Raw genomic sequence first — 65,948 nt, 5'->3', positions numbered from 1 at the left:
ACTAAAGTTATATACTCTTGTCATTTAGGCAACTAGAATGTTACTTTAACACAAGTAAATTTAGAAAAATAATCTGTTACAAATGTAATGTTCTGAAACAAAGATTTTCATACTACAGTCTATAAGCTTTGTTTTAAGTCTAGTGCAAGCGTTGTATAGTAGTTGACTTATCTATTACCGTTTTATAGTCTGTAAATTTCCACTTTAAGCTTGAAAACTTGCTCCACTTGCAAAGACCTAGTTAGATAATGTAATTAAAACAAACAATAAACGACTTAAAAACATCTTTTTTATAGGAAAATCATTATTTTTAAGTTTATTTTTAAAGATATAACCACTTAAACAGATTTGTTTATTAATGTGACATATCAGAGGGATTACAAATTTTAAAGAAGATTAGCTATACGAGATTTGATCATCCTCGTACTTGTTGTCTGTTAATAGATATAAATAAAGATAAATAAGTCTGTTTAAGTGTTATTAATTTTTTTGCCTTTGGTCCTGGTAGATTAATATTATTTTTATTTTCTGACTGAAAAATTTCAACACACAAGAGTTTCTTTGTTCTCAAATTATTTTTTTACAGAACTAAATAGCAAAATGATGCTACTAAAACAAATTACGTTTTTTTTTCGACTTCGGGTTTATTGTGTCGGTAAAAATAGAAAAATTGAAATATTTTGGCTATTTTTAGTCTGCGTAGCATATCTCATGAAATACATATATTTTTACTAATTTTCCTTGCAATATGTTACAGTGAACTAACTACAATAGTCAGTGTTTTTGTTTTTACATAAACTTAATATTCATTGGAATGTTTGCAAGTTTTGATTGTTTTAGTTTTTGTTTTTATTTAATGTCTTCTTACTTAGTCAAAAAAAATTAAGAAAGTTTAATTTCACTAACTAATAACGATATTTTTGTTGAAAACTGAAAAAAAAATGCTAAGTATAACTTTTTTTTGTTGTTACGGAAACTAAAAAAATATTCATAGACCCTTTTGTGGTTTATAGTTTGCGTAGCATATTAATAAAAGTTGTTCTATACTTCTTTAATCTTTAACACAGCGAATTTTTAATTTAGTTTAAGATAAAAAATTTAAGCAAGAATACCCTGATTTCTCCTTATTTTAGAATGATTGTCATGTAATAAATCTTATATATTCAAAAACAAAAGTTCGATATGAGCAGAGCAGAGCAGACTGCTAATAAGAAGAAAGTCGAAGTAAAGAAAAAAATGTAAGTATAATAAATTAAAATGAAATTAATATTAAAACTTTATTTTAAGTAGAACATGATAAGCACTAAGCTTTGTTTAAAACGGAAAACTTAAGCTTTCAATAAAAGAACATTTATGTAAAGTTTAGTTTGTTTTAAAAATAAACTCTGGTTTAAGAAATCTAATAATCAAAACAAATTTACAGTTTGTGGTAGAAATAATTGGGTTATAAATAATCACGTTTAAAATGATTAGGTTAGAAAAGATCGGGTTAGAAGTGATCGGATTAGGAAAATGGACTAAAATTTATAATAAAAAGCAAAAGTATTAGTAATTGTCTACTGCCCTATGTAAAGCTAAAATTGTCTTAATAAGACAGATTACTTTATTTTTGAACATAGTTATAACCAAATTATATTTCCTAAGAGTTCATTTGAATTATTTTTAAATTATTTGTAAAGTTTAACTCAGTCTTTATAAAAGAAAGCTTGATATTTCTGCAGAAATAGTTTAAGTTTATATAATTTTATTAATTCAGTATATTAATACGTTCAATATTGACACAAGCTTTGAAGATTTAAAACACTATTTTTGTATGAAAAACCATAAAAGTTTTAGTTAACGTGTGTAAAATATGTTATAACCCTTTTATCAGATAAAAATAAAACTAAAGATTTTCAGAACCACTAATTTAGTTTACAGTACATAAAATTTAAAAAAAGGAATAGGTGTTAATTTTTTATCGCAACTCAGTTAATTTGTTGTAACCTATCAGTAAACTAAAAAAAGAGTATGATAAATTTTTTTTGAATTATTTACCTGTATTTAGTTCGGTTTTTATAACTAGTTTTAATAACATTGTAATTATTTAAGCATGTTTTATAAGCTTTTTGAGATTAAGCGGTTAAAATTACAAAAATATAATACATTTAGATTAATATGAGTCTGGTTTTGAAGAACTAAGTGAAAAAAATGCTAAGTTTCAGAACGAAAAGAGTATGAGAAACTTAAATTTTAAGAGCTACACTCAAAAAAAAAAAATCACAGCAGAAATATTGCGCATCCGTTATTAATTCAAATATAGTTTTCATTTGTTGGACTTTACCTACTAAGAAACTTTTTTTGTTACAAATTATGTTCAATAAATTTCATTTGACTATTTATTTTATAAAATAAAATAACTGCCTATTAGAAACAGAAAATGTATGATGTATACACAGGCCAGCTCAGGCTAATTTTAGGATTTTTTTTTTTGAAAAATTCAGGCTAATTAGCTTTATTTTGATTTAAATAATTGGGTAGAATATGTGCTAGCTTGCTGTAAAAAATATTATGTGGCTTAATGGCCTAGCATTCCTAATAACCACTCTGAAAACTCTCTGAGTTGAACTCTAAAAGATTAAAACCTAGTGGTCAATACATAAACAAAAAGAAATTGCATTTTAGCTAGCTAAACTTTAGCTATTAGCAACCCAGTAACAATATCATGTTATATAGTTATTGTAGCGTATTAAATGCTAAAAGAACTGAAAAAAAACAAAGTAATCCTGTATAACTATAAAAAAAAGGTAATTCTTATTTCTGCATATGTGTAGTTTATTTAACAACATTAAAAAGAGGCACATGATATTTGGTCGTAGGACTTAGTTACCATATAAACTTTTTTTAAACCTCCACTATTTTGAGTTAAATTTTGTTTATTATTTTTAAAATATGTTCTTTAAAATTTTTATATAACATAGAGTCTGCAAGCATTTATCATAACGAAGGTTGTCATTCTTTAAGTTAAAAAAATATTCTGAGTGATCTTTAACTATCCTAAGTTATCCTGAGTTTTTGAAAATCCTTAAATAAGTTTTTCACCTCTGGCGCAAACTACTTATACCTCACGTTCATTTTTCTTTTTATTAATAAAAAGGAAAGTACTATATATTTGCTTCTTAACTTGATGTTTATATAAGTAAAATTATATTAAATAACAAAATATTAAAACTGGATCAGCTAAATCTCATTCAACATCTAGAATATGGATGTTTCAAAATTTTTAGAAACTCTTAAAACTATACTGACTATATTAAAAAAACAAAACTATTTCTAATTAATCCTGTGTTAAAAAACATATAATCCTGAGTCATCAATTCAAAGTTTTCAAAAATTTCAAAATATCCTGAGTTGTCCTGAGTGTGTAGCAACTCTGCTTATCAAACATCACGTTGCAAGACACTTTGGCAAACTCATACCACTTTAATATTTCCAAAAACTTGTTTGCTTTTTTTTTTTGCAAAACTCAGGCTAGTTTTTTTTAGGAATCACAGGCTAGTTTATATGACTTAAAAAAGATTTTATTACTTAAAAATATAATATTTTGTTTAAATATTTAGCCATTGTGTTACTTTTAAGATTTTTTAGAGTATTAAAGCTATATTGATAATAAATTTATGCAGTATTGGCTCCTAATACCATAAAAAAATTGTGTATAAATCATGCTAGTTTTTGGTCTTTTTTGCATCTGCTGTTTTTTTACTTAATAAAAGAAAGGCAACCTTGATATCCTGAGTGATTTTGATTAAAATAAACTGTATCAGGGTTGCCATACACTCAGGATAACTCGGAATATTTTTAACTTTTTTTTTAAACTCAGACTGAATCAGGATAGTTTTAAAACTTAAAAAAATTTCAGGATATATTTTTTAGATCTCGAATGAGGTTTAGTTGATACTTTAATACTTTGATGTATTATAACAAATTTTGTCAAAGAACTTGATATTTATTAATTTTGAAATATTTTAATTTTTTCAATCGTTTGAAAAAAAAACAGGATAACTCAGAACAGTTTAAGGTTTCTCATAACAGTTTTTGATCAATAAGACAGTTTTTTTGACTCAAATAGTGGCAACCTTAAAATATAAAAGACTAAGGTTAAAATTAGTTGCTCATGAGCCTCAAACTTATTTTTATGTTTTTTATAATAAACTCAGTCTGACTCAAGTAGTAATTTTATGGGTTTAAGATAGCCCAATTAAAGTAAACAATAACTATTCTATTACTTTCTTCTTGATTGACAATAAAACTATATTCATATAAGTTTTGATAATTAATATAATTTTCAAAGCAAGTGCAAAAGTTAGCACTTTTTTTTAGAACACTTTGTATGAAAAAAAAAAAAATTACATATAAAAAATTAATAAATGAATACTTCCTTTTTTAAGTGTTAGGAATAAAGGTATAAAAAAGAATATTTTAATCAAAATTAGTAAAATAAAAAAAGTGTTTGCTTTGTTTGATGTTATTGAGAACTGTATAAATATAAACTAAATCATGTTTATTGTTATAGAAAATAATTATAGCAGTTATAAAAATTAGAAAATAAGTAGTTTGTGTACACAAATTATTGCAAAAAATGAGGAATTTTAAATTCTTTTAAAAGATTAGTGAGTGTCTACTCTCAACATTTAGTTTATAAGTGAAGCTTAAAGATGAAAAATTTTCTTAAAAAGTTACAAAAAGGACAGTTTTGAAACGATGTTTCTTTCCAAAAAAAACTTATCATTTTATTGATAAATAAAAGTTGTTTTAATTCATGATTTAGTTATCAATTGACATTAAACTCAGATAAAAAACACTTACTTTTTGTATTAGACTAGCTTCAATTTTTAAAATACCAATAAAATTTTTTTTGTAGTTACAAAAATATCATGCTTATAGTTTAATACTAGATCTACTTTTACAGTTTTATCACCCTTTATTCTAAGTTATTTTATGAATTTTCAAGTAAGGAGATCTTAGTCTTTTAAGGAAAATAAAGGATTTTGTGCATACATTTTATAACTAACTAATATTTTTTAAGTTTAAAAATAGTATTAGATTTAACTATTTTATAAATTAATAGTAACACTTTATTAAGTCAAATGCATAAAGAAATAAATTGGCTAAATAAACATTAACAACTTTAAATAAAACAAATTACACAATTAAAATCTTTGTTTTTTATTACTTAACATTAAATAAGATTATTAATCAGAAAAGTATAACATATAATAAAAATTTTGTTTGAGTATTCTGCATTTAAATTTATTCTATTAGTTTGACTTTTTAGAATTTTACTAAAATAAAAAATGAACAAAATTGTAAGGAGTTTTTGCAAATCATTTAGGTTGCAAGAAAGCATTCTAAAAAAGTATAAAATTTCTAACATTCTTTTGGGTTGCAAAAATTGCACTAGAAACATTAACACTAGTTCTCAGAATAATGACTATGATCAACTTGAACAAGAAGCTGTAAAACTTTTGAATGATGAGAAAAAAACTTTCAATATCTTAAGCAAAAAATTTGTTGTTATCCAACCTATATTCAAAGGTAAATTGCTTTAATTTTTGTCTGATTATATACACTGTTTTTATTTAAAAATCAAAGTCTTCATTATAAAGCTTTAAAAATTTTAAAGCGTGTTGTTTTGTTATATTCCATTATCCACTTACAAATAAAGTTTGAAATGTTTTTATAGTATTCTAATACAAATACAAATTAGTTGTATTTTATCCTTGAAAACTTAACTATTTAAAAACTTAAAGCCTTGGATACAAGAGAAACTAAATGCAAAGGTTAACTTAGGCTTTTATTTGAAAATTTTAAATACAATTTTTTTTTTTTTTAGAACAAAGACATTTTATTAGCCTAAAGGTATAGTTATTTTTGTAAAAAAAAATATACTTACAAATATAAGGACTTAGTTCCTTGTTTTAAGTTTTATTTTTCTAAAAACTTTACAAGTATAACTTAACAATAAAGATATTTTTAGTTAGGAACTTCAAATGTTCAACAACTTTTATTGATTGTTTTAAAAATATTCAAATTATTAGTAAAAAAAGATATAACAAAAGTTTAAAAATAAGTTTAACAGTACAAAGGAATATTTTATTTTAAAATATCATATATTTTATAATAGATTACCAATAAAATAGTAAATACTAGAGGAATTTTTATGGAACTTGTATTTTATGACTTCTAGTTTGTAGTCTACATAATTAGATTTCATAATTTTCTAACTTGATTTATCATACAATTAGGTGATGTATGGCTAGTCAAGCAAAATCTGTTGCTGAGGAAGGTTTTTTTTTAATTTTTAAAAGCTATCACATACAAATAAAATGGAATTTTCAATAACAAAATTTTAAGTTTGGCCCTGTTTTGATTTTTACAACTGTATTGTCTTTTTTTAGTTATAGATTTTTTCTTTTCAACAGCTTTTTTGTTTCTATGGTATAACTTTTTGTACTGCTAGTAATTTTTTTTACAACTCCAGTCCTTGAAAAGTTTTGTTATTGATCTGACATAATAAATAGAAAAGTTACAACTTCTAGTCTTTCAAGTCTCAAAAACTGCATTAAACCTGTTAGACTTTTTGAACTATATTTTACCTCAGATAAAACTATGCTAAATGAGATTAAACTGAAAAATAGATGTGGAAATAAGTTGTATTATTAGCTTATTTAATTCAAAACTTTTTTACAACTTTAAACAAAAATAAAATTATTGTGAAAATTAAAAAAAGTCTTATTTATTTACATTTACAGCTCAGTATTTAGACTTTAAAGTAATACTTGCTTTGTATGTTAGTCTAAAAGTAAGTACACAATTTTTTCTAACAATTGAAAAAATTAAATTTAAAGCTATGAGTATTTATTTTTTCCATATTAAAAATTATTCATATAACCAAAAAAAACTTGATATCAGTAAACATAATTTTTCAAGTTTTATTTCAAAATATTTGTAAGATGAAGTTATTCAAACTTTAATACAAATATCAATTTATTTTTAATTTTTATCAGACAGAAATGATAAAAGTCTCACTACTCCTAAATTGAAACTAGAAGAAAGTGTTGGTTTAGTAAATTCTGTAGAAAATTGGAAAGTATGTCAGAAAGAAATTCTTTATGTCAAGTAAGTTGTTATGACTTATGATTTATTGTTGTAATAAAATATTGAAAATAAATGACATACAAGTTAAACTTTTACAGACTATGTAGTGCATAAACAAATATTTTTTATAAATTAAAAATAAAATAAAAAACAAGTTTGATAGCAGAAATGAAAAAAGAATTTTATTAAAACGGGAACGAATCACTTATGCAGGAGCGTCACTTTTGCATGAGGGTACACTTTTGCACGGAGACACTTTTGCATGAGGGGACACTTTAGCACTAGTGGACAATTTTTCATGGCAACTTTGCACAAGCGTTATTTTAGCACAAGGTGAAACTTAAAACACTGTCACTTTTGCACAAAGAGCCATTTTTGCACAGGAGTAAAAAATGTATAAAATAAAAAGAAAAATAAGTTGTAAAAAAAATAAGAGAAAAATTGAAAAAGGAATATTTGATAAACAAAACAAAATATAAATTACTGCCTGAGGATAAGGGTTAGTGGTAACAGTGTATGTAAAAAAAAAAAAAAAACTATAAAAAAAGAACTAATAAAAAGACAAAAAAGTTAAAAAAAAAAGTTACTAACAAAGCGTAAGGGTTACGGGTTAGTAATAGAAAAAAAAAAAACTTTATAAAAATTTTTAATCAAAAAAAAAGAGGAAAATAGATAAAATTATTATAAATTAATTTCAAAAAACAAAAAAAAAATACTGACTGACGGTAAGGGTTAGAATAATAGTGATAACAAAAAAATTAATAAAAATTATAAATAAAAAATTAAAAAACTTTCAACCTGTGCAAAAGTGAGGCCATTTAAAAGTGTCCCCTCGTGCTTAAGTGACACTTGTTGCAAAGAGTTGCCATGCAAAATTGTCAACTCGTGCAAAAGTGACACCCACCCAGTATAAACAGTGTGTTTTGTTTACATTTTTATTTACGTTTTAAAAGTTTGGTAAACAGATATAAGTTATTATTAACATTATAAGTAAGTCTTTATGTAAAAAAAGAGTAATGTTCTTTGCTTTCCTTATAAAATAGAAAATATTTTGAAAGCATGGATATTCGGCAGTCAGGTGGTGAGTTGTGACTTAAAGTTTAATTTTACTGAACGTTTTTTAAACCTAGAATGTAGTCCATTCTTAATTTTAAAGTATGTTATTATTAGTTATCAAACTTTGTATTAGTGTTAATTTTTGTTGTTTTTAGTTTTAGTATAGTTTGTGGTAGTGATCATATATATTTGTGTCCTTTAGTTTATAAACAAAAATAAAATTCTTTAGCTTTACAATAATTTAGATATTCTTACATCCTTATCTACCCTTCTATCATATAAATAAACTTGGTGTTTATAGCTATATAAAAATGTATGAGCTCATTTTTACTAGTTATTTACCAGATACACAAAATTAGGATCTGGTTGGAATTATTGTATTCAAGAACCATATGCTGCTTAAAATAACTACATTTGTTATTTTGATAAGTTTATATACTAAAAGATTTTTGAATTTTTTCTTCAATTCTTTGTCAAAAGCTAAATGAAATGTGAAACAGTTCTGTAAATTTAAACATTTTAAATTTAAAATATTACGACCTTGTTATACATAAACAAAATGAGTAATTTTTTAAGTAGAAAGTTGTAAAGTACAAAAGTGATCAATTTCAAAGTTTTACTAGAGTTTTGCCTAATGTGCTGTGTACAATTATTTATTTTAAACTTTGCAGGGTTTCCAAAAAACCTGGAAAACCTGGAGTTTGACAATTGAGCCAAAAAATATTGGAGTCTAACTAAAATCACTGAAAACTCAGTCTAAATTTTTTAACAATATTTTATATGTAAATTAACAAAGCTTTGATTATGTACAAACAATCTATCATATACAATAATTTCATTGTGTCATTATGAATTTTATTTGTTTTGTAGCACATTCAGATAGCATTATAGTATCTTTTCAATAATTTTATACTATTTGAAATAGTTTCTTTTCCTTAAACTTAATTTTATACTTAAAATTGACAAAAAATCTTTTACTTTGAAAAACCATAAGAAATTAAAAATCCTAGAAAAAAGTTTCAAAAAACCTTTAGCAACAGACTTTGCCAAATGTTTAAGTATTCTAAAAAACTCAAAGTGTAAAATTGTACTTTGGTTTTTTTTTTGCTCCTATTATAAGAGCTTTCTCTAGACAAAACTTACTTATAAACTTACTAGTTTATTATAAGCAAAAAGTTATGCAAAATTATATTTTAAATAAACCCTGTTTGTTATATACAAAACGGTGCTTTATCAGGTCAACTGACTAGAAAAGTTGCCTAACCTTAATAAAGAACACTAAAAAAGTGTACAAAATCATATTTGAAAACTAAAATTAAAAACACTACATTAAAAAAAGTAGTTTGTCTTAAAACAAAGAAAACAAAGTTGTTTGTTACATCTGTTTATTGATACAGCTTTGGTAAATGTTTGCTAATAAAGAGCGATTAAAAAGTTTTTTTTTAAAAAGCATTTTTGTATTTTTTTAGCACAAGAAACCACAAAAAAACTTTTGTAAACCTACAATACAAACAACAACAATTTATAAAAGTACTGATACTGTGAACTTTTTTGTACTCTCTAGTTTACTTGTGTCTTTTCAGGGATACTTTTTTTACACATTTAGTGTGGTTTTTTCTTCAAGTAAAAAATTTTTTAACAGAAAAACAACTCTTTATTGTTTCAAATAATTAGATCTGGCTCTAACATCAGATAATATAGGCCAAAACCAGTGATCTACTGTATCGAAATCTAATTTTTTATTTAGGATCCTACTGGAAATTGGATCTTGTTACATTTTGAAATTAGGCTCTCACAAGATCCAAGTGTAATTAAAGGGCTAGATTGACACAGTAGATCTTATAGTTCACTAGTTTTCACCTTTTACTTCACTAAAAGGTTTTAAGACAAAAAAAATCCTTTTTATATTTTTGAAAGTTTAAATGTTGCTAAATTAGTTTTGAAAGAGTTTAGTTGTATAAGATATCATTCTAAGTGAACTTAAAAAAAAACAATGTGAAGTACAATTTAAGTACAATACATTTTAGGTAAAGATTAATTTTTTTTTTCAATATTTCAGGTTCTACTTTCATTGAGATAAATTAAAAAAAAGAATTAGTAAAATCTATCTTTTTGAAAAAAAAAACACTCAGTTTTTCAAAACTGCTATTTGGTTTTAATTATGTCATATCTAGTAAAAATATTAACAAATCATTCTACTTTTTACTTTAAAATTTTTAGTTTTTGAAATAGACAAAAAGTTTATTTTTCTTGATACTTGTTCCAGTTATAAATTATCTTGATAGGTAAACTCTAAAGAAAATTAATACAGATATCATAAACCAAGTACAAATTAGATTAAATTCAAAAATATTATTTCACCTGTAAACATTTAAAATTTTGGTCTTTTTTATGATTTTTTTGATTAATGCTATCTAGACTCATTTATTTGATTTAAATTTCACTTCCTGACAAATTATTTTCAGAGTCTTAAGTTAATGCTAGTTTTATATAAGTATTAAATAAAAAATTTACTATAAATAAATTTTATTTCAGAAACAAAAGTTCACTTACTAGTAGTAGAAATTTTACTATAGTTATGAAAAGTCTTGCAGATGTGGGAATTGATAGTGTATTTGTCAGTCAGCCACGATTGACAGGTGCAGAAGTTGCAATCATCAGACAAACAACTAACATTGAAAAAATATTTGACAGGTTGCTTTTGAATTTACATATATAAAAAAGCTTCTTTTAAAAAAAAATCATTTAAATTATAATTAAAATCATTATAAAACTTATTTCAAAGCTGTTTTTTTTTTGTATATAAAATTAAAATATTAATCAAAAAAGTATTTTAAATTTTTTCGGTGTTTAATGAAAAACTAGTACAAAAGTAACTAATCAAGTGACATTAAACGTATTAAGTCTTGTACACAGACTTGTAAACATAATGTAGTTCAGTCTGAAATGAAATAGTCTGAAAATATTTACAAAATTCTGAATTGCAATACTTATATGCATTGTTTGTAATAACCTTAATTGTTTGTTGCTACTTTTGTTCTAGTTAAATCAGGGTTGCCAAAAAACCTGGAATCTTGTTAAAACCTGGAATTTGAGAAATATAGAAAAAACCTGAAGTTTTGAAAAAATCACTAAAAAACGTGGAATTTTGAACAAAAATCACTAAATAAATCTGGAAAAACCTGAATTTAAAAAAACTTTTACACCTGAAGTAGTAAAATTTAGATTTGACATAAAAATCTGTAAAAAATAAAAAATAAAATAAAAAAAACATTTAAAGCAGCTTTAAGACATTTTTCAGTGTTATACTATTTAAAACAGTTTTTTACCTTAAACTTAATTTTTAACTTAAAATAGACCCTAAAGCCTCTAATTTTAAAAACCTGGAAGAAATTTTGCCAAAAATATTTGGCGACCCTGTTAAGTTATTTTTTTATTAAAAATTGTTAAAAATAAAACTAGATAATTCAATGATATAATTCTAAGATTAAGAATTTAAAAGCTAGAAACAACTTGTAGAAACAAAGTTAAAAACAAATATTTTGAAATGTACTTTTGATATAACTTTTAGAAAAAAAGCCTATAAGGCCATAGGGGGTTAGGAAAATGTTTACACGTTGAATTTATTTTAAAGATCTTAAACTTAGCGAGCAGTTGCTTTTTACCTTTTTGTAATATTCAATTTTTATTGAGATATGAGAGTACAAAGTCGGAGAGCTCAATAGGTTCTTTATGGAAAAAATAAAGAAAAAAGATTGTAAAAAAACTATTTCATTAAAAACCTATCTTCTCCCACAGTTTGAACAAGGAAGAACTAAAGAACTCATGGAAAGTAAAATAATGAAAAAAATTATTCGATTAAAAAATTAATTTTGGTCATAAAACTCTTATATTTCAATGATTGTTTCATCAAAGTTTTACTTTTATAGAGTTACTTTTAAATTTTCAAGTAAAAAGTTTAAAAATTAAGCAGCTAGCAACAATTTTTTTTACAAGTACTACCTACGAAGTAAATGTTTTAGTAAATATGACCTACTGGCTAAAAAATATTTCCACCTCTGGTCTAGTATACATGCAAAATAAAGTTTTTATTGGCCGCATAATTTTGAAAGTTTTACAATAAATATAAATAAAAATACTTTTGAATTATAATGAAGCAACATATTTTAAGCACTACTGTGTGTTGTAAAGTAAATTATGAATACACTTTGAACATTTTATATAAAAAAGCTTGACTTTGTTTGTTTACACAAGTTGTTTTTAGTTGAAAACCACATTGCAAGCAAGATATTGCTGCTTGGTGGACTGGATCGGTCCTGTGCCCGTATGTTTAGTATTAGATAGTATTGATCTTCTGATAATATTTTGATGTTTTTATGTAAGTTTCTATGTTTTACTTAAAGTTGCTTTAAACGTTTGAAGAATAATAAGTTTTATTAAATATATTCATACCGACCAACTATTTGTACAGATACTCTTTAGTTCTTCACATTTTTAACCAAAGAGCCACTTCAAAACATTCTAAACTTCAGATTTTGCTAGCAGAGCTTCCTTACAAGAAACTAATGGCACAATACTCTCTTGATCAAAATTATGATACTGAGTTAGATTTGCTTGAGTTGAAGTATTTAGAGTGTTTTATACGTAAATAAAAGCTAAATAAAATTATAGTACATGTGTTTTTACAAAAAAGTGTCAGCTGTATTTAAACTATGGATAATTAAAAAATTTTGAAAAATACCATGAGTGTTGTTATATTATTTGATAATACTGCGTGGTTAAATACTAGATTAAAGTTAAATTATTTATTTGAATTTTGTAATTGTTAAAACAATTTTTATTTCAAAATTTAATTAACGAAATATCAAAACTCTGTGCGCGATAGAAAAAATTTACACATTTGCTCACAATTAAAAAAACACAATTCAATGTAATATTATTGCTTAAGTGTTTGATTAAATGTTAAAATAGAAGTTATATAACGCTTTTATTTTGAACTGATTTATATAGTTTGAAAATATTAGTGTAAACTAAAATTATGTTAATAAATTGTATAGAGCATTTTCAATGAGAGGTGAAAGCCACTATGAATTGATGATGAGAAAGTTTGGTCAGAAAGAAAAACAAATTAGAAGACTGTTAAAAAAGATGGACAAACTAAAAAAGTATAAACAAAAACAAACGAGAAGCTCGTTCATTCCTACAGTTGCTGTTGTTGGTTATACAAATTCAGGTTAACAATGGTTGATAGCTGAAGTATGATATATAACTGTATAAATTGATTGATTATTAAATTTGAATTGTGTATAGTAATAAATATTTTAAAAGTGTTTATGAGTCAGCTACTTCAAAAGGGTCTATACACCATAAAATTGATTACCATAAGACCATAAAATTGATTAATGTTTAGTTTTTTGACAAGTTTTGTGCTTTACAATCTTATGAATTTAATATGTTCGACAATTTATAGTTGTCTAACTTATTATTATTATACAAAAGGTAAGTTTATACCATAAATATATTTCACTTTACTTTATCTACAACGTATTACTAAACTAAATGCATACTTTATATTCGATATTTTCATTTTCATTTTTTTAGTTTAGTAAAACTTAGAAAAGCTTTCAAGTATTAACCTTATTTAACTAAATAAAACCTTATAGTTTACTAAAAAACTTGAAAATGTTAAACTAAATTTTTTGAAGCAGCTATGTTTTTTTAAGTATTGAAATAGTTTCATACAACATAAACTTGTTTAGATTAAATTTTACTTTTACTACATTTAAAAAATTATTAAAATACTTCTAATTTTCAATTTAGTTTTTAAACACATGTTATGTATATTACAGAAATCTAAATATTTATAATTAAAAATATTTTATTGAAAAATTGATTTAAAAAGGTTAGGTTTGTGTAAAATAACGCTCAGTCGAAAAAAAAAAGAGATTCAAGCAAAAATAGAAGGAAAGAAATAGTGAAAAAATGAAGCTCGGTGATAAACTGACGCTGAGCAAAAGTGACGATTCATGCAAAAGTGACCCAACATGCTAAAGTGACGCCGTGCAAAGTGACGCTCTGTGCTAAAATGACGACGTGCAAATGTGACCCACCGTGAATAATTCACACGCCATGCAAAATTGACCCACTGTGCTTAAATGACGCACCGGGCTAAAATGACGCCGTGCAAAAGTGACGCACCGTGCCAAAAAGACACACCGTGCTATTCTGACCTGCTCTTACTATGTGGTGCATACTAAATACTTTTAATGGCCAAATTAGGCTTAAGAAATATAAACACGTTTGAATTTCGATGCCTGAATCCAACATTGCTAAATAAACAATAGAATAATAATAAAATGTAGTAAGAATTCTAAGTTATAAATAATTTTACGCAGGTAAAACCAGTTTAATAAACAAATTGACAAAGTCTGAAAAATTTAAACCAGAAGACAAATTGTTTGCCACACTGGACGTCTCAACACAAGTATCTACACTACCACAAGGTACCAGGTAGTTTGTTCGTAAATTTAATTTTTGTTAGATCAGGGTTTAGGGTGGTTTTAGTCAGTGGGAGGCAATAAGTAATAAGGGGGTGATATTAAAATTTTGACCAGTTAGGCGGTAACAACTAACTTGTATTAGATGTTCTACAATTTTAATGTTTGTTTAATAATTGCGGCCATAACTTGTAAGGCATCAACAAAAATAATGTCTGAGTGATAATTGAGGGAGATTAAAAACTTTCTGATAATTTTTGATAATAAAGCCCTAAATTGTTTGAAGTAATAAAAATATTCAACAGTTCTGTTTTATAATAAAAACATAAGTTCTTACAGATACATGCTGATTGATACGGTTGGATTTTTGTCAAATTTACCTCATAACTTAATTACTGCCTTTCATTCAATATTGCAAGACATGATTAATGCTGTTAGTTTTTTTTCAAATAAATTCACAGCAAATGCCAAGCAATTTTTTAAGTACCTTAGTTTTACCAGTTTTTTAATTAAACAAGTGTTCAAACTACTTCATTTTAATAATTCAAACTTACTAAAATAAATAAAACTAGTTACAAATTGTAGGACATAATACTTCACATCCGGGACATTTCACACCCGGCAAACAAGCTTCAGTTAAAGGAAGTTCTCAAGACACTATCAAGTTTGCAGGTGTCAGGCTTGCACGAAATTGTCGAGTGCCGAAACAAATCTGATATTGTTCAACAAAAGTTAGCTACTTGATATTTTGTTTTCAATGATTCGTATCAAAAGATATTTTGAGGTATTGTTTAATTTTTTGTGTAAGTATAGAGTGCTAATTTTTGTTAACATCATTTGCGACTTAGATGAATGTCATAATATTTTTACTTAATTTTATTTCTAACGTTTTATTAGTGACCTTAAGAGCAAGCCAGTCATTTTCAAATGCGGAAAAAGCTTTCTCAAATTTTTTTTAGATTAAGAAAATTGTTTTAATAATACTTGTAAAAACTTCTTAAGTTGTACTTGTAAATTAAGGTTTTTTCAAACAATACTTTGTAAGACTTTTTTTAATATGATCAATTTTCAATAATTATTTTGTGTAACAGGAATAGTTTTAATATAAAATTAACTTATACACTTTTATAAATTTATTAAATAAGGACAGTATTGTAGGAATCTTATTTATGGACATCTTAGTTCTTGTTATAAATAAAAATATATGTGTTTGTAATTACCCCGGTTTTCTTGAACTTTTTGTTTTAATTTTCAAGATTCGGTTTACAAATAAACCTCAATAAAAATAATGAGCAAGAAGTTTTAAAGTATGAGAACTAGTATTAAGGTTAACAGCTTTTATTTAGCAGTTTTATGATCCACATTTTACAAAAATGAGAACAATGGATCAATTTGAAAAAACAGGATCCGCTTTTTCTGCAAAAAGTACTTAACTTCAGAAATATTAATTCTTTATAGATAACCAACTAGTTTATGAGATTTTTATTATTTTATTTGCAATAAAAATACTATTTTATATGTTTAAATTCTTTTTATTATATTAAATTGTAACCCACCGGATATTTTTCTGTATCAAAACCCGACTAGATCCGCAGATCACTAGTTTAGACAAGTTTTTTTTTTAAGATAAATCTAGATAAGTGTACTATTTGAAATAAAAAAATAAAGTTTTGGACAAAACGAGGTAAAGGCAATCCGACTGAAAAACAATGACAAAAGCAAAGTTATTCCATCTGTAGTAGTTAACATATCGTGTAAAACTGGAGTTGGTTTGTCTCAACTTGAGCAAATAATCGAGGAAGAATTATCAAGAAGGTGCCAACTTAGTAGGTCGGTTTTATTGATGTATTTTAGCTAACTTAAATGTTTAACACTTTCGGATAATATTATTGTAATTTTTTGTACTTAATTGAATAGTGCATTGTTTGTACTTTATAAATTTTTAGTAGTTTTTAGCAATAAAATAAAATGAATTCTGACCAAAGTGAACTCTGTTGAATTAATAATAAGTTTTGGAAGTTTTGATAAATTGAAAGGAAGCAAAACCTTTATAGTCAAAAGTAATTGCTTAAATTAATTTTTAGAATAAATATGTAGGTTTGTAAATTTCAATTTATAAATCAAACTAATTGGCTCAATAGTTTTTTTTTTGATTAATCGTCTTGCAGTTTTTATTTTTACTGTTGCACATTTTTTTAAAGTGCTCATATTTTTTTTAATGCTTAAAATGCCCATTAGAAAAAATTTTAATTCTATAATTTCTAAGATCATTCACAAGTAAAAGTGTTTTATTTTTTAAAGTAAGTAATATTAAGTCTATATACATAAGATAACGTGTACTCTTTTTTTGTTTAAAGAACTTCGATTAAAGCAAAATAGTTTTAAAAATATATAGCTTATACAGTTTTATTAAGTAATAATTGTTCAAGTAAAAATCATTAATATGCCAGTGATGAGCTGTTATGAAATCTAAGTAAAAAATTGTATATTTTCAAACATTGTAAGTAATCAAAATTAAAAAAATAACTTATTCAATACTTGTTAAAATTTATTTTCTGTTTTAATTAAAATTTCGACAGATACGTTTTAAAAGTTCCTGCAAGTGGAGAGCATCTTGATTATTTGTTACGTCATAATATGACTAATAATGACGTGCAAGGTGTTGATGATTTCTTTTTACAAGTTTCAACTGTTCCTCTTTCAAAAGAACAGTTTTCAAAATTCATTAGAAATTTTTCCGATATTGAAATTATAGAAAAATTTGAAGTAGTAGATAATGCTCGTAGAATAAATTAACATCGATTAAAATCATTGTTCTTTTTTTTTACTTCACCTGCTTTACTAAGTTATCAAAACTTTTACTTTTTTCATTTGCTAAATATATTTAGAAGGCAAAACCTATAAAAATTAGCAGTAATAGAAAAGTTACCTAGTTGTTATAAAGCATTATGTTTTTAATAACCAATAGTAATGTTTTGGCTATCGTCGGCATACCAGAGATTTTCTCACTGTCATGCAATTAACACTAGACTGCACGACCATTAACAGCAGTTTCTCAAGAAGACAACGATCCCGGATAAATCTTATTAATTAGAGATAGTTAAAAGAAAACTCTGTATCAGTCTTACTAATAAGTATTGATTTAGTTAGAACTTATGCAACTCGAAGTTTGACTTCACACAGTTTAATTTAAACTACAAATTATCTATATAAATCACATATTTTATCAGCCTAAAATAATACTTTAAAAATATATTTTAAAGTAAACTGATGTACTTTCTTTTATAACTAATATTTTTTATAAAACTCACATCGATGATTTGATTTTTTGAAATTCTTTCAAGCTTAAATTTGATATTAAAAAAAACTTTTTTCCTAATTTCAATTGTCTTAGAATTATGGTTGAGGTTTTAATAAAATGAAAATAGTTCTATTTTTTATCCAAACATATCTTAAAAAAAGTTTTTATGAAACTAATGCTAAAGTTAATTTTACGTTTTTTTAAATAATTTTAGCTGCTCTAAGCATTGTAAAAGTTTTTTTATTATTAAAAATTACAACTTTGCAGGTTGAGGTTGAACTATGTTTCATTGTGTTTTGTTACTTAATTGATTTTTGAAGAATTTTCGGTTTTAACAGTTTACTAAGAGCAGTAAACAGGGTGGTCAAAAAAAACTTGATTCCTTAAATTTGACAAATAAGGCTGATAAAGCCTGTAATTTGATAAATGAATAAAAAACAAGGTATTAAATAATCTTTACGTGTTTATTGGTGAAATTTTGACTTATTACAAAAGTCTAATATATAAAAAAATATATATAAACTAAGACAAGATGTAACGTTAAAATACGTTAAATCCTTGAGATCCTGATAAGCTAAGCTTATCGGAATATATACCAAGTTTTTATATCTTAATTTATACCACAGATGTTTTTGTGGCAAAACTTTATTCCGACTAACGGCGTTTCACTGCTCTCAAATAAATCTAAGAACAGATCTACGGAGTCTATAAAATATTAACACGCATTATAAAAAAAGCATGTATAGTTATGTATAGTGTTTATGGGAGTAGTAACTATAAACGAACTTTATGGTTTAAAAACAAAGTTTGGAATAAGAATATAAAATAGTGTACAAAAAAAAAATTAATAAAAGCACACTAGCCTCATAAAAGTTCTAAGAATAGGCAAGTTTTAAAAAAATGAAAATAAAATTAAGTTGTGCAGAAATGTTACGTCATAATAAATTTAATTAATAATTAATGCAGCTTAAAAACATGAAGTGTTAAATTTGTAAGTGTTTGTGATTGTAAATGTGGATGTTGTGAAATAAATAAGTGCATAAATAGACAGTTATTTAAAGTAGAATCGTCGGTTGTGGGGACAAATATTCGATAAATCTTGCCGCTTGTTCAGAAGTAGGTCTTTATCTTCTACTGCAATTACTGATCTTTCTGTATTGCAAGTTGGGAAAATTCTACTTACTCCGTTGGATGCATGTTTGATCTTTGAATCAATACTCCACTCCATGTTTGGCCTTTTACCGTACCTGTGAAAAAAGCTCCAGACATAATCCGATAAACGCGTGCTTTGTTTTTTATTTATATTTTTAAAAGTATAGTAACCTCTCGCTAATTTAGCACACTGTGTCCCCAGAAAAAAGTGCGTAAAGATACGAGAGATCGTAAAGATACGAGAGGTACCAAACTTACTTAATATAATGGCTTTTTTTGATATTGCTTCTAGCTAATAGCAGACTGAGGACTTTTCCAATTTTAACAACTTGTTTACTTCATTTATATATATGAAAACAAAAGATAAAACTATACATATATTAAAAAAAGAATTAAATTTATTTAAAACATATAAACTTATGAATTAAGTAAAACGTTAAATGCATATTAGTAATATGTTTACTAAAAAATAACAATTGAGATTTGTGTTAAGTGTAAGATTTATATTTATTTAGTATCACTGCTACTTTTTGCTAGGAACTTTCATTAGATTTCTTTTTTAGATGTTTGTTCATATATAGGGCAAAAGTGCTGTATTACATTATTTCTGTTTTAAACTTTTATTTCATTATACTTTCATTACCTAATACAGCAATATTTCTCTCAGAATTTTAATTTAATCTCTTATTGTTAACAGAATTGCTAATATACTGAGATATAACTAAATGTTTATCAATTAGTCAAGGAACATAAGTTTACAAAGTCTAAACATATAGAGTTGTGATTTAGCATTTAAAAACATATCTTAAAATAAAAATATACAATAAACCTAATTTGTTCATAATACAAACAATTATTTTATTTTTTGAAACTTTTAGAATTCTAAAATGCGTAACTAAACGAAAGTGCGTAACGTCACGAGTGCGTAAAGATGCGAGAGGTTACTGTATGTTTATGGTTAGCATATCTATCCTTGAAACTACCTGCTGTACTTCCGATATAAATTTTATCAGGGCCCTTACTTTCAACTTTATAAATTACAATTTTAGTTAAACAATTACCTTTTAATGGGCAGTTATCTTTATTTATTTTACGGCAATTCATGGCAATTATAATAATCAACGTATAACTAGAAGTGTTGCTAAAATGATAAAAGAAAACTTAGAACAAGTAAGTGATAGTAGCGCTAAAAGTATAAGTAAAATGCATAACAATAAAACTATAAACAAATATTCAAAACCAACTAAGCCTAATAGTGATAAGTTGAGTAATATGCCTAAAACATGTAATTGCCGTAAAAAAAATAAAGATAACTGCCCATTAAAAGGTAATTGTTTAATTAAAATTGTAATTTATAAAGTTGAAAGTAAGGGCCCTGATAAAATTTATATCGGAAGTACAGCAGGTAGTTTCAAGGATAGATATGCTAATCATAAACATACTTTTAAAAATACAAATAAAAAACAAAGCACGCGTTTATCGGATTATGTCTGGAGCTTTTTTCACAGGTACGGTAAAAGGCCAACCATGGAGTGGAGTATTGTTTCAAAGATCAAACATACATCCAACGGAGTAAGTGGAATTTGCCCAACTTGCAATACAGAAAGATCAGTAATTGCAGTAGAAGATAAAGACCTACTTCTGAACAAGCGGCAAGATTTATCGAATATTTGTCCCCACAACCGACGATTTTACTTTAAATAACTGTCTATTTATGCACTTATTTATTTCACAACATCCACATTTACAATCACAAACACTTACAAATTTAATACCTCATGTTTTTAAGCTGCATAAATTATTAATTAATTTGTTAAATTTATTATGACGTAACATTTCTGCACAACTTAATTTTATTTTCATTTTTTTAAAACTTGCCTATTCTTAGAACTTTTATGAGGCTAGTGTGCTTTTATTAATTTTTTTTTGTACACTATTTTATATTTTTATTCCAAACTTTGTTTTTAAACCATAAAGTTCGTTTATAGTTACTACTCACATAAACACTATACATAATTATACATGCTTTTTTTCTAATGCGTGTTAATATTTTATAGACTCTGTAGATCTGTTCTTAGATTTATTTGAGAGCAGTGAAACGCCGTTAGTCGGAATAAAGTTTTGACACAAAAACATCTGTGGTATAAATTAAGATATAAAAACTTTTATTGTTAAAGAACATATTTTAAGTAGCTTTACAGTATTTTTTCAACGTTGTTATTCTATTTAACACAGCTTTTTTCTTGAAACTTAATTTTCAGCTAAACATAGACCAAAACGTGTACTCTTAAAAACCCGGAAGAAATTCTGAAAGCCTGGGTGTAACTTCTAAGAAACCAGTGGCCACCCTGAATAAAAACATAAGCTTAGTATAAACAACATACTTAAGAGGTAAAACAACAGTTTATCGACAATATTTGCTTGAACACTATGATGATCAAAAAAGTTTTCAGTTTTAATTTTGATATATGATTCCATTTTTTATTAGCTTTGCCTAATACAAACCTTAGCTCTTGCTATTTCCAAGATTTTTTAAAATGGTTTTCAAGAGCAAAGGTGTTATTTCATGAAATTCTAACTTGCGTTTTAAACTTTATAAGAAAAGTTTTTTAAAAAAGAATGTTCATTTCTTATATTAGATAAGGTTTAGGGTTTTAGAAATATAAAGTTTATGTGATTGAATTCTTTTGTTTTTATCATTAACTAGACAACAGGTTTCCTGTGGTCGTCAATATTCGACAGTTAGCACTAAACTTTTACATGAGAGCGAAATTTAAAATAACTCCGTTTGAAGATTAAGAATTTTGCTAATTACTTAAGGTAATAATAAAGATGAAATTTTGCTAAAAGTTTTAAAAGTAAAAACGGTTATGAACTTTGAAAAATATTTTTTTTTAATAGAACACGCACAGGTAAACTCTTTACTGGTTTAGTTTTTTATTCAAATATACTCTGAATTACTTACATGAAATATTCCTAGTTATGATTCAATTTACTATCTGTTTGCTTGTACTTTTTGTTGTTAACAGATTGGCATAAAGTCTAATTATTAGTTTGAAGAAAACTTTTTGTTCATAACTTATTTAACTTGAGAAAATTAACTTGTATCTTTTGTAGTCTTAAGAATTTGTGTTAAATTTAATTATTATTGTAGAGTTTATTAGTTTTACGTTTCTAAGAGTACACTTTTTGAAAATGTTCTAATCTATTAATATTTTTTACAACAAGGAAAATCAATTGGGATATTCAATATTAATTTATCAAAATTCACTGTTCTAAAAGTAAATAATTTTTTTAAAGTTTTATAAATTCTCAAATGAATAAGAATTTTTGCTTAACGTTAATAGTTTGTTTTTTACTATATTTAGGTTTTTGCGTTTGTTTGATGTAACAGTTTTTTTTGTTACACAAGAAGTATTTTAAAGCATGTTGTTTATTGATTTTTTTTTCAAGTTTTAAAATTTGTGTTAAAATGATTTAAACAAATAAGTATACCCATGATAAAAATTATCTGATTCGTATACATAATTTTTTGTCGATTTCTTATTGTTAAAGTTTATTTTATTATTTATTATTAGTTGTTTTCAACACTAAACTCAAGCCACTATTTTTTTTAAACAAATACACTAAAATATGAAATAAAATAACACCATTATATACAATACAGTTAATTTGGTAATTTAAATTTGTTTATAAGCCCTTTATAAGTCGCGAGCCATATTCCTAAGAAAGAAAATAACTTTCTCGCGAACCTCATTGTATAAAAAAGTATTCTGCGGGCAGCAGTTATTGTAAAATATTTCTAGTTACCAACGTAAAAGTAATGTTTTAAAACAAAAATGTGATAAAATAAGCATTAGTAGCGAACAAGTAAAGCGTAATTGTTAAACTAAGGGCATATGAAGAGAGTACGGCAATTTTTAGATGTTGATCTTGTTTTAAAGATCCTTAACTTAGCTAACAGCTGCTTTTTACTGTTCTTTATAATGAAACTTGGCTTTTGACATATGAGAGGACAAAGTCGGAAAGTTCAATAGGAACCTTATAGAAGGGCGAATTAAAAAAGGCAATAAAAGACTTTTTCATTCAAAATCTTTCTTGTCATACAGTTTTTAAGAAACTTCTCTCAAACTTTCTCAGTTTATCGACACGCTTAGAAATAGATAGAACATTAATTCTGTTAAATAAAAACATAGAAGATTAAATAAAAATACTTAAATAACATGTACAACGCACAGAAAGCAAAATTTGAAATACTAAGACACTAATTAAAATGCTAGAAATATACCTAAAATGCTATATAAAAGTTTCATGTATAGCATAGCAAGCATAGGTAAATATAGCTCAGAAATTCTTAATATGTAGTAAATATTTTAACATATTCATATAAAAAACTTAAATGTGAAAATTACTATAAAAAAACTATAAAAAATATCGGTAAATCATCTCTATATCTACGTACGATTCTTCACAAATCAACTTTTAAACAGCTTTTTTTCGGTGCATAACTTATTTAAAAATTTTACAAAACACATTCAATTCTTTCTTTTAAATTGATTTGAGTATTTTCGTAGTAAGTCTTATAAAAATTTTTATCTTATTAAATTAAACTAAACTGATATTGAAATAAAAATATACTGTAGTTTAAAGTTTTAAAATATTAAAACATTTGATTACTACGTCATTTTATATTTTAAAACTTAAAACTACAGCATAATTTTATTTCAATTTAGTTTAGTAAGATATAACTTTTGATAAGACTTACTACGAAAGTACTCAAATAAATTCAAAAGAAAGAAATGAAATGTATTTTGTTATATTTTTAAAATCAAATTTTATAGACTTTCATACAAGTACGTCTTTCAAAGATATTCAAAATGAGTAGCAACTTTATAACAGCAATCGTTGACATGATTATTAAGGAGGTGATTATGGAGCACCTGAAGAAAAGTCAGTTCTGTCAAATCTACGAAATCTAACTGAGAGATCCAGTAAACGAAATGCCGAGCTTTGAGGGAGGCAAATTTAAAAAAGGAGGTTTTGAGAAAGAAACGAAATTTGGTAATGCGAAAATTTGTAAGAATGAAATGAATCAGCTCAGAGATGGATGGAAAACCGAAAAGGTGTTGGAAAGTGATGGAGTAGAAAGATGCAAGAAAGACAATGAAAAAAATACTTCTGTTGAAGAAGACTCTTAAACAAATTATGGTGATTCAGATAATGTCATAAAGACTAATTATCAGAATGTGGAAGCAAAAAGTCTAATTGGAGAAGACTCTTTAATTAGCTATGATGGGCCAGATAAAGCCATGTAGGCTAATTATGAGAAAGTTGTAGCGAGTATTAGTAGTAAAAAAACTAACATTTTAAGATCCAACAGGGTCTTGCCTTGCCGTGTTGAAAGTGAGAAAAGAAACAGTATATCCAATCCTAAAAATTTTTTCACTAACTTTGGAAAAAGTATCAGAAACGGTTTTACAAGACTACTCGATAATAGCGGAAATAAAAAACATATCAACATTCGTGTATTTTGTGGTTTACCCAAGTTTATTTATTATAAATAATAATTTCAATAAATTTATATATTGAAAATTGTTGTTTGTTTGATATTGGTTAAAGTAATTTTATCTTATAAGTACTTTCTTTAAAGCCCTTATAGAGTCAAAATTGTACTACTAGCTTATAAAAATAGATTTATACTTTAATTCTAAAATAAATAAATAAAATTTCTATCTTATTTTAGCTTAAATATTGTCTCTGTATTGTTAATAAGCGTAATTGAAACTATTTAAACATCAGCGATAATATAAAGTGATTAGAGTTAATATATATGATTTTCCATATATATTCTCATTTGTATTTACTCTTTAGAGCTAGTTCGTCTTTTTTTAGAACAATAAAGTTTAGTCAAAATTTAAGAAAAGATTGAATTATCTCTATTAAAGTAAAAATAGTTGCTGACCAAAAGTATATAAACTAATTTAACTGTATGGTTTGCTTTAATATGCAACAATCATAAAAACTCAGATAGCAATATATAGAAAAAGGATAGCGGGCGGTTAGCAGTATAACTGCTGTATTTGTACACAATTTTACTTTGCAAGAATAATATTAACCCGTTGAAGAAAAGAATAAACATTTTAAAACTAATGTTTGTTGGTGGATATATTGAGATAAAACATAAAACTTGCATAGAACCAATTATATATTTTTTAAAAGTGATCTATAAAGACTTTTCATATAAAGACTTTCAATAACAGTAGTACAAAAATGAGCCTCTAAAGCAGGGGTCGGCAGATAGTTGGTGTTCGCAGGCCAGATTTTAAGTCTTAAAATCATTGCGGGCCGCAGTTTTAGTTTTTTAAACTTCAAATACGCCTAAGAGACCTTTTTTTGATTTTTTCTCGTAAACACCAGAATATCTACTGTAAGTTCCATACTATCTTCAAATACGCATAAGACCTTTTATTTTCTCTTTGTAATAAATTCCAGAACATCTAGCAAAAGTTTGAAAATATGATCTTATGGCTCCCTATGACCCCCTTTCTAGTAACGGCCTCCATTTGCAGCTTATGGTCCATTAGTAGACATGCCCTGATCTATACTGAGGAAAAACACTACTAGAATGCCAATTTGTTTTTTTCACACTTTTAAGCTTAAGCAGTATTTTTTTAATGGTTTTGAAATGTTGTAAAGGGACTTAAAACGAAATAAATCAAATTGTACTAAATTACCGAAAAAAAACAAGCAACAGCTTTAAGTATAGTTTTCTTAAGCGGGCCACATTTACATGCTCGTGGGCCGCAGCCTTTTCTTTCGTAGGCCGCATTCCATTAAACAAAATGTGCCCGCTGTTAATTGCAGGAAGATAGTTAAAGTCCGTGATTGCTTAATGTTAATCACTTTTAAGGGTAAAGACTACCTTATACATACATGACAATATGTTATAACTTTTTGTGAGTTCTATTTGGCGTTATTTCTTAATTAGTTTAAAATTATACGGATCTTCGATTTACCTTTGAATTTTTTTTTTCATTACAAAATAAGTGTAAAAACATACCTAAAATATTAGAAGTCTTACTCTTTTTTAGAATTAATATTTGAACTTACTTAAATAATAATCTTATAAATATACCACAATAATTAATAATATTTTTTAAATAGGAGTTAAAACTTTTAAAGTGTTACAAAAACCCCAAGAATTACATAAATTTTGGCAGATCAAAAACTTTAAAATTTACTATAAATGATTTAAAAATTTTAACAATAGCTAGCACTATTAAGGGTTTACATGACAATTCAAATTCGGTCAATTCAAATTCCGACAATTCAAACTTTTAATTAAATACTTAAGGGACTATATCTCAAAATGTAGTATATATTAGAAAAAAAAATACATATGTAAGTCTTATTAATATCTGAAAACAATTTTTCCTTTTTTGCAAAGCTGTACTTTAAAACTTATTTTAGACATATCCAAAAACATATTAAAAAAATAAAATTTGCTTGTAGGTATTAATAAGACCTAAATACGTATTTTTTTTTTAAAGAAAATATACACTACTTTTTGACTTGTGGCCTTTTGAAAATTTTTCCAAGAACTTGAACTGTCCGAATTTGAATTGTCGTGCACCCCTATTAGGGAATCAATTAAAGAAAGCATATCATAACTAAGTTTACCAGCTTGATTTTGTTTGTTTTTATTTGTATTTACATTAAGTTAACTCACTAAATGCCCGAAAAAGTTCACACCAAATTTAAATTTTGTTTCGAATCTAATTGATTGGAGTTGATTTAATGGGAGCACGTAAACTTTAAAAAAAAAAAAACAAGAACTCAAATAAATTCATCATATGATTTGGTGTACGAAAAAACCTTTTGATTATTGAATCGTACATCTAAAATACGTCTTTTCCAGGACTAAAACTAGGTTTCAACTGTAAAAAAAGTTTATTTAAAATAAAATCAATGGTGCAAATAATTATTAAGGAAATTTTTTTTAAAGCTCAACTCATAGATAAAGATTACAGAAAGTGTAACAGTTACAATACCTTAAAACGCTTCTGCTAAAAAAGAAAACAAACTGTGTTTTCCAACCTAATCTTTCTATAACTTTAAAAAAGCTTCTATCAAACTGGTTAATATCTTATATTTTATATTAAATAAACCAACACTGTAACTTAAGTCTTTAATTAAAAATTGCAGTTTAAATTAAACAATATATTTTATAACTCTTGGAAATTAGAACAAATATTCAATAAAAACCACAGTATTATTTATGATTTACAGTAAAAAGATTTAGTTCTTATTAATTTATATTGTACTAATAAATTTCTTACTTTTTTTTTTATATTATACTATATTTTAAAGCATTTTAAATAAGTTTGAAATCAGCGAAAAACTTAATTATTTAAAACAAAAATTTATTTAAATGCTAAAAATAATTTGAAGTGTTTTAAATTTATATTTCTAAATGCGTTTCTTAAGTATGCTCTGTAACAGTAATGATAATTTTTTGGTATACAGGTTAGGTAAAATATTCTCGTAAATATTTTTTAAACTAAACTACTAGTACTTTATTAAAGACAAGTATTCCAAAATTAATCTCGAATTACTAACTGTACTGCTTAATTTTATTTCAGGTAGTTATACTTAGTTAATTTAGTATGTTTTTCTGCTAAAACTGCTAAACGTGATACCATTGTTACTTCATAGAAGCCAGCATGTGTGACGATTTAGGCTCCAGTCCAGTGTTATAAAAAACTCGGAAATTTTCTCTAATTTTGAGTAGCAGGAATCCAATTTCAACATAAAAGCATGCATCGATGAAACTTTGGCACTTGTCTTGCGTGATATAATACAACGTTTAAAAAATAAAGTTCTCTCTATCAAATTTGACAGTGCTCCTCTCACACCTCTAAAAAAACAAAGCTTAGTGCTGAGACAGTTTTTCGCAGTTTTAGAGCAATTTATTACTCCATAGTCGCTTAACTTCAAATTAATTGACTTCAGTATTGGTCACAAAGCTTGTCGCTTATGACACACAACTGATTTAAAAGGGTAATTAAATAAAGCTTCTACTAAAACACCGAAGAAGAAGTTGCTTGCAGCAGTTGAGAGCTTTAATAAAAGAGTTTAGCGAGTAATTTTTGCTGAAGGAAGGAATACAGCCTGTATGATACAGGTTAGGTTTCTGTTTTGCAAGGCTTTGAAATAAAATATTAATTATGCAATTTTGGTTATTCTTCATTATTTAAAACATCCTTGCCCACGGGTCATGCTAGTCTTCTTTGTAATACTTAAACTTTAATGGGAACGGGTCTAAATTGCACAAAGATAATATTGTACAAGGGGATTAAGTTGCACGAAAGCACAAATTTGCACGAAGCCAAGTTTGCACAAGGGCACAAAATTGCACGAGGGCACAAAATTGCACGAGGGAACAAAATTGCACGAAGACAATTTTGCACCAAGGGTCAATTTTGCACGAGAGTAAAAAAAAAAAAAAGTTACTGACCGAGGGTAAGGGTTCGGGGTAACAGTGATAGTAAAAATAAAAAATAGCTAATAAAAATTATAAAAAAATAGAATATTTAATTAACTAAAAAAAAGCTACCGACCGAGGGTAAGGGTTAGAGGGAACAGTAATAGTAAAAAAAAATAATAGATAATAATAAAAAGAAAAAACTTAAAATTGATAAAAAAAATTAACCCGTGCAAAATCGTCTCCTGCAAAATTGTCTGCTCGTGCAAAAGTGTCTTCGTGCAAAATTGACCCTTTGTACAAAAGTATCTACGTGCAATTTTTTGCACTCGTGCAATTTTGTCCCCTCGTGCAATTTTGTACGCTCGTGCAATTTAGACAGCTACCCAACTTTATTATATGTACTGGTTGAAAAATATTTATTAGCCATAGGGGTTAAAACATTTATTTACAAAATTTAACATAAACCCTTTTTAAAAAAGAAAAATACACATTTTAAAACAGTTTTTGTACAACATTAATATTTTAATTACATTTTAATGTAAAGTAAGTTAAGTTAAAATTGTCTAAAAGAATTGCATTAAAAACTTTTTATTACCGATTTGCTTAGAATTTATAAAAATATATTTTCTTCTTTTACTTATCTATTTCTTTTTAGTATTATGAAGCGTTTTATCTCAAATTTTAGGAAATGTTTCTTGTATTATAAGAAAAATTGTATAGTACTAATTAAAAAAGATAAAGTAAAAATGAGAATTATATAACCATAAGTAGAAACATAAAGATGTCAAAAAAATTACTCAAAATAATAAAATTTCCTACTATAGGATTGTTTATTATTAAATAAAGATTAAACTAAAAAAAAGAGATAATTGCTTGAAAACTGTTCGAGAAGATATATATATATAAATATAATATATATTTTTTTTTGCATAACTTTTGTATCTTTGTTTAGTACAGTGCTTTTTATTTTGAATTTAACTAGCTGATGATTAAAGCTTTATGAAAAATTAAAGCTTTATGAAACATATGTTCCAGAATTTTTAAAATCGACATTTCAATAAATTATTTAAAAGCCCTTCAAGTGGGCTCAGTTGAAAGTGTTTAAGTTTAAACATTAACCTTATTATATATATATATATATAATTAAGAATTGCATCGTGTAGTTGTGGTTAACTTTTTTTTGTATTGAACTTTTTAATGTTTTTATTAGTAGTAATGGAATAAAACAAATATTTTTCTTTAAAGTTTATGCTCTTATTCGTGTATTAATTTTATTTTGTATTTTATTTTATTAAAATAAGTTATATTCTCAATAAGTTCAAGTAAGATGGTTTGGTATTTTCATTCTTAAGATATAGTTATATTACAAACATGTGCCTCGGTTAATTAATTTTTTTTTGAGCTTACTTTTATATTTTACCAGCTTAAGTCAGGCTTCCATCGTTTTAGTTGTGTTTTAATATTGTTTATGTGTTTCTATTTAGTTGTTGTTTCATTATCTATTTCCATTTTTTAAGTCACACTTAAAATGATTTACATTAAATAGGTAAAAATAAAATTAAATAATAAAAATAAACGTCGATATTCTTAATTGTTTTTATTACTAATTCCACTTATTTTGTGATCCATACGCGGGTACCTTAATGTACCTTATAGCAAATTGTAGATATTTAGACTTTGTAAAAAATAAATATTGAATATAAAAATAAAATATATAAAAAATCCTCAAAATATTGTAGAATAATGTTTGGAAAACCTTGAAATTCGTTTATAAAATGTAAAATTTTATACATGATTATGAACTTATAAAGAACAGTTAGAAGGGTATTTTAACAAAGTTCATACTTTTATAGTATAAACTTAAAAGTTAATGTATGAGTTCAGTTAAAAAAAATGTGAATATATTTAGTTTAACAAATAAATAATTAGCTAATAGTAGATAAAATATATTTTAATCATTCACATTGTAAAATGAAGTAAGTCATTGTGGGTGAATAACATACATTTTATCTACTGTTAGTTGTTAATGTGTACAGGGTTGCCACTTTACCTGGAAACCTGGAAAAACCTGAAATTTGACAATTTAGGCTAAAATAACCTGGAAAAACCTGGAATTTTGATCAAAAAACCTGTAAAAACCTGGAATTTTTTATAATTTTATTATTTTCAGTAGTAAAATTTTGATTTGACACAAAAATCTAACATATAATTGAGATTTTTTGTCATCATCATAAATTTTTTTTATTAAAAAACACATTTAAAGTAACTTTACAGAATCTTTTAAATATTATTATACTATTTAACACAGTTTCTTAAATAGAAATTAACTTAAAACTAAAAATAGACCCAAAAATGTGTAATTTTAAAATCTGGAAGAAATTTGGAAAACCTGGAAAAAATTTGTAAAAAACAAGTGGCAATGTGTGTAGTAATGATGGCTTATATTTTAGTAAAAACACATACTCAACTTCCATATCTTCTATTAACACTTGCAGTACTTATTTTTTTACAGAACTACTTAGAACTTTATTAACTTCGTCAACACAAAGAAAAATATGTCAATTAAATAGATAAATAAATGTACAGTGCAAATTATAGTGATTTTTGTATATTCCAACCATCTTTTTTTGTTAGAATCTGTATCACACTATTAGCTGATAATTTTGAATATTTAACCCAGAATATGTTTACCTTGCAAGGGGTAGACTTTGAAACTGATGTTTTTTTTACCATTTATTTGTACTATTTATGACCTTAATTAGTTCACTTTTTAATTTTAATTTGATCAATAAATGAGTTTTTAATCTGTGGAATTGTAAAATTTTGTATTAATGTTCCATTAAAAAGGGACAAAAAACTTGTACCTTCAAAAACCAGAAAAAAATGACTAAAAAACAAGTGGCACCATAAATGTGTCTGAATTTATTTTATTGTTTTTATTTTGTACTGTTATAATAGGTAGACAAACTCTAAATAGAGCTTAAATAAAATTTCAACATTAAATTATTTATTAAAAATGAAACACTTAAATCTAAGTTGAAAAAATAAATAAGAATTTTTTAAAACTTATTTTAAATGCTAAGTTTAAACAATAAGTTATCTGTTGAAAGTGCTATTGAAAAATTATCGTATTTAAAATAATTTTGTTTTTAAATAGATTAACAACAGTTTCTGAACTTCAAATGATGTTATCAAAATTCATTTAAAAAAAATAAAACATTATCTTCTAATTAAGTCTTGTCATTGACAAGGCATTAAACTGTATCCAAATGGTGTACTACTCAATAACCAAAAGCGTTTGTTTACACCAGATCCCAGGACAAACTATTATAAGTGCTTTTTTTCTATCCTTTTTAAAGAAAATTATTATCTTCAATTTTTCTACCAATTTATAATTTTTTGTCAATTTGATTTTAGCTAATATTTAAATAAAAAAATATAGTTTACAGTTTTTATAGATATAAAAAATTTGAAATATATTTCTTTTTTGATTTAAAGCTTTCAGACAGGTTCTCTTATATGTTTTTAAATAATTTTGAAACCTAGCCAACAAGCAAAAATCTGGAGCTGTAATTTAGCTAAAAAAAATTTTTTTTTAATAATTAAACTAGTTATTTTTGTTGAAAATATACGTTTGAGTTTTTTATAAGGTAATAATTAATATTTTATTGTTGCAAACTTTATTACATTTTTGGTTTAAAATAATATTTGTCTAATGACTAATACAATTGTTATTATAAAATTTATCCTGCGGAAAATTGTGTATGCAATGGTCAAGTTGCTAATTTTCTAGAAAAACTGGCTTATTTATTACTTATATAAGCCCGCCAATCCCAAATTAAAGAGAACACAAAAGTCAAAACACTAGAGGTTATAATTTTTGCCACTTTGTTGCTTAAATAATTGATTATTTTTTCTTATTTCCAATATTTTATATTTAGAAGAAAATGTATCTAAATATTTTACTGTAATACTTTTTTAGATTATATACTTATAGAACAAAAATTTATACAAATTCTAATCAAATAAAACAATTGGTTTCATTATTTTTTTTTGCAAGGCAACAAATTCAAACTATACTGAAGTGATATTAAAATAATGAAACTGTCATGAATCTGAGGAAATTGTTCAAGAGCAACAGTAGGAAAGCTCCTAATAGTGACGGAACTGTTGAAGCTTCAGATATTTACTACACTCCCCATAATTCACATTTGATAAAAAATTCATTTCCTAACACTTCATTTGTTTCCAATGATGATTTGATAAAACTTGAAGCTAATCAGAATCACAATAATGTTTATAATGAAAAAACTACTGTAATTAACCCCCAAGATTATTCAAAAAACTCCCCTCAAATGAAGCAAAGAAACAGCAAACATTTGCTCAACCAAGTTTGTGGTGATCTTAAAAAAGTCAACATGTCTGACGAATACACTGATCCGTTTGACAAGCTAGCAATAATTGACAACTCAGAACCTGGGTATATGGAACCATACAAGCAACAAGGTCTTAACTTTTTACCTAAGCGCCAAATTCAGCGTCCTAATTATGAAGACCCTTGGGATCATAAGAAAAAAATGGTTCAACCAAACTATGACAATCCTTGGGATAACCAGATAGTTCAGTATAATAAGGACTCTCTTGAATCCCCGTCTTCTTCCAGATCTAGTCTTAATAAAAACCGAATGGTCAAGTTAAATGCAAATAATGGCAGTAACAGCTCAAAAGTATCACCTAACAGATCTCCTAGACTAGACAGGCGTTTGATTAAACCATCAAATCAAGAGTTTAAAGTTCCAGCAACTAGTAAGCAGTTTGACGACAGACTAATCAAGGCTGAACCTTCTCTTCAACAGCTTAGGTACCAATCAAATAGAGAAAACTTCCAGCATCCAAATGAAGCCAACCAAAACCACCAAATGGCTAGCACATTGGGTCCGCAAAATGTTCATCGTTTCAGTATGACAAAAAGTCATTCCCTCAACTTTGCTTCAGTCCACAATGAAGCAGTGAATTTTCCTAAAACTGGAAAAAGCGCCTCTGATAATCACTTAGTCCACAGTCACATCCAGGCTTCTTCAGAGCAAATAAACTATGAGGACCCTTGGGACAAAAACCAAGAACAAAATCATCTTCATTTGAGATCTAGGTCTTATGACTTGAGACCTTTTCCTGCCCAGCAAGTAATCCATGAAAAGTCTTCTAGCTTTGATGCAGAGCAGAAAACTTGTTATGAACAGCCATGGGACAAAAATAATTTTCAGCAGTTGAGACTTTCTGAAGTTATACCAGAAGACCATCGTGAGTTTTTTTTTGTTTATGTAATGTTTGATAATATGTTTTTTGTCTAATGCTTATAATGATTCTTTGTTAAGTTTGTAACTATGTTTTGCTAGTTTTGTTAAGAAGTATACTAAATAGTTTTAAAAAGTTAATAATTATTGAAAGGAGTCTTAAATGAATTATGAAAGTACTATCAGTTTACACTGCCAGTTACTTTTTCAAATATCGTAAGCATTGACTTTATAAAAAAAAGTTCTTAGTTTATTAATTTTTTATAGTGTATTTTATTTATTGAATAAGATATTTCTATATGTACATAATAGGTATATTTATATTTTAGATGTTATATATAAAAAGTTTTATAATTTATATATAAATTTGATGTAAAACTAAGTTTTATCATAAATAATGATATATTGTTAAGTTGTTATTTTTCTCAGTAGATTTAATATTAAATATATATTTTGTAATGGAATATAATTTCGACTTGTTTTATATTTACTAAATTTAAAAAATGTTTTAAGTTATTTAATGAAAAATTTTAATGAATAATTATACGGATTTATTTAAACAAGCGTAATTTGTTTTTATATTAAAAATATCAGATAGAGTATATAAGTGATTTAAAAAATCTTAAATATAAAATAATTTTATAGTGAAATCAATGCGAAGATTCCAACACCGTCAGTTAGAACTTCACCCATCAGAAGCAATTAACAACTACAACATTAACAACTATATGTAAGTTTAGTATCTATTTTTTATATGTAAAAATATTGTTATGCTTAGTTAAAGTTGATACTTGTTTAAGAGTTTTTTGCTTGTACTTTGCTTAAGTTATTTTATGCTTCAACAAAATTTAATTGTTTCTACAAAAAATCTCTAAATGGGATATATCAAACTTTTTCAATATAAATGAACATCAGTTATACATAGTATGTTTGTAATGTTATAGATTGGCTAAATGTTTTTTTTTGGTGCAAAAATTTAATGTGAAAATACTTATCAAACTAATTTTAAGTATAAAAACAATAACAAACTAGTAAAATAAAAATAAAAAGTTTATCTATTTACCATTTTAATTTCTCAATCTGCAATTTAAAAGGTTCCGTAAACCTAAGTATGCAAATTGCATGAAGAACTTTTTAAACATATTTTTAGTAAAAGTTATGTATGTTACTAAAACTTATGAAAGAGTTTGTAACAATTAAGTATCATAATTTTAAAAACTTATTTGTCAGTTGTATGTGATCAAAACAATTTTTAATTTTTTTAAAACAACTAGAATTAAATATACATTGTACATTTACTTAAACACAGACTTGTTTTGCTTTTTTTATGGCTTAAATATTTAGAAAAAGTTAAAATTTATTTACTGTGTTATGGTTAGTGTTAAGCAATACTTATTTGGTGTGAAGCTAAACTAAAATATCAATAAAAATTTTTGAAACTAAAAAAGAAAGTTATTTCTGTATTTTTTTTTAAATATTTAATTTAAATATATTTGAAATACTAAGTAAACATCATAATTATAATCAATGTCATTTCCAAAAGATTACTCAAGTTAATCAGTTTATAAAAATATTATTTATTAGAATTTCTCACAAGCTGTTAAAAAAAATTCTGCTAAATTCTATGAATAGCCGAGTTCTATGAATCAAGCTTTGAAAGAAGTTTTCAAGTTACCAAAAATTTTCTTCAATAAATCTATTTAAAACTTATTTTTAGCATTAAAATAATTTTTTAATTACAAATTATGTATAATAAAAAGTCAGTATAATAAACCAATTTATTTTGTTCCTAGCTTAAAAATCCTGTACAAACCAATGGTATTTTTTTTCTAAAATTAAACGATGTATAATTACTTTCCATGCATGCTGGTTTATGACATCATAACAGATGTTGTGTAACATAATAATTGGCTTGTACACAAACCACCAGGCAATTTATTAAGCTATTTGTCAATATAAGTAGATGTAAAAATTTTGCAGTTTAATCCGGTATAAATGAGCATATTGTGATGATTAAGTTGATTTTATATGTTTACTGTGCTGTTTAAAAACTTAAAACATTATTGATTTATGTAAGCAGGTGACCAACAAAACTAAATATGATGCTACCTTTTAATTTAATATTCATTGCCTAGCAATTTATCATCATTGAATATTGTTTGAAATCGATTTGAATTTACTTTCTGCAAGAGGTTTTATATTGATTATCTATGATAAGATAATTAAACTCAGTTTAATGAAAATAACTTGAATAATATATATAAAATTACTAAAGTGTGCGTAAGTAATATGTATAAAGTTAAAAATACTGATTGATAAGGAGATCTCAAATAATACTTTTTACACATTGCTTTAACACTTACTACTATACTTTTACTAAATGCTACAAATTTTAAAACACAACAGTTGGTTTCACGCCAGCATAACACGTGACGAGGCCGAATACAAACTGGATAACAAAACTGATGGCAGTTTTCTTGTGAGAAAGAGTGAAAGCAAGTTGAACAGTTACAGCTTATCTGTCAGGTGAGAGATAATAACAAAGTAGACATGAAATAAATTTTCGATAATTTTATAAAACGTAAATTTTAACTTTTTAGAAAGTTTACGTTGTAAATATGTAAGTAAATAAGTTGAATTTATATTAAAGAAATATGTGTAGTTTTCCCTTATAAAATAATTTTTCATAATTGGTAAACAACACTTTCGACAAGTTTATAAAATTTATCGATTTTTTCTAATTAGTAAACTTGTTGAGGGCACTAGACATCAAAAGGAGTAGCAGGATTATAATACAATAAAGTTCTAAATGTTTTGATAAGTTGAGTTAGTTTCATAAATAAAACTACTTTTAAACTTACTACTTTTAAAAGCAAAATAATTTTTGCTTTAAAACAAAGTCTATAAAAATTGAACTTTTGTTTTAATTAGATATGTAAAAACGTTTTAAATTCACGTGAATAGTAAATAAAAAATTCTGCTATTTGTATTGAGAATGGTAAAGTTATTTAAACAAACATTTAATAAAAGTTATATTTACAACCTTAACAATAAAGTATATTTAAAGACTATTTAATGACTTTAAAAGAATTACTTTCTCTGCTTTTTAAAACTCAATAACTTGTAGATAATAAAATCTTCTTGGTTTTGCATTAAAATTATTTCCTATTACATTTTAAGTTATTGAACGTTATGTTTTTTAAATATAAAAGATTTTCAAAAATGTATTTATGTTATAAAGTTAACGATTTTGCTGACCTAGAAATTGAGATATCTTTGAATTTATTATTGAGTTAATTAGTTTTTATTAATAATTAAATATTATATAAAGATAAATTTAAATTGATTAATATATAGAATTTTTGAATCGCAAATAACCTAAATCAATAAAAATTAGTTTATCAATAATGCGAACTTTATAAGCTAATAAGAGGCAAGCAAGATTAAATTCAGCTTTAAGTGACAAGCTGTGACTCAAATATAAATAATTTATATCTTTAGAATAGTGATAAATTATAAACAATATAATTTCGATTTTAAGTGTACCATCTGTAAGGCTACAAACTGTTTGATAGTTTTCTAAACTTTAATTTTTAGTATAGTTAATTTGTAGTATATATTTAATATATCTTTGTAATAATTATTAAAATGTTGTTATAAATTTGTTTTGCTTAAACAACAAAATATTTGATTTTATTTAAAAAAAAATTGATATACAGTTTTGTTAAAGATTTTTATAAGTGTTTTATTTTTCATAAAATTGTGTTAAATCATAAAATTAAAAAAAAAACGAACATAAGGAAAACTGTTATTTTTTAGAAAGTAAACTTAATTAAGTAGTCAAGTTTTTCTATTATACAGGGTTGGTGCGCGTCAGGCTAAATCAGTTTTTTTGAAAAAAATTGAAAAACGTCAGGCTAAATCAGTTTTTTTTTTTAAAGTTTGAGAATCTCAGTTTTCCTCAGTTCAAATGCTTCAAAACTTTTGATTAAAAACAATTTAGAAATCTTTTTAAAATCAAATTGAGATGTGAACTTATTTCTAAATAATGATTTAGTTATTAAAGACAAAATCAGTCAGTACTTATAAATAAACGCTTAAAACTTTTTGTTGAATCTCTAAAAAAAATTCACGTTTACACTTAAATAAAACTATAAAATGTCGCTTTAGAAAAATTGTTTTATTATACATATTATTATTTTTCTAATAAATTTTCATTGTTAGCTTTATTAAACAATTGTTGTGTAGGGTGAGCACGGGGGTCATCCACATGGTGATACAGCAGAGGGGGCAGAGTTCGTGGGTGTTGGGTGAGTTCAGCGCCCCGTTTCAGTCGGTGGGGCACATGGTGGACCATTACAAGAACCACCAGCTGAAAATATCTGATGAAACTTTCACTTATCTGCGCAATCCCATTTCTTCGTACAAGTACCACGATATGCTGTGAAGAATGGATCGCCTGTTTTGAAAGATTGTTTTTGTTATCAAACTAACTCTTTTTAGTTTTGAAATTTATCTTTAAAACAAGCAAAAGTTACAGTTTAAGCAGTTTGTCTTAATTAAATAAGAAAATTACTTTTTTACTTTAAAGACTAATACTTATTGCCCAAAATAGTTTTTGGAATTTTGTAATGTTTTTCAGATTACATACAAAGTAATTGGAACTGTTAATTTAATATTTTAGATTTTAATGTATTAACTCTAAACGTTCTAGTTGCTTGTGGTGGCTTCAGATGTAAATGATTATTTCAATTTTGAACAATGGGAATTTTTATTGACAGCCAATTATGTTTGATTGATTTTAGTTTTAGAAAAATTCAAACCTACATTCATAAAACTTTGTTTCGAAATATTTTCTAAATTTTTTTAATTTAGTTATGAGCTACGATAATTCATTTTAAGTTGTTTTACTTGATTTTATACATTTATTGCATATTTAAATGGTTTTAGTGGTATAATTTTTAGAATACAAAAGTAAATATAACAACAAATTTTTTCTGTATGAAATATTATTTCAAGTATTAATGAAATATTTTTGAAGTATTAAATTTTTTGTTTAAACTTTATCTATTTATTTTTGAGCTTAAGAAACAACCGTAAAGTTTTAAATGTGTAGATTAAGTAGATTTTTTTTTCTTAGCTGTCAAGGTTTACGTATAGTTTTATATTGTGCTTTGTAATATTACAAACTTCTAAAAGTCGATAAATGTTTTTATATGTTATGCTCAGTAATACTTTTGTTTGTGTTTTTATCTTAAAAACTATTTTTTTAGCTTAAGCAAGCTGACTCATTCATTAGATTTTAAACTGTTTTCTTAAATTTTAATTGGAACTAAAATTATTTTTTTTTTTTATAAATCTAATTCTATCTGTGAAGTTGTTAGTTTGTCACGTATTTTGTTGTTGTTTATTTAAATTTCTTCATGCCTTACACTTTGCATTGTTCATCTTATGTGTAAATAATACTTTTTTTTATTTTGAAATCATTCAAACGTACTTCAGATACTTCCATTGAAATCAGACCAAACTTAAAAGCCATTTCGTACCAACTAAGGTTATTATCAAGGTTTTTAAATTAAGTTTCAAAAAGTTATTTCATATGCCTTAAGTTTCTAATCAAATTAAGCTTACTTATTTCGTGCTAAACTATTGGTTTTTTGGCCAAACTGTAAGCATACGGTTTTTAAGAATTAATATGAATTTAAGTTTCTTTTTATTTAAATGCTATTCAGTCATGTTTTCATATACTTTAAAGCTAAAATTTTTTTTGTATTTTAAGAAATATTTCACGATTTCGAAAAAACTTCTTTGTTGTCATTGACGCTCAGCTTAAATACTTTTTATTTAAAACCAATAGATCAACAATATTTCAATATGATTAATGTATAAGGTTTATGAATATTTTTTGTAAAGAGGTATTTAGTGTGCTTTTTGCTTTTTATTTATATCATGATACCGTATTAAAATTTTATCGTGAAGTATGTTGAGCTTGTAGTTATGTTTGTTACTTAAAACGTAAGTTTTCCTAATAAAACAGTTGGTTGCACTTTTCAGTTTTGCCAAGGTAATCTTAAGTTTTTAGTACTGATTAAGCATGATTGTAAGTTCATATGAGAACTTTATTTTAAATTGTTTTTGTAGGTACAATAATAATTTTTAAATAACAATGTCACCTTGCAAAGTACTTGTTTTTTTTTTAATTGACATCTTTTTCTGTACTAACCTAATAACACTATTCAACAGAGTTCTGAAAAAAAGGACTCTAAAAAAGATAATGCGTAAAAATAAATGTAGGTGTTTGTTTAAATATATGAGTAAACAAGTTAAGAATTAATAGTAATATTTTAATAAATATAGTTTACATTATTAATTTATAAGATTCAACTGTACCACAACAAAAGATTGCATGATAGTTTTACAGTAGGCCCGAAACTGGAACTAGGAAAAATATTGTTTTTTGAAATTTTCTTAAAAAACTTCAGAAAACCAAGATTGTTGCGCATTTAAAGTTTCAAACAAAACAAAAAAAATTGACTAGTTGGCGTGAAGCACTTTGGAGGGTTTTTACTTAGATCAGATTATTATGTCTTTAAAATAAATTGTATTAAAAAAAATAATGACATCAAATTAATTAAAATAGATAGTTTTGTGTAAAAATTAAAAAAAAAATACTATTTAAAGAAAAACCATAAGTTGTGTACACAGCTGCTCGAAATATATTGCCTTTCGTTTAACAGGTGTTTTTTATTTAACTGCTATGCGCTTGAGGTTGCATATTTGGTAGATCTTCTTCGCGCAACGGATGTTACTTTTGGCATAATGAAGAGTACTTCATTTTATTTCTGGTTTAGCACTTTACCTGTTAAAATACTGCCTAGCAAATCTGATAGCCTAGTACTGTTCTTTTACTAATGCGATTAAAAGTATGCTAGTAAATATATATTATTTTGATAAAAAAAAAAAAATATTTTGTTAGGCTTTGGTGATAAGTTTAAAATATTTTATTAAGAATAAGTAAACAAAACGAGGTAAAAAAATGTCTTGAATATAAAAGTGGCAAACAGATTTAATTTTACATATAGCAAGTAGAATCGTAAGTCTTCTTTTGCCTTCTATATATACAATTTTTTATAAAAATTAGTGATTAAGCTTGTTTAATACTGTAAAATGTTATGCTTGTAAACCTTATAGGGTTAAAAGATATAGTTTTATACTATAGTTATTACTACGTCCGAGAGTTTTCTTTAAACTAACGATTTCTTTCGTTTTTTCTTAAACTGTTTTTATCAACATATTCCGTTGATCTTTCTTCATAAAAAAAAACTCGTGCTTTACATATTCTCTATCAGTTGTCAAAAGAATTTCTGTTTGTTAACTTATACAAATAGGCAAGCTGTAATACGCTTCCTTTCGATCAAAGTTACTGAAAAAACTTGTTCACCCTCGTCAAGGTGTCAGGGAGAGAATAGGACAACAGTCGAGTGTGAGCAACAACTTGTATATAACAACTTCACAATCTTGTCAACTTAAACATTGATTAGATTCGAGGAACGGTCAATTAAGCGTTTATAACGACTTAAGACTGATTTATAGGAGCAAATATGGTTACCAACAACAGAGATTTATTTATATTAATACTTAAAACAAAATACACTAGATATTAGAGTAAAAAAAACTTTAAAAAAATCAGTTTTATCACAACAATGAAAACAAATATTTACAAAATAATTGTACTTATTCTTTTTTGATAAATTCTTCTGAAATCACTCTTTAGACTCGAGGAGCGGTCACTCAAGCGTATGAATTAACTATAGAACAATTAGAAACTTATAACATAAAATCAAATATCCTAATTTAAACAAAAAAAAAATATTAATAACAAAATAAAAGAGTTGAGACTCGTTTAATTACTTCATAATCTCGTTAACTCCTTCTAAAATCACTATTCAGATTCCAGGAGCGGTCATTTAAGTGTATAAAACGACTTAAGTCCGATTTAGTGGAGCAACTTTAGTTACTCAACACCCGAGATTCAGTTATCTTAACATTTATAACCAATTACAATAACTGTTAACGTAAAAAAAAACTTATAACAAAAAATATATTTCACAAACTAACTGTCAAAATATAGGTTTAATCGTTTGCTAACAAAAGATGCTAGTGAAATAACTTCACTGGAATATAAATAAAAACAAATTGTACAGTAATCTTCCTTTATTGTACCAACATATGTTTCTGTGTGTTAACGAATCAACACACTTCAACTGGGTTCTGTAAAAAAATAATTACTGTAATAAAAGAATAGAAGCATAGAATAAAGTGGGTGTATACATGTTTTTATTAAAATAAAATAATTTCTACAGATAATAGTTAATAATAGGTAAAATACCTAATATTAAATTTGACTCTTATAAAACTTTATAATATTTGTAATTATAAGTCTAAAACTAGTAAAGTAAACTAAAATACACAACAAAACAACAAATCATAATATAATCAAAGCACTCACGTTAAATGGAAAGAATAACTGATTCAAATTTACTGTTGTTAATGAATGAACGAAATACATTCATTACATCTAATAATTACGTCACAATACAAATGAGGTTATTTCAACTGTTTAATTTGTACATATTGCAAAGTTTATTAATTTAGTTTTTATGTTTGTAATCTATTTTGAACTAAATAAAACATCAACCATTAGTTAGTGAATCAATAAAATTTAATAAAACTTAATAACGGCGAAGACAATATAAGTCACAGAAACTCGATGTAACATGTATATTATATATTAAATGCTTGTAAAGATTAAATAAAAATTATATACTATTAGGAAGCAGATTTAGTTCAAATGTAAAAATCAAAAATGAAAAAAAATAAAATTTAAGAGATCAAAACACAAAAAAAAACCAAACTTGTTATTGAGCTTACAAAGTACTGACAGATAATTAAGTTGCAGCGACATACATAAAATTAAATTACATATATATTGTGTTTAATAATTATAAAAAATATAAAAATAGTTGATCGATAAAGTAGTAGTCGGGTGTTTAAATTAAATATCCCATACAGATATTTTACATATTTAATAAGTAAACTGTGTTATATATGAAAGTTAAAATGTAAAATAACAAGGTGGTCATATGCTAAGTATAAACCTGCAGTAAAAAAACCTACTAGCTCTCTAGATTACAAACATAAAAACTAAATTAATAAACTTTGCAATATGTACAAATTAAACAGTTGAAATAACCTCATTTATATCGTGACGTAATTATTAGATGTAATGAATGTCTTTCGTTCATTCATTAACAACAGTAAATTTGAATTAGTTATCTTTCCCATTAATGTGAAAGCTTTGTTTATATTATGATTTGTTGTTTTGTTGTGTATTTTAGTTTACTTTACTTGTTTTAGACTTAATAATTACAAATATTATATAGTTTTATAAGAGTCAAATTGAATATTAAGTATTTTACCTATTATTAACTATTATCTGTAGAAATTATTTTATTTTAATGAAAAACATGTATACACCCACTTTATTCTATGCTTCTATTCTTTTATTAAAGTAATTCTTTTTTTACAGAACCCAGTTGAAGTGTATTGATACGTTAACACACAGAAAAATATGTTGGTACAATAAAGGAAGATTACTGTACAATTTGTTTTTATTTCACAAACTATAAACTTTGCGAATTATAAAAATAAAACATATAACAAAAGAAATTTCTCTTTTGATTTCTTTCCAATCTTGTTCAACCCTACTGAAATCTTTGTTCAGATTAAACGAGCGGTTACTTAAGTGTATAAAACTACTTACGATTGGTTCATAAGAGAAACTTTAGCTACTCAATACACAAGGTTTAGTTATCTTAGTATTTAAAACAATTGCAAAACTATTAACGCAAAAAAAACTTATAACAAAAAATATATTTCACAAACTATAAACAAAAAAAAAACAAAATAAGTACTTATTTTTTATTTATTTCATAATCCCGTTATCTTCTTTTAAAATCACTGTTCAGATTAAAGAAGCGGTCACTTAAGTGTATAAAACGACTTATCACCGATTTATTGTAGTAACTATGGTTCCTCAACACCCGAGATTCAGTTATGTTAAACATTATAACCAATTACAATAACCATAAAAGCAAAAAAAAAAAACTTATAACAAAAACAAAAACTTTACGAACTATAACAAAAAACATATAAGAAAGTAAATGATTTTTTTTTATAATTTCTTAATTTTGTTAATTCCTTGTAAAACCTTTATTAAGATTAAAGAAGGGGTCACTTTAGTATATAAAACGACCTACGACCGGTTTATTGGAGAAACTTTAATTACTAAATGCACGAGTTTTAGTTATTTTAATTTTTATAACAAATTTCCATAACTATTAACGCCAAAACAAACTTATTAACAAAAAAGTATTTCATAAACCATAAATAACTATAAACTAAAAAAAAAACTTATAACAAAAACATAAACCTTATGAATTATAAATATAAAACATATAACAAATTAAATAATTAGTTTTTGATAATTTCTTAATTATGAAAACTTCTTCTAAAATCACTGTTTATATTTGAGGAGTGTTCATTTGAGGGTGATAAACGACTTAAGGTAAATTTATCAGAATTTAATTTATGGTTACTCAACACCCGAGATTCAGTTATCTTAACTTTTTCCCAATTACAATATTTATAAACTCAAAAAACAAAAAACTTATAACAAAAAAATTAACTTTACGAACTATAAACATTAAACATATAATAAAGTAAATGGACTTTTCTTTGATAGTTTTCAAATTTTGTTAAATCTAACTCAAATCTTTGTTCAGATTAAATGAGCGATCACTTAAGCGTATAAAACTTAAGTCCGATTTAGTGGTGCAACTATGTTTCTTCAAAGATGAGATTCAGGTATCTTAACATTTATAACCAATTACAACAACCATAAACGCAAAAGTAAAATTTATAACAAAAACATAAACTTCACGAACTATAAACAACAAATATATAACGAAATAAATGCTTTTTTTTTTGATTACTTCATAATCTCGTTAACTCCTTCTAAAATCTTTGTTCAGATTCGAGGAGCGGTCACTTAAATATATAAACGACATAACTCCGATTTATTAGAGCAACTTTGGTTACTCAACAAACGGATTCAGTAATGTTAATATTTATAACCAATTAAAACAACTATTAACACAAAAAACAAACTTATAAGAGAAAAATTAACTTAACAAACTATAAAAAAAAACATATAACGAAAAAGTAATAAATAATTAGTTTTTGATAATTTCTTAATCTTGTTAAATTACTTCTGAAATCACTGTTCAAATTTGAGGAGTAGTCATTTAAGTGTGTTAAACGACTTAAAACCGATTTATTTAGGCTACTAAAGTTTCTCCACACCCGAGATTCAGTTATGTTAATATTTGTAACCATTTACAATAACCATAAACGCAAAAACTTTAGTACTATAAACAAAAAACATATAAAAAAGTAAATTAATTTTTTTTTAATAATTTCTAAATTTTGTTATCTTCTTCTAAAATCTTTATTCAGATTAAAGAAGCGGACACTTAAGCGTATAAAACGGCTATTTCCGATTTTGGAGAAACTATGGTTTCTCAACATCAGAGACTCAATTATTTTAACATTTATAACCAACTTCAATAAGTATTGATGCAAAACCAAACTTATAACAAAATATCTTTTTTACAAACTACAAACAAAATCACATAAAGCTGTAACTACTAACTTATTATTTTTTAATGATATTGTAATATCGTTTCCCTTCTCATATCACTGTTCAGATTCGAAGAGCGGTCATTATAAGATAAACATAAACTTTACGAAATATACATACAACATATAACTAAGGAAATGGATTTTTTTTTGTTAATTATTTAATTTTGTTGACGACTTCTAAAATACTTGTTCAGATTAGAAGAGCGGTCACTTAAGTGTATACAACGACTTAAGACCGATTTAGTAGAGAAACTATGGTACCTCAACACCCGAGATTCAGTTATCTTAACATTTATAACCATTACAATGACTATTAATTCATTACAAACTTATGACAAAAACATAAACTTCACGAACTATAAAGTAAAATATATAACAATTAAATAGACTTATAAATTTTTAATAATTTCTTAATCTCGTTAATTTATTCTAAAATGTTGTTTATGTTTGAGGAACGGTAAATACGATTAAAACAAACGTTCAAAATTATAAGTACAATTAAAAATATCAGTTGAATATGTTTGTAGATTTTTTTGTACATTTTTCTCATTTTCAGATAGATAAAAATGAAACTGAATTAAGTTATGAAAGTTAGTGAAATCTATTAACTTTAAATTTAATTGAAACAAAGCTGAGAAGTTTTTTGTTATAACTCTTCAAAAACTAACTTTTTATTTTCTTTAATTTCAGTACATCCCTATAACTACATTCAATTCTCCCGTTGTTTCTTTTTCGGAAACTTACATTTGCTAATCATAGATCTCATCATTTGTCAATAGAAGAAGTTTTAAACGTTGCCATCTCGATTTTCGTTTTTCGTTTTGTTTACTCATCAACTGCTGTAAACAAGTTTGTTAAAAAAATAAAAACTGCACTTTAAAACGCCACGTTTCGGACTGAAAAATATTAAGATTTACGTCATAAAGATTTATGAAAATGACTCGTTCTATAATAATTTTACATTTTTTTCCGGAAGATTTCAACAATTTACGAAAAATTCGTCTAGGCTTAATTTTTTTCCAAAAGTTATATAACTTAGTTCTTTGAAACATTTTTAAGGATTAAAGCTGTATTATTAAATAAGCCTAGGGAAACGTTGTAAAATTAACGAATCGAGAACTTAAAAATGTTGTCGTTGTTTTTTATTACAGAATACTTGTTTTATTTCTTTTTTTTTTTAAACAGTAAGATATAAGTAGTAAACTTAAAAGCCTAAGTTTGTTTAGTTCTTTTAATAAGATTTATTTTTAAACCTGTAGAATAAAGAAACACTTTTACTATAAAATATACAACAATGTGAAAAAAACGAAACCGAATGTTATAAGAAAACTAAAACTTTTGCCTACCTAAGTATTAAACCTAATAAGCAATTCAGACTAAGTAGTATGATTTGATGAAAACCAATTAGTTTGTAATATTTTTATCAAACTTACAAAGTAACTCATTTTAAGTAGTTTTTACCTTGATTTACTATCTCTATGAGTAAGAAAAAAGTTGAGGTAGATAACTATTGTATGTAGTTTATTAGTCTTAATACATACTTTTACTAGTTAAATACTAATAGTTTTCAATAAATTATACAAATAAAGTTAGTGTAATGCACATTAAAGAAGACTAACAAAGTAAAATATTGCACTGTGAAGTAAAAACTAGATATTTGATGTTGAATTGTGAAGATGCTTCGTTATAGTAAACAGCTGAGCTCAGATTTTAAAAGAAATATTTAAAAACTTTGTTCTTCATTATGCCGTAAGTAAAAGTTGTCGATCAGATTAAAAAACAAAAAAACTATTATGGTATATGTTTCCGAAAATGGTCATTACTTATCTCCTAACGACTTATGCGAACCTCTTTTCAACTATATAAACATGATTGTCAATAGACTTGTACCAATTCTAAAAGTTTGTTTACAGTATATCTTATAGCTTCGAATTTTTTCATTGGTAAAAAGCTAAATGGAACATTTTAATCAACTTTTAGAGCTTTATGATAGAAAGTAATAAGTTTGTATTAATAATTTGTACTAGAACTTTTTACCATATTTTACATTAAAATTTATAAGTTTATATTTTAAATTAATGTAAGCATTTTTAAACATTTTAAAGAACAGCTTATCAGTAAATTAATAACAACATCTTTGATAACAGGTTTGCACTTTTAAAATAAAAATAAACATATTAAATAACTAAAAATAAAAATAAAAACAAGTTGTACAGTAATCTTCCTTTATTGTACCAACATATGTTTCTGTGTTATTATATTTTGAACATTCATATCAAATAACTAAACTTTAATCACTATTAAACAGTGTTTAACATCTAATAAATACAAAAAAGGTTTGTTTGAGTGCATAGAAAATAAAAAGAAAAGTAAAGAAAAATTTTATTTACCGTTTTAAGACTAGACGAGAAAAATGAAATAAACAGGCAAAACTTACAAAAGTTAATAGTCAATACGAAACTTTAAGTTGAGTAAGGTTGAAAGTAATATAAACTGATTAATTATTTTGATACCTTAAATAAATATTGTAAGTTTATTAATATAACGTAGAGATGGATTAATTTTAATTAATGATTTAAATTTTTTAAATTTTATTGTTTATTATTATCATTATCATTATTATTATTATTATTATTATTATTATTATTATTATTATTATTATTATTATTATTATTATTATTATTATTATTATTATTATTATTATTATTATTATTATTATTATTATTATTATTATTATTATTATTATTATTATTATTATTATTATTATTATTATTATTATTATTATTATTATTATTATTATTATTATTATTATTATTATTATTATTATTATTATTATTATTATTATTATTATTATTATTATTATTATTATTATTATTATTATTATTATTATTATTATTATTATTATTATTATTATTATTATTGTTATTGTTATTGTTATTATTATTATTATTATTATTATTATTATTATTATTATTATTATTATTATTATTATTATTATTATTATTATTATTATTATTATTATTATTATTATTATTATTATTATTATTATTATTATTATTATTATTATTATTATTATTATTATTATTATTATTATTATTATTATTATTATTAAATTATTAAATGTTTGAAATTTCAGAACTTTTTGTTACTAGAAACACAATAAAGTAGTTATTTCAAAGGAAACTTAACGTACTTGTAATTTTAGTTAAGAATATCAGTTAAAATAAAGCAAGTTTATGTATACAACAAGTCATTAAGTTTATATAAAATTTTGCAAAATTGTGTTGTTTAAATGTAAAACAAACAAAAATAGTTAGTTTAGCACAAATAGCTTTAATATAAGTATAATAACAATAATTTTATAAATAGGAATGATTAGGGTATATATCTTAAAAGAAAAGTATTTTGTACTTTCACTTCGTTTTCAAAATATAGGACCGAAAGTACATAGAAGTTAAGACATTTATAGGTAATTTGTTTGTCTTTTGTTTAAAAATTGATTTCATTATGTTTTTCAAAGGTATTATGTTTAGACTAGCTACTGTAATTATGCGTACAAATTTTACTTAAACAAAATTAGACTCGCTGTTTAAAAATATGAACTTCCCTAATGCGTCTGTAAAGATCAATGTACAAAAATAGCTTACAACATGTATGTTTTAATAATATCTACTTTTGAATAATGTTTTTTTTTTGTATAGTTATTACTCTGATGAGAATTTCATACACAAAGCATCAAGTTTGAAATAATCGAAAACTACCGTTTGTTATATTTAACAAATCTATATTTAAACAGGGAACGGGTCACTTTTGCACGAGCGTCATTTTTGCACGAGGAGACACTTTTGCTTGAGCGTCACTTTTGCACGAAGAGTCACTTTTGCACGAGGGGACACTTTTGCACGGCGACTCTTTTGCACGAGCGTCACTTTAGCACGAGGGGACACTTTTGCACGGCGTCACTTTTGCATGAGGGGACACTTTTGCACATCGTCACTTTTGCACGAGCGTCACTTTTGCACGAGGTGACACTTTTGCACGGCGTCTATTTTGCACGAGGGGACACTTTTGCACGCAGGCTCATTTTTTCACGGCGACTTTTTTACACGTCAAAACTTTTGCAAGACGTTAAATTTGCATGGCGACATTTTTGCAAAGCGTCGTTTTTACACAGCGTTGTGTTTTCACGGATATACTTATGTACTGCGAAAATTTTAAACAATCAGTCAATTTTGAACGGAGCTTTACTTTTGCACGCTTCTAATTTTTAATTAGACGAATTTTTATTAAACAACGCAAGTTGTTTCGAATGAATAAAATGTGGTAGTTTCATAATGAAGTTTTAATGTAAAGTTCTTATTTAAAGTTTTACGTAGAACAATATAATAACGTACCACAATACATTATTTTATATATATAACCTTAATTTAAATAAACTAGATGAATACACATTCTCTAATTTTTAACAAAAACAATTTCAAATACTTTATATAAAAATAATCTGAATTTTGTTAATTTTTAAACAGAAATATAAACTTAATTTATTAAGGCTTTAAAAACACGAATCTTAAGTATTATTTTTTACTTATATTCTCTTGATGTTAAAATTGTCATTATATAGTTGTTAAACAAATATTTTTAATTCATTTTAATTTTAAACAATTGTTAAATTCAAAAAAAGAAGATTCAGTTAGTTTATGAAGTGTAAAGGTATTTGAGATTTTACTTGTTGTTTATTTTATTTATTTATTTTCAATTTAGCGTGAGAATTTAGAAAAAAATCTAAGTTTAAGATAGCACTTGCTTATTCAGTATTGCATAACGAAAACAATTTTACAATTAAATCTGATTATAACAAAGCCTTATTTTTATATAAGGCCTTTACGAATTTAAAAAGTTAATAAAAACAGAATTTTTAAACTTATTTATGATTACAGTCTAGAAATGCAAATTTTTTTGTAAGCAATGGTGAAATAAATAAATTTATCAATTTATTGAAAGATAAAATAGTACGAAAACCAGATAATATTTCTTCGTATTTTATCAAACGTACTACTTTTTCTATAATTTTTCAAATATATCACCAATCTTTAATTGTTCTCTGGCAAAAACATTGGAAAATTTAATTTGTTATACCAATACACAAAAAAGGTAGCAAATACAACCCTTCAAATAACATAAAAATTTCTTTGACAAGTAGCTTTTGCAGAATCTTTCAGCATATAATTTATATAAAAATATTTGATCATCTTTTTTTTTAACAACCTTATATTCCCCAAACAATTTAGTTTTCTCCCTAACTGAACGTTCTGTTTTGATCTAGATTCCTAATACTCTTGGTTGGTACCTTTTTTAAGTAATACGTGTACTAAGTTATCTATACAGAGTAAAAGCTTTAAGCCTGTTTCTCAATTTGAAAAAAAAAAAACAAATTATTATTGAAATACAAAATTTAGTTTTTTGGTTAATTAGTTAAAAAGTTTCTAAATGATATAGCTTTAGAAGTTGATGTTAGCAGCAAAATTAGCTTTTTCGCAGATGAAAAAAAAAATGTTTTACCAATCGAACACAACTTTACAATGTTCCTTAGATATAATTTACGATTAGCTTAAGTAAATCAAACTAAACTAAAACCCTAGTAAATGTCAAGTTCTAAATATAAAAATAAAAACTACTATCTCTACTTTTGTTTTTAATATAAATAATATCAAATTATCTTTAACTGAAGTGTTTAATGATCTTTGAATTTTTATTGCTAAAAATATAAAATGGATCACAATATTAGTTACGTTTACCGAATTGCATCAAGTAAACCTTTTCAAGATTTAAAAAGCTTTCAGTCTCCGGATATAAACAGCCTTAATAGTTTTTATTCTCATTTTAACTCGTCCTAAGTTAAAATATGAAACACCAATCTGTCCTACAATATTATAAAAAGGTATTAACCATATAGAATCTGTTCAAAGAAAATATACCATATTAGTCTTCAACCGCTGCAATATTTCAATAATGAGGCTTGATGAAATTCATTTCTTATCGGTCAGTTGAAATATGGAACAAACTTCAAAATGAATTAGTAACTTGGAAAAAATTTAAGAATTTTGATTAAAGTTAAAAAAGTTTTATTTGAATTAAATTTTTGTTAGTAAAACTAACTAGTAATTTTTTTCAACCGTTGATTTGATTTTAAGATTTAGCTTAGTTTATTGTTCAATTTTATTAACATCACCTTTACTCTATTAATGATGAGACCTTTTTCAATGTGCTTAATGATTATTCATCTGGCCAGTCGATTGTTAATGTCCTTGGAGCATTATGTTTTTATTTTTGTTGTTAGTCAATGCATTTAAATATTTGATGTTGATCGTTCTACATCAAAGCGTAAATAAATATAAGTTTGTTATAAAAATTTTGCTTTTTATGTTAGTCTATAAATTTTGTATAAAGTTATGTTTTTATCATTGTTTTAATAAATATTTTTTTTTGTTAATTTTAATTTGTCTGTATGTGTCTTTCAGTTTAAGTGGTCTAGGTGTTGATGCCTAGGTCCATCATATGGACAAAAAACTTGTAATCGTATAGTAAAATATATAAAAAGGCATACTTGTTAATTAATTTATTAAAATTCGAAATAAACCAGAACAGTGTACTTACACTTAAAGTATTTCTTTATCTTAGTTTCTAAATAGATTAAGTTTTTGTTCCTGGTATGAGTCTTTTATAAATAACTTTTTTTTATCTTTTCGTTCGTTTGTTTCTAACTTTTACTGTTTAAGATTTTTAATCTTTTATTTTTTGCCTCTAATACAACTATGTTATAAAACTTTAGTTTTCAGCGTCTTTTTATGTTACAGATTTGGTACTAGCTAAAAAACTTTTAATCGGCATGCAAAATTAATGTTCCGTGCAAAAAAGTCATCGTGCAAAAATGTCGCTGTGCAAAAATTTCATCGTAAAAATATGACGTTGTGCAAAATTATTGTTGTGCAACAATGCTGCCGTAAAAAATTGTCATAGTGAAAAATTGTCGCGTGCAAAAGTGACGCCGTGCAAAAGTGTCCCCTCATGCAAAATTGACGCCGTGCAAAAGCGTCCCCTCGTGCTAAAGTGACGCTCGTGCAAAAGAGTCACCGTGGAAAAGTGTCCCCTCGTGCAAAAGTGATCCTTCATGCAAAAGTGACGCTCAAGCAAAAGTGTCCCCTCGTGCAAAAGTGACACCTACCCGTTTAAACAAGCATTTATAGTATAAAATAGAAAAAAAAAGTTTGCCTCAATAGTTACAAAAATAAAATTCAATAGTTTTAAACTTTTAAGATTATAAACTTCTTAAAGTATAACACTACGACTTTTAAACAATTTTTTTTAAATATTGTTTTACCACAACTTTTCTATAGAAAAACTTGCCTTTTAATAACGTAACACTTTTTATCTTTTATATTGTTAGAGATCGATTGTTTTTGCTTGATAAACGTAAAAATTAAAAAACTTTTACTAATTTCAAAGTTTTTTGAATAACTTTTAAAACATAAAATTGTTATAAAATCCTAAACTAAGTTTAATAATTTTCTAAACTAAAAGTGCATAAGTTAAAACTATTCTTAACTTGCAGCATTTTTAGTTTTTTAAGCTAGAGTAAAAAATTCAATTATGTGTTTTTTGTAAACAGTTTTTTTTTTGTTACTCTGCTGCTTAACATTTTTTAAAAGTATTTCTTTTTTCTTTATCAAATGTGTTTGTATCTATCTACTATTATTTTTCAATTTTGGTTTTTTAACTTTTATGGTTAAACATGTTTCTTCTAAAAGCTTCTAATTGTCTTCACATTTTTGACTTATTTGCTAAAGTAAAACAAAGTTTATTACCGATTGATTGGTCTTAATGTGTATAAAATTAGTTTGTTATTTTCTTTATTTTAACTATATGAACAAAAAAAGCAATTTTTTTCAAACTGCCAAAAAATTTGCGTTTATCACCATATTTTTGTTAATATAAATGTATATCGTTTTTCTAATTTCTTGTTATTTATTAGCCTATTAATATTTACAAAATTAATTTTTGACCGAAAGCACTTTTCACAAATTATAAAAATTGAATCAGAGTTAAAAGAACTAAGGTTTTGCATCTTACTTTATTCTTCATAAAAAAACTTGGTTTCTCAAGACGATCTAACTTCTAAGTGCTGATTTTGTTTTTTAACAAACTTAATTAAAAAAACAATATTTTCTATGTAGTTATTTTAAAAATTGGTTTTAAGTGACTAAAAATCTTATATTTTAAAAAGATGATAATAATTTTTTTTGTTGAGTTATTATAAAATGTTTCTGAAAATTGTTACTGTTGATCCATTTTTATTTTTGTACTATAAGTTAAATGGTTTAATAAACGAAATAGATTCATTTTACAGCTAGAAGTCTAAACTACAGTTTTATAATGTATTTTTCACACAAATTAAATTTTCTAAATTTATTGTTTTTGCTTATCGAAATTAGTGTGATTACTTAAAACTTATCACTATTAAAACTCTTAAGCTTTTAGGTTTCTAATATTCTTTGATCAGTTTATAATATGTACACAAAAAATTTTTTGTTTACTTTTAATGTTACTTATCCTTTCTTGTGTGAACATGAAAAAGTTTTTAAGTGTTTTAAATGTTTATTTTACCACAAATAGTTTTTTTTCTATCTTTGGTATAACTTAACATTTAAAAAAGCTGTTGTTATGAGCTTTGAAGTTTTGTTCATTCAACCATTTGAAATAACAGTTTTTAGACCAAAAGCAAGTGTAACTTGTAACAGTAATTCAGATAAAAAGCCTTAAAATCTGAAATTTAGCTAATTAATAACTTTACTCTCTATTTTAGACTTAATAATATAAAATAAAACTAAATGTGGATTTAAGTTACAGAGTTCGACCAAAATCACATATGGAAAATCATATCATATTAAAAATATATAACAAATCAATTTTAAGAGTTGTAATCAAAATTTTACAACTTTTACTAAGTTTCTTCAACACTAACAATATTAATCAAAACAATAAATTTCCCTGTTTAAAACAAAAAATCATAAAAAATCTCTAGATTTTATATTTTTTACCTGGTGCTGGACAAGTTATATGTATAGTTATCAAAGTTTTTTTTAAAAAACTTTAAAACTTTAATTTGACAATTTAGGTACGAAAACATGGTATTTAAAAATTATAAAAAAAACTTTGAAAAACCTGAAATTCCAAACAATTTTTACATAAAATTCAATTAAATTTAGATAAGCCACAAAAAATCTATTGTATTCAATAATTTATTTATTATATAACATATTTAGGGTAGCTTTACAGTATATTTTATGTTTTTATTCTTTTTAACACTGCTTTTTTCCTTTAAAATTAGTTTTATATAACAAATTGATTACAAACTCATAGTTTAAAAAAACCTGGTAGAAATTCCAAAAACCTTGAAAAAACCAACAATCTATTGTCAAACCTGAATTATATATGCACATTAACTTTTTATTATAATTTTGTTTGTTTAGAAACAAAGTATACTACTAGTAGTATTTAATTGATACTAATATACTGTTAAGTAAGTTAAATTTTTTTATTTCTATGAAAAACGTTGCCAGAAAGACAAGAATCAAGATTATTTAGAGCAAGATTTCTAAAACTTATTTTCACAGTTTTTCCTTTTGGCAAAATTAAAATATTAGAATTGCTTATCTACCATAAAAAATATTGCCTTCTTTGATATTTAATTACTGACTTACTTTTTAGCCCCCTACTTTGCTACAATATTGCCCCTTGTTGTTCCCCTTTTTGGAAAACCCAGGGTTTAAATCTTACTTCAGGGTAAAATATTTAAAACCAAGCTAATTCTAGTGATGTAGAAAGCTCAAAGCATAAGTTCTATACTGCCAAAAATTTTAAAGTCACCTCTTTCTTTAATTAGTGTTCATTTACTGTTTGTCTTTCTAAGTTAAGTGTTTGTTTGTTTTGTGTTTGTCCTTAATCAAAATCCAATCAAAATTGAAGTGATGTTCAATGCCCTACGAACTTCTTTCTACACACTTGTCGACGGTATCTCCAAAATGGTAGGATTGTTTGTTTCCTTCAACCTCCACGATAACACTGAGGTAAGGAACCAGAAAATCAAGTTTGCAGTTGGTATACTGGGCCTTGTTGGCTACCAATACTACGATGGACAGTTTAATGGATACATGACAAATGTTCCAAATGTTTACTGTTAAGAGCTGTAAAAGACAGAAATGTTAACAGCTGTCCAGGCTACTGGTAGTGAACACTAGGAGTAGTATGGAGCAGAGAAAATGAGGCTTTTTCCTCAACAAAGAATATACAGATGTATCTCTTTGGAAGAAAATGTTTACTACTACGAGCTGTAAACGACAAAATGTTTATAATAAGAGCTGTAAACGACTAACTTGTTAGTTATTGCCCCCCACTTACTTAAAACGTCTAAAAACCATGATTTTGAGCTTTTTAAAAATTTACAAAATTCTACTTACAACAGAAGTTATACCAGCTGGTGCAAGGGGATTCTAAGGGATTTTTGAATTGTCAAAGAAAACACCTTTTAAGACAACTTTTACTTTATTTTTTTTCAATTTGTTTTTTTGTAGATTAAAGGCATAGGGAGGTGAACACCTTTTTATTGAAATTTGATCTTATTTTATATAGTTTTTACTAAGCTACAAGGTGCTTTTTACAGATTTTAAAAATTTAAAATAGTTTTTGAGATGTAGCCGGTCAAATCATAACTTTTAATAACGGAAATAGATTTAAAATGTATTTTATATATATCAATACGCAGTTGAAATGACGTTATATCAGTAATATCTTTCTGCCTAGCTGACTTGACACATTTTATATATTAAATCAAAAAACTAAAAGTAAAACAGCAGAAGAATTTGCTTTTTATATTAGAAAAAAAAGTACAATTTTACAGACAAAATTTGAATATTTAGTGTAATGATGACGTCATAATACAACAAAAGCAGTTAAAATATCTTTAATTTATGCCTATTATTATAAGCTTTCATTTAAGATATAAATTATACGTCTAGGACATACATAAGTAATTTTATTACTGTTTAAGTCAAAAAATTAAAAAATATGTGATTTTTAGTGTTATCAGTTTTATTGGCAGCAACTTTTTTTTTTCTAAAATTATTATTTTTTTTTAGATAATTTTTAACTAAGCAAAAACACATCAGAGCCATATGTACTTATTTGAATTTTACAATATGACCAAAAAAATGTGCTGTAATCCCTAACCCTACAATTTACAGACAAATTTTGCACATTTAGGGTGATTATGACGTCAAAATACATCAGAAGCAGTTAATATGTCAATTAGTATAAGCTTTCATTAAGGATATAAATTATAACTCTAGGACATGTATAAGTGATTTTATTACTGTTTAAGTCAAAAAATTGAAAAGTATGTGATTTTTAGGGGTGAAATTAGTTTTTTAGGCGGCAAACTTTTTTTTTGATTTTTTTAAATTTTTTTTATCAGATTCTTCTTAATGAAGCAAAAACATATCCAAATCATATGTACATGAATGAATATTACAATATGACCAAATAAATTTGCTGTACTCCCTACCCCTATTTAGAGAGTGTTTCCTAAAAATTTTAACTCTTTAGCTACAAAAATAGAATTCAAGAAAATTGACCCTTAAAATATCTCTAGTCTATACAATTATATTGGAAACTTTTACAGTTTTGATTATATCTCAAAATCAATTATAATTTTTTATTATATGCAAACTTTTTTTTAGATGATACTTTGCTTTTTTGTGTAGGAGAAAGTTTTTATTGTTTATTTTTTTAACACCTTGATTCCCATATGTTCTTAACAACAAGTTTTTTTTTCAGTTTTTTACTCTCAATATATTTTAAAATATTTCTCAAACTCAGGTAGGAGTTTGTTTAGATGAGTTACAATCCTGAAAGTGTTTAACTATTTCTTCAGAATATACTTGAGCTAAAATAAGTTTTATTTTTAAAGAATTTACTGAAGTTTCATCTCCTTTTAGACAATTCGAAATCTAAAGTTTTATAAAGTTAAGTGTTTTAATTTATACACACTGAAATAAATAAAAACATATTGTTAAAAGTAAATTGTAAAAATAAAACTTTAACAAATTTAACAGCATTAAAAAGTACTTTCAACTTAAAAAAATATCTATGTTGTATTTTCATTCTAATAAACACAAAGTAACTATAAGTTATGATTCATATGCAGACTGTGGTAATTTGGTTTTGTTTGATAACCTCTTCATCAAATTAAATTTATAGTTTATTGAATGTTAATAAAATCTGATAAAATAACTTTGCTTTTAAAGTCATAAAACAAAACTTGCTCAAAAAATTGTTCACAATTTTGTTTGCAACCTTCTTAAAGATGTACTATAAACTAAAATCTATACAAAGTTGAATCACACTATAGAAAAAAAATACAATACAAATTTAACCAAAAATTATTAATTACATTATAATGAAAAAAGTAACAAAAAATGTTGTTACAAAAAATTTGAATTAACTTGATTAAAAATAAAGTGTCAAAAAAAGTAAACTTTTTTAATTCATATAAGTAAAAAGTATTTATACATTGAGTTGATTCAAATTTTAAGAGACTTAGTTGCTGTAATCAATTTTTTAAAACATCTATAACTAGTAAAATTTAAAGTCAAAATATTATGATTGCAAATGGTTATAGTTTTAAACTTAATAACAGTTCATTAAAACTTAGTTTTGATATTGAGATTAAACTATAAAATTATGACACTTTGAAAATTCTAGAATAAATTATCATATCTTTGATTAATATTGATTCCAGACTACAAAAAACAGTCTGGAATTGATTTTAAATGAAGATTAAAGGCCAAGTTAAGCACTAAAATAATATCAAATGGTAAAGCAACAGTAATAACAATTTACTCATTAGCTCATCTTTACTTGTTTTTTATTTACTACATCTAAATTAAAATTTTATATTTGTTTAAATTTTAATTGTATACGTCATACTACTTTAAATTCTTTACTCAGTAACTAATTTTAAATTCATTTTATCACTTGATCAATAAAGTTTTATGTGTAAAAAAATTTATAAAAAAAGAAAGTGAGTAATTATTACTGCTTAAATACTTTATGTTGCAAATAGTGTCTTAAAAATTACAAAAACTTTCCTACTACGTTTTCAAGTATTTATTTTAGTGTTTATCTACATCAGGGTGTCCCAAAGTGCGCCATAATCAGCAAAAGCCCCTAAGGAGGGGATGAGTAGAAAAGGGCGATAGGCTGCCTTGAGACCATAATTTGAAGCTTAAACTAGATATTCTGGAATTGAGGATGAAGAGCAAAAAATAGATCTTAGGCGTGTTTAAGGAGAGTTTTTTAGAAATATTGTGGAGGGTGCTATAGCTTTTTTATTTATTTAAAAAAGGCATTATGAAAAAAAGTCATCTGTTGAATTAAAAATATTAGTAAAAAGACTTGAAAAATAAATTGGATGATTTTTTTAAGTATTAGTGTATTTTTTTAGTGAAAGTCTTTAGAGTTTTAAAGGAAAAGCTTCTGTTTTTTCTTTTAATTTCTTTAAATTGTATGTTTTTTAGTTTTTGATTTGAAAACAATTAGTACAAATTACCAAAACTTTTTTATTCTGTTATAAATACTTATAGTTTGTTTTAAATTTGACTTTTAGCAACAGTAGTATTTATTTACAAGCTCAATCACTACAATTTTGTCTTTAATGATATTTAAAAACTGTACTGGTTTTTGTAAATTTATCAACAATACATTGGCGTTAAATTCTTTTTTTCTTACAAAATTATACCTTAAAATACTTTCTTTAGTAAATATGGTTTTATATTTACAAAAGGCTGCCAACCTGTTATTCATTAATGAATTCTAACAGAAGTTTTCCAATTGACAGTGTTTTAAAATGTAAAATCAAAGTTGTTTATTTTCATGATCCAGGGTTAATGTATTTTAATTAAAACTGATATTTTGTTTTAATGTTTACTTAAATCTTTAATGTATGTTTTTTTTACTTAGAATAATTACTAAAACCATACAAAGTAGTTATACTTTTTACTTTAAGTTTTGGTTTTAGTTATTTAATAATTAAATTTTTATTAAACAATAGTAAAACTAAATATGTTTGTATAAAATCTATTATGACTTAAAACGATTTTATTTTATTTAACAGATTAAACTAATGGCTGCAGTAAGTACTAAATTAGCCGCAGTTGGTCTTACAAAAAATACCAGGCCAAGGGTGTTTCTTAAATCAGTGTTGCAAAGTGGTGTTGGAAGGCCAGTTGTTCAGTTAAAAAGAGCTACAATAAAATTTTGTGACACATCTGAGCACAGCTGCTTTGTTAGAAAGTTTGTTGAAAACAATGTTGTTGACTTCTCAACTAAGTACCCAAGTGTTGCTTTATATGTTGTGCCTGAAACAGATCTTGCACCTTGTATTAAGGTTGAGTATTTAAATGGCCGCACTGAAAATAAATCACTAGAAAATTTTGACAATGAAGAAATTTTAGAAGTAATGGATACCTTTGCTCAGAGGTCTGGTATTGAAATATTTGAACTGAAAAAGAATTTTCACACTGATTACCCATCCATCCAAGGCCAATGGCATCCTTTTCTAAATAATAAAAACTATGACATCACAAAAAAGCTGGACTTTTCAGTTAAGAGGCATGATGCTTGGGATCAGCTTGAAAATCCATGGGAAGGATGCTACAGGCAATCAGAAAGTGCACCAAAGACTCCAAAGTTTGATCAGAAGTATCCTTTGGGAATTTATGGGCCTGATATAAAACCGAAGTATTAAATGACTAAGACTCATTTTTAGTAATTTGATTATAAATTGCATGTTTTTATTTTATACAATTCAAAAAACTATTGTTTTGTTATCAAGTATTGAAATGACGTGTTACTTTTTTTGCTAAAAATGATTATGTTTGTAAATTTAAACATTTAGAAAACTACTTTTATAACTTTTTAATAAGTTTTCACATTTAAAAATATGTTTTCTATAGGTTATCTGAAAAAAATCTGAAATAAATTATAATAGGTAATTTATTAGAGTATATTTATTAGAGTTATTGTTGAATGTATTTTTTATAAAGATTTAAAAAATTAGGTAAACATTACTAGATTATAATTAATCTGTGCAGCAATACAGAATGCAAAAGTTTTGGGCAGTTCCTTTTAAATATGGACTTACTTTTGGAATCATTCAATATGTTTCAATAACTTTTTTCTTCTCAGTAACTCTATCAGTTTTATTTTCATGTATTTTTTACTTACACCCACTTTTGATACCTGATGATTCTGATAGGCTAAAGAACAACATTTACATAGTTTTTATTGCCATCAATATACTTGGAGACTACTTTTTAGCAATGTTTAATGATGGAAAATGTAAAACAGGTGTGTTTGTTTAAAAATTTTATTATTTGTTTATTCATAATACTAAATTTTTAAGTTTTTAAAACTTTTGTAACTTTAATGAAGTTGTAACAAGCATTATGTTTATTTTCATTTTAATTGAACATTTTAATTGTGTAAAATTTTATTGGGTTTTTGTTGTTTTATGTTATTCAAAATTTAAGTAACTAAATTCACTTTGCTACCTTAAAATTAAGTTTATAAACCTTTTCCTGTTTAACTACTAAACTGAGGCTAGTTATTAGTAAGTCAAGCTACTCTAACTCTGGCTTGGTAAAAGTTATATGAGATTGAATTAATTTAGTTTTTGTTAATTTTTATTTATTAGTTTACTTTTGTTAGCTTTAAATTTTAAGTTCTAAATTTATAATTTGTAAAGTTATTAAAAATGCTTCGTATTAAAAAACATAAGTTAGATTTCATGTTTATAGTTTAAGTTTAATTTTCAAGATAATAAACTTATTAATTAGATATAAACTATCTTAAGTAAAATTTGATTAAATTTTTATTTGGGTAAACCCTTGAAATTAACAATTTTTAGCCTACTTTTAGTCTCTTGTATTTTGTTTTTGCTTTAAAATTTTTTCAATATCATCGAAATATTTATTAGACCTACTTATTTATTAAAGATTTGTTTTACAACTGAGGAGCCCTACAGGGCGAAACATTGTTTGTGTTTAGAATCTGTTAAATAAATAAGTTTTTATCAGTAAACTCTTTAACAGGAGTGAAAATGCTAGACCCGCCTCGTAGTTGGAAGTACTGTAGAGACTGTAACCAACACTCTCCACCAAGGACACACCACTGTTCACTGTGCAACTTCTGTGTTAAGAAGCAGGATCACCACTGCTTCTTCCTTACCAAGTGCGTCAACCTACACAACCAGCGCTATTTCGTTCCTTTCCTGTTAGTAATTCTTCAGTCAGTATTTGTAAACTAAGAAAGTACAATTTTGTCAGCTTACAGAATTTTTTAAAACTGACACGTTAATGTTATATCTCGTAGTTCTTTTATCTTCCTATACTTTTGTATATAAAGTAGTTTTAGTATTAATGACTATACATTTTTACTTAATTTTATTTTGATAAGGTGACTTAGAAAAAGCTTAATGTGAAAATAAACCTATGCAGACATTACAAAATAAGATAAAAATACACCATTAGTAAACTATGTAAAACTTTTTTTTAGTCTTGCAGGTTTCTAAGATTAACTCCTTTTGGCTACAATTAACTAGGCTAGTTTTAGTTTTTATTAATCAGTTTGACACCTTAGTGACAGTCCTATTATACCGATTATTTTATAAAAAAATTTAAACAATTGTTGTTGTGCAAAATCTAAAATTGTTAATAAACCTGATAGCATACTTGCAATCAAACGTACATTAACTTGTTCATACATTAAAAGGGTAATAGTTTTCTTTCATTTTATTTACAAACAATTTCTAATTCAAGGTTGTACGTGTTCCTAGGAAGCCTGCACTCGTTGAAGCTGGTCTACTTCTACCTGAACACCTTCTACCACCCGTTCAGCCTCTCCTTCCACGGCATCTTCTCCTACCTGTTCATCGGGGGCGTGTTCAACTGGGTGATGTACAGCGACCAGATAACCACCACCGTCACCACCCTGCTCATGCTCGCCATGCTCTACATCAACTTGTGCCTGGCTATCGGCTGCTTCCTCTTCTTCTGCGCCCAGATGTTCATGCTGCTGCGCAACCAGACACCCCACGAGTACGGCAGAGACATCAAGGATTACGATCAGGGATTGGTAAGAAATTTCATGTCGGTGTTCGGTTGGGGGCTTTTCCTGTACTTTTTAGTTCCGCTCCCTGTGCGCTACCGCGACCGAAAAGAACTGAAGAAGCTGTCTTACTTTAGTTGCGTTTGATTTCTACATAATCATCGCTTGAAATTTTATTTTATAATTTATTACTATGCATTTTTTTGCTTTTTTTTCGTCCGATAGTCTGATGTATTAGGTTGTTATGAATATAAAATATGGCTGTTATATTTACTATTTCAATCAATTGGAAAAATTCCATTTGTTTAAATTAAATCTTCATTATTGCACATGTTTTCATAAATTATATACTTAAGATGTGTTGTATATTATTTATAAGTAAAACTAAAATAAAACTTTTCTACGGTTTAGCAAAACAGAGTTATAAAGGATACAGTATAGTTTTATTATACTTAACACACAAGGTTTGAGCTTAGGTAGCTATTAGTATATCAAATTAAAACTCAATATAGCACCATTTTGACATTAAAAAAACTTATATATAAACATATAAGTGAGTTGTTATTGTTAAGTATATTCTATTTATCTTTTTATTCATTCAATCTTTAAAAATTTGTTATTGATAAATTTGTATTTTCAGGTTAGAAAATTTTTAACTATATACAAAACATTTTTTTTTTTGCATCTAGAAATTAGCTTGTAAAATTATTATTTTTGGTACACTTGTAGCTCTTTCCATTAATCTTATAGTGAAAAACATCTGTTATCTTACCAATCAATGTTTACAATGCATTTGTTTTTTGTTTGAAATTATTGACAGCAGAAATAAGTATTAATAAATTTATAATAATATTGGAGTAAAATTAATTTTTGTTGGTAGTTGTTTATTATACATTCTAAAATATATAAAAGATATCCAGCAAGTAAGCTTTAAAACTAAAATTGAAAGTTATAGTTTTTAAAAATTAAAACTGATTGAAAATTAAATTGCGTTTGTTTACTGGAAGTTTTTTATTAGTGTTGTAGAAATATCCACTTAATATTGCATTTCTATGAAGAAAATTATTTTATACCTTTACGATATAAATTAACATATATTTTGTTATTATTTTTTATAGGAATGTATATCTTGATTAACGTTTTAAAGTCGAATTAAAGTATTACAGAGTATAAATACTTGATTGTTCTTTATGATTGATTGCATTCTCTGATTTCAAACACTGTGATACTAAATAAACTTTTATGAGATTATGCTTTTTTTTTTGTTTTTACAATGTTTGAGTATAATAACAAAGTAAGAATATTTTTTATGCTATATTTTGTTAGGTAGTTAACTAAACTAAATGCGATTTAAATTTATATCAGCCGAAGAAAAATTGCTATAGACTTGTAATCTAAAATCTGCATAAGCTGAATTTTACAAGCTATTTATAAGTAGTCTTAAAATAATGTTTTGTAATGCATTTTTAATTTTAATATACTCAATTATTTATATTTTAGATGTTTATTTTAGATTACTTCAGTTAACTAAATATTACAAATCTGTAATGAAGCTCACATCTAATATTTAAAATGCATAGGTGTTAAAGTTTCATCTAAGAACATTTAAATGTCAGTTGTTTTTTAACCTTTACTAAAACACTATATTTACATAAAGATTTTTCGTAAAGTTATAAATTAATATATTGTCTTTTTTACTCAAGAAAATAATAAATAACAAAATGTTTCTGTTATGAAATGTTTTAGTTGTTTCTGTTGATGCAGTGTATTTTTATTACGATTTAACGTATATTTTTGTCGGATAAGTAAAGCTTTAGATTTTATGAATTTTCAATAATTTAAATAAATTTTATGGTTTGATATTTTAATTGTAAAAGTAATTGACATCACCATTTTATTATCTAAAACTTATCTTATAATTTTTAAATGAATGCAAGAAAAAATTGGTAGTTTTAACTAAACAATATATGTACAATGTACAAATAGTTTATTTAAGTTTCTAAAACGCAATTAATACTAGTTTTAACTTAAACATTTTTGGAACCTCTTTTAACTTTGTAACAGTTAATGCTATATCTAAATTAAATTCGTTACGTTTTGATAAAAGTTTTAATATTTAAGTTAGTATATCATTTTTTGTTTTAGAAATTTTTAGGCTATAAGGGTTATAACGATGTTTTTACAAAAATAAAATTTGCTTTTGTTTGTAAGTTTAAAGTATGCCCTATATATATTCTTATAAAACTAAAAAGAATTAATTGATCCTTGATAAATAGTCAGTTTTCTAAAACATTTCCGATACATTATAAGTTATTAGAATCGGCACTGTTTTAAGTATTAGGCAACGTTTGAAATAAATATGTGTTCAAAACACGGGTGCACGTCTCTTCAAATTCCGACAACTAAAATTCTAAATTTTATATAAACGGCTACAATTTAAAAAGTAATAAAATTAATAAAGTGCGTATGTAGGTCTAATTAATACCTACAGTTTTTTTTTTGAAAAATATAAAGTACTTTTGAGATATGACTAAAAGATAGTAAATTTTACTAACTAATTAAATTCAAAAAAATCATTTATGGAAAAAAAGTGTTTGTGTTAATAAGATATTCATTATTTACCATGGTCTTTAATAATGTTTATAATAAAAATTACTAATAATTTTTTTTAAATCTACAAAATTGCTTCACTGTTGCTTATACTTATCGTGCTATTAAGAATATTTCTACTTGACTCATAAGTCTTTTGTCTTACATTTCAAAAGTATTTAAAAGCTTCTGTTTTAATTTATTAACTACTATATTTAAGTTTAATAGTTTTTTTCTTATACATCAAACTTTTCTTAAAATTTTTAACTATTTAACGTAATTCTAAATTTAAATCGATAATTATGTAAAAAGTAAACAATAGTTGTTGTATGTAAAACTTGTCACATATAAAAGCATTCAACCCAATACATATTTTTCAATCAAGTTTAATTTATATACTTTACAAGCCAGTATTTCTAATAAGATAATTGAATTTAAAAAAAAAAGATTTT

At 25.1% G+C, this 65,948-nt stretch overlaps 4 protein-coding genes across 5 annotated transcripts; all 4 read left to right on the top strand.

Annotated features, from left to right (window-relative positions):
- The first annotated feature begins 5,386 nt into the window (after positions 1-5,386).
- Positions 5,387-24,122, top strand: LOC145836577 (putative GTP-binding protein 6). Its single transcript, XM_082944370.1, has 11 exons — positions 5,387-5,574; positions 7,047-7,158; positions 10,729-10,887; positions 12,665-12,796; positions 13,251-13,426; positions 14,589-14,703; positions 15,030-15,123; positions 15,276-15,421; positions 16,359-16,520; positions 17,270-17,372; positions 23,985-24,122. The coding sequence occupies exons 3-11, from the start codon at positions 10,772-10,774 to the stop codon at positions 24,120-24,122; spliced, it is 1,182 nt and encodes a 393-aa protein (XP_082800496.1). The 5' UTR covers positions 5,387-5,574; positions 7,047-7,158; positions 10,729-10,771.
- An 8,274-nt stretch (positions 24,123-32,396) lies between these two features.
- Positions 32,397-39,781, top strand: LOC145835566 (uncharacterized). Of its 2 annotated transcripts, XM_082943222.1 has the most exons (5): positions 32,397-32,500; positions 32,691-33,931; positions 34,570-34,654; positions 36,331-36,450; positions 38,173-39,781. In XM_082943222.1, the coding sequence occupies exons 2-5, from the start codon at positions 32,740-32,742 to the stop codon at positions 38,369-38,371; spliced, it is 1,596 nt and encodes a 531-aa protein (XP_082799348.1). In that variant the 5' UTR covers positions 32,397-32,500; positions 32,691-32,739; the 3' UTR covers positions 38,372-39,781. The 2 variants fall into 2 exon arrangements, with proteins under 2 accessions (XP_082799348.1, XP_082799347.1); XM_082943221.1 differs by lacking the exon at positions 32,397-32,500 and having other exon boundaries at positions 32,621-33,931.
- Positions 39,782-59,777: 19,996 nt separating this feature from the next.
- LOC145835436 (large ribosomal subunit protein mL43-like) lies at positions 59,778-60,547 on the top strand. The gene has a single exon (XM_082943021.1). It carries the CDS (start codon positions 59,924-59,926, stop codon positions 60,545-60,547), a length of 624 nt encoding a protein of 207 aa, XP_082799147.1. The 5' UTR covers positions 59,778-59,923.
- A 320-nt stretch (positions 60,548-60,867) lies between these two features.
- On the top strand, positions 60,868-63,480 carry LOC145835435 (putative palmitoyltransferase ZDHHC24). The gene is made up of 3 exons (XM_082943019.1): positions 60,868-61,149; positions 61,893-62,073; positions 62,619-63,480. Exons 1-3 carry the CDS (start codon positions 60,903-60,905, stop codon positions 63,052-63,054), a joined length of 864 nt encoding a protein of 287 aa, XP_082799145.1. The 5' UTR covers positions 60,868-60,902; the 3' UTR covers positions 63,055-63,480.
- The last annotated feature ends 2,468 nt before the right edge of the window (positions 63,481-65,948 follow it).

The sequence above is a fragment of the Thalia democratica genome, chromosome 5 (assembly GCF_965202585.1).
Source record: "Thalia democratica chromosome 5, ktThaDemo2.hap1.1, whole genome shotgun sequence".
Lineage (NCBI taxonomy): Eukaryota > Metazoa > Chordata > Thaliacea > Salpida > Salpidae > Thalia > Thalia democratica.
The sequence above is the reverse complement of the archived record's forward strand: the minus strand, read 5'-3'. Positions and strand labels throughout refer to the sequence as shown.

Coding starts and splice junctions, on each gene's coding strand:
- LOC145835436 (XM_082943021.1), top strand. CDS start 59,924: ATGGCTGCAGTAAGTACTAAATTAGCCGCAGTTGGTCTTACAAAAAAT.
- LOC145836577 (XM_082944370.1), top strand. CDS start 10,772: ATGAAAAGTCTTGCAGATGTGGGAATTGATAGTGTATTTGTCAGTCAG. Junction 13,427..14,588: donor TGTTGGTTATACAAATTCAG/GTTAACAATGGT, acceptor AATTTTACGCAG/GTAAAACCAGTTTAATAAAC. Junction 17,373..23,984: donor TTGATGATTTCTTTTTACAA/GTTTCAACTGTT, acceptor CAAATTTTATAG/ACTTTCATACAAGTACGTCT.
- LOC145835566 (XM_082943222.1), top strand. CDS start 32,740: ATGAATCTGAGGAAATTGTTCAAGAGCAACAGTAGGAAAGCTCCTAAT. Junction 34,655..36,330: donor TACAACATTAACAACTATAT/GTAAGTTTAGTA, acceptor AAAACACAACAG/TTGGTTTCACGCCAGCATAA. Junction 36,451..38,172: donor AGTTACAGCTTATCTGTCAG/GTGAGAGATAAT, acceptor ATTGTTGTGTAG/GGTGAGCACGGGGGTCATCC.
- LOC145835435 (XM_082943019.1), top strand. CDS start 60,903: ATGCAAAAGTTTTGGGCAGTTCCTTTTAAATATGGACTTACTTTTGGA. Junction 61,150..61,892: donor TGATGGAAAATGTAAAACAG/GTGTGTTTGTTT, acceptor ACTCTTTAACAG/GAGTGAAAATGCTAGACCCG. Junction 62,074..62,618: donor CGCTATTTCGTTCCTTTCCT/GTTAGTAATTCT, acceptor TTCTAATTCAAG/GTTGTACGTGTTCCTAGGAA.